Below are 72089 nucleotides of genomic sequence, written 5' to 3' on the forward strand. Positions count from 1 at the left end.
CGATTCGCCGAGACAAATGCCCGACGGTGACATTATGGATTTATAGCGACGTGCCATTTACGGTGTCTCTTCCGTATGCACTGTAAAAAAAGTATGTAAAATTACACATATAATCAGTGTAACAATTACGCTATTTATAATGGAAATATATAAATTCATGTACTTTTACAAAAATTAGTTCTTTATTTACTCTTTATTGTGTAAATATTCGTTTATATTTGATGGGAAATTACAAGGTTAAAAGTGTAATTTTTGGATTTTATGTAAATGTACAATTTTTTGTAACATTTATATAAAATTTAAAAATTACACTTTTAACCTTGTAACTTCTTATCAAATATAAACGAATATCTACACAATAAAGAGTAAAATAACTAATTTTTGTGAAAGTACATGAATTTATATATTTTTGTTATAAATAGCATAATTGTTACACTAATTTTGTATGTAATTTTAAATTAAATTTAATATGTGAAATTGTATAAATACATATACAAAATATATTATTACATAAACATTTCTAGAAATCTACTTCTAACATGTAAATTTATTAGTACAAGAAGCTTACTTACTATTTAAAATAATAATTTTATTTATGAAACGTAAATTTACTAATGTATGTAAATATACACCTTTAATAGTTGGTTTCAATATTATCCACTATAATAGTTGTAAATTTGCACCAAAATTTTTTACAGTGTGGAGTAATTCAGAGAGCAGTTTAGAGCGCGTGGCTAAAACGATACACAAGATCGTCATTTTTCGGTCGCAGATTTGTCGAGATGCGCTCTTTATCGTAATTCACCAGAAGTTTTGTCGCAGAAAGATTTCCGAATGATTTCATATTCTACGAACGATAGGACTTTTTGCTATATCTATTATTGGCTGCATGCCACACGTTCTAGAAACAAAACGACATGACATGACAGCACACGTAGAGCAAGTGGCAGATGAAATATGGTATGCGATACGTGATATGATACTTTTTCAAAAAAAAAGAAGAAAAGACGCTAAATCCACGCTCCTGTTGTAAGAACACTATTTTGTAAATATTATTTTAATAAAAATAACAATAATAAAAATAATAATTGTAAGAAATAATATTGTTGTAAAATAATATTATTTCTAATATTGTTATAGTAATATTGTTGTAAATAATATTGTTGTAAAAAAAACTATCCTATAAAATGGTGTTGTTTTAATTTGTTTAAAAGTAACAATATCACATACGTAAAAAATTGTATCAACTAATAAAAATAATAAGTAAAAAATAATGTATATAAATAATTAGGAATGAAAACGTTATCTTATTATCTTATAATCAAAAAAATCTATTCTTAAAAGCAGTATTAATATAATAAAAAAAATCTTGTTCTGCATAAAATTTTATCTTTAATTTATAAACTATATATATATATATATATATATATATATATATATATATATAACTATATATATATATATATAACTATATATATATATATATATATATATATATATATATAAATGTAGGATATTTTACGAGTACATATGCTGACCAACCCGTTCACGTATTATCCGCACACGATCGCACCGCACTAAAACCCGAAGCGTCTCGCGCTGCGTTATGTTTTCCGCGTGTGTACCTTTTCGGACGCCTCGCACGGTTCTTAAAAAAACATCTTGCGTTTCATTCAGATATTTTATATCTTTTAACAACTGACGATACATGACGGAAGGGCGAGTGTGAATTGCAGCGATGCAGTTCAGGCAAAAGCAGTTCCTAACGATCATTCGAAGAGTCGAGATGTGCTTTCACTGTACTCTAACTTTGTAATTACATTCTGTATCGTATACCGATTTTAATAAACTATATTTGTAAATAACATCCTACATATATATATATATATATATATATATATATATATATATATACAGGGTGGGGCATTTATCTTGAGACAAGATAATATCTCGATTGGAGTCGATTATTTTGAAAAAAGTTTTAGACAAAAGTTGTATGGTTTCAAGGGGGATAAGATGATGTCATTAGTTTGATCTTGAAGAGCCACCTGAAGGACACGCGAAGGTCAGCTTCAACTTTTTAAATGGGATACCCTATATGCTTTTGCATATTCTTATAGCTCATCTCAAGAGCTTTCCAAAACACTATAATTAAGTTAGTTTTCATTAAGTACTTTCCAAGTTATGAGGCTTGAATTCATTTTTTAATTTTACATAAACCGTAAAATATCTTGTAAAATATTCATTTTTCGATTATTTTACCTTAATACTTTTATGTACAAAATAATGAGAGGAATCAATTGGTGTAAAGAAAAGACATAGTTATTTTTAAGAAAAAATATGTAATTGTTAATTGCAAATTACATGTTTTTTTTCGAAACAACTATGAGTTTTCTTTACACCAATTGATTCTTCTCATTATTTTGTACATAAAAGTATTAAGATAAAATAATCGAAAAATGAATATTTTACAAGATATTTTACGGTTTATGTAAAATTAAAAAATGAATTCAAGCCTCATAACTTGGAAAGTACTTAATGAAAACTAACTTAATTATAGTGTTTTGGAAAGCTCTTGAGATGAGCTACAAGAATATGCAAAAGCATATAGGGTATCCCATTTAAAAAGTTGGAGCTGACCTTCGCGTGTCCTTCAGGTGGCTCTTCAAGATCAAACTAATGACACCATCTCATGTCCCCCTTGAAACCATACAACTTTTGTCTAAAACTTTTTTCAAAATAATCGACTCCAATCGAGATATTATCTTATCTCAAGATAAATGTCCCACCCTGTATATATATATATATATATATATATATATATATATATATAATTATATATATAATTATAATTAAGAGATAATACAAGAATGTGCTATTTTATAATTAATTAAATTTATATAATTATAAAAGGTATTTACAAAACATATCTATTTATCTATTATGGAATGTACTTAAAGATATGGATACTACGATTACTTGGTCGAAATTTGGAACGTGCATCTTAATTGCGACTTATAAATATATTGATAGCATTTTTTATTACGTGCCATTGATAATATAGATAAAATATAATATATGAAAAAAGACATTGCTTGTTTTCTGAAATATTTTACGTATCTTTTGCTATATATATATATATATATATATATATATATATATATACATATACATGTATTCAAGCCATTATTGACCTACTTTACGTAGCTTATATTGTTTTTCGGACTAGTATTGAACCTTTTGTCAACCCTGATTATATTTATTCTGGCTACATTTAGCCACTTCAATCTTTATTACAAATCGAAACAGGAAAGAAATTCTCTTTCTGAGTTGTCGACTAATTACTGTTATTGACAGATAAGCGTAAACATTGGACATTGTTCGTTTATGATTACGCGACCTTACAATCGCTTGTTGAGCGTCATTTTAATGTAATTTTGCTTTAACTGATATGAAAGTTGTTAATTAAAAAATTGATTAATTAAAATAATTGTATAATAATATATAAAATAATGAAATGCAATCATTTTAATAATGAAGTAAAATTATTTTAATAATGAAATAAAATTATAAAATAATTTTATAATGAAATAAAATATAATATTACTTTATAATAAAATAAAATAAAATTTTATTTAATTAATTTTCACCTTGCATATAATTAATTAATACTTTATCTTTATACTAGTTAAAGGAAAATGTTCTAATATATGAGAATAGATAGATGGACTATAAAAAATTAAGATAAAATCGACGCATCTTATAAGAATGTAAGTTATTATTATACACAATTAATAAAATTACTAGATTATTTTGTATGAAAAACAATTAGATGAATTTCGCTAATTAAAAAAATATTTTCTACTCTTTTATAATTTACACTTTAAATTATTTTTGCAATACATGTGTATTTAAAAAATCCATATTAAAAGTTATTTAATCTATTTTATCTAGAATAAAGCAATGCATCTACCTATAATGGATCTATAATACTATTTACATTTGTAATCTCTATAAATCCATTGCCTCTCAAAATAAAATGAAAATCACTCACCGATGCAACGAAGATTTTAATAAAAATTTACATTGAAGCTGTATTGATCTGTAACACTCAAATTACAGCAGCGCCGAAAACAATTAATATTTTTAAAAATTATTATATGAAATTTTTTTCAATAATATAATTTTTTTTCAATATACATAGACTATAATGAAATAATTTTATAAATTCTGAAAACTTTTTTTAAATAAAAACTTTTATAGAATTTATATTAAAATTTCTCTTTAATTTTCTCTTGCTTCGTTGAAATACTGTTCAAAAACAAACTGAATTAATGTTCGATTTATAAATGTCAACTATTAGACAAATAATAAATATTCATTTTAGAGTTGCTTCGCGTTCGGTGCTTTTCCTAGATCTCCTTCTCTTCTTAGACAGTCAGGATTGTTAAAATAATTAGAGTTTGTCGATACATTTACATGTTGTACACAACTCGTGAAAAGTTTATTACGATTATTACGCATGACACACTCTCTAAAAGTGAATCAGTGTATTATCACTGAAAAACAGTAAATCACTGATTACAGCAATTATAAGTACAGCACTGTAAATCAGTGATATTTTATTGAAAGAATCAGTTAATAATTTTGACTGTTTCAATCAGTAATATTTCTCAATATCAGTAATATTTCTTTCGTTATTGTCAGTAATATTAAACTATAATTCATCTCTCTATCTATTTCATATAAAATTAAAAATTTTATTTATATTTACTAAATATTTATTATATTAAAAATTTTATTTTATTTATATTACATGCATATTGAACTTGTTATTTTAAATAGATAACGAACAAATAATTTTCATTAAGTCGCCAGACATTTATTTGTCTGACTTATAAAGATCGATTTAATATCTGAAGCCTCTCTATTGAGCTTGTATAAGAAATTAAATCGAAGTAATACTTCTAATTTTAAATATCGCTCTTTGCAAACTTTATATAATTCTTATAACTAAAATTAAATACGAGAGAGATAACGATTGTAGCGGTAAATGAACGAACTAGCGATTACTGGTTTTACAGTAAAATTTACTGATTTTACAGTGAATTTTATTTTAACTGACCATAATCAGTGAGATATAAAATAAAATAACAAAAAAATAAGCGTTTCCACTGAAGATCAGTAAAATACTCACTGATTTTCAGTGAAATCTTATTTTTCTTATTTATCTTGTTTAAATTAGTGATATTTTCACTGATTTACTTTTAGACAGCACACACGCCTTTGTATACGATGCCTCCGCACTTGGATGTGCGGTATTTTGGATGGCACTGCCGAATTCCGCGGTCACGAAACAATGTGCCGTTCCACGCAAGGATCGCACTTTGAGTCTACTAGATAATCTAGAGGAAGAGTTAAGCCTGAAGCGATAGAAGACGGAATTGATGGATAGAGTTGATTGCCACTCTGACTCTTATTTTAGGACATAATTTGAATTTCAAACTTGCTTAAACATGATTCGTTATGACATCATCTTATAGACGCGATGAAGAAGAAAAATACTCATTTTAGATCATCTAGAAAATGGAGGTAAATTCCCTTTTTTTCTCTTTTTGTTGCAAAAATCGTGCAAAGTGGTTCCAACCAACCATCAAGGTGAAACATATATGTCCTCAAAGTATTAAAAAAAAGAGAAAAGAGATGTGGTGTTCACATTAGACTACATGAAGACGTGTATAGAATTGTATATAGTATATAGTGTATATCACACAATGATCTCACCTACCCTTGTCGCACAATCGACGAAACTTTAACCGATTTGAGCCGAACCAATTGTCCAAAGCAGGGTATTGTCCAGCAATATTCAATGAGACTTAATTCAATTTTGTCGGCATCGGAAGTACGACCCTCGGTAACAATAACGCGAAATCGGGAAATCACTGAAAACCGACGCACTATACAGTGTGAACTAAAAGACCTCAATACATATATATAAGTTATTAGCGAATCGTGGCAATGTTATTTTGAATACTTGTAGAAATCCGTAAAAAACTCTAAGAATCGCAAGGGAACGATAATTTATAATTTTGATCTTTGAATTTTGTATTCTTATTCTTATTTTTATTCTTTAAAATGAATAAATCATGAGAAATATACATTTCGATAAAAATCGAGAGTCACGACATAATTATATAGTGTTATTAAAATAGATTAATTATAATAATTATTAATAATATTCAAACGAATTATTTTCTGATATTTGTCGCAATCGCGTTTACAAAAAGAATTTGATAGAGTGTTTCGTACTATCTTATTGCTTGAGTATAACCGCTCGAAAGCTGACTTGTAATAACAATAATTATAGGTAGTACAAGGTCAAATATCATTATAGTTAATTTGCTCTCAATATTTAATACACATGCACATTATATATATATATATATATATATATATATATATGTATATATAATATTATAATATAAATTAATATCTATAATATAAATCAATGCTGAATATGTATTTTGCATTTCAAATTAATATTAAATCATTAATTTAATTTTGAGATTAAATTTGATTAAATTAAATTATTTTCGCAAATAAAATGTTGCTCGAAGAAAAAAATTTATTTTAATCAAGAGATTAATGATATAAATTAAAATTTAATATATATATTATTATATTGTCATCAAAAAATTTAATCCATTTGTCATAATACAATGTTTTATAAGGTATAATTTGATTAGCTTAAAAATGTAACTCTTATAAAAATTTTTTCTGCAAATATTATCAATTCGTAATGTTACAAAATATTTACTATATTTTTATATGAATAAATTGACTCGTTAAATGTAAGATAACTTACTTAATAGAAATTAAATTAAATATTATATTAAAATTAAATATTACAATTAAATTAAATATTAATCTCTTGTAGAATTTGTTCATTAAATTGAGTATTTTTTTAAAAATAAGCAAATCTAAAATATTCGCTTAAAACTTAAGAGAAGCAAATGTAAAATATTCGCTTAAAACAATTCGTATAGATATACGTTCGCTATATTATTACATGCATGTGATTTGGAATGAGATACTGCCACATTCAACCAATTAAGTCGATACATTATTCTTGCGTTAATGAAATGCAAAAACATGTTTGTAATTAAGAAGAAAATTACGTGATTCGAGATTCCGCAAAGCATAGAGTACTTTGTTTTGAGAATAAACGAACGATTAATCTGATTACAAATAGACGAGAGCGTGGTAATATATACATCAGATAATTTAATTTATAAATGTGTATAAAATATAATAAGAAAAGATAACGCGATATTGCGTTAATTTGCTTAATCAATTCATAACTGCAAGTATTGTTTTATTGGTTATATAAATGTAATGTCACATTACAAATGTTATTGTTTGTCAGTAATATGCCTAGAGATTAATGTATGTTGCATTGTACGTGTTATTTTATACGATGATAATGAGGATTAAATTGTATAAATATATTTACGTTTAATTGTTCTTGTTATTTCTTAATCTTGTTATTTAATTGTTACGTCTAATAATAAAAAATTAAAATTGTCAAAGTGATAATATCATTACATTCATTTATTCATATAAACAATACATCTATTATTTTAATAAAATATAAAATTTTTTTTATATAAAATATTTAATAAAATCTTAATAACACAATAATAATATTATACGAATTGCAAGAGAGAGTATAGTTGTATTTGTGTTAAGAAACTAATGCGTATGCATTTATTCATGGTTTATGGAAATGTATGACAAACGTGAATATAATACTTTGCTTGCGAAATTGTAGAAGTTTAGGAAAACGGCAGACCCAGGATTAATTCCTCTCGTGGCAATTTGCCCGCAATCGTAGATTGCTTTTATAAATATATATGTATGTACACGAAAAGCCACGATAGGCACTTTGGTTTCTATATCGTATCCTGCTGCAAATTTGTCTACTTTCAGTATTTTTAAATATGCACAGTAAAAAATTTTGTGTTAAAAATTTAATATATTTCACAAATCCCAAATTTATCCACTTTAATTTTAATGTTAATTTAACAGAAGGCAAGTATGTAAATAAAGAACACAAGTAATAGTGTTTAAAAATTAACACAAAAGTATAACACTTAAACTTTATCTAGAAATAAAGTTTATGTTAAATTAACATATTTATAATGTTAAATTTAATTAAAAGAAAATGTTACTCTTACATTTTTATGATAAATAGCAGAAGAGATATGTAGATTTAACATATGGAAACTGTTATAGAGAGAAAAATAATACAACTTATCTGTTCATTTTAATATATAACATATTTCATCAACAATTCATACATTTACATATTAATTGTGTTTTAACTCTTAGAAATAGTGAATATTAACTCAACGCAGACATGTCAAAATAACGCAACGATAATATGTTACTTTAACATAAGAGCATGTTAAAAAAATTTAACACAAAAATTTTTACACAAGAAAATTTTACACAAAAAAATTTAACACAAAAATTTTTACACAAGAAATTTTAACAGAAATATAAAATGTTTTTTACCGTGTGCTTTTGTAGACTTATAATTTTGACCTCTAGACAGGTTTGTGATAAATTGTTACGTCAACGGAAATGCACAAATATACCTCATCATTTTCTCCACAAATAGATTCTTTAATATCGTGCAAATGATGTAACTCAACAGGTAGAAAAACGCGCGTATCATTCTGCCTGCGTAACAAGCAAGAAAAAAATAATAATTGCCTATTATACCGGTTTCAAATCCGACGTTGCCACAAAGTTTGGTAAAAAAAGTAAATACTCTAATTTTTTCACCCATATTTCAAAGAAAGGACATGTATAAAATGTTTATAAAGAATTTATATATAATCTTAATAAAAATTTCTCTTTCAATTTTAATAATTTTATTTCTCTTTAATTGAACATAGACTTCTACGTGAAATTTCGTATAATAAAAAAAGAGCAAAGATTAAAATTCCGATGCAGTTAGAGCGAGTGAATTAAAATAAAAAATACGAATTACACAAGAGTGGATTACAAAAGATTTCTCTTGATAAGACGGTCTTGATGAGAAACCGCAGCGTTTCTAGCGACCTTGTGCTAGTACGATCGTAAGGCATATACCTAGTAGGATCTCCATCGAATATTCTTCCTCTACATTTATGCTATCTAATCTAAACTTTTAAGCTTCAACAGTTCAGCAAATAATGACTAATAGACTTATCCTGAAAAGCCGTGCATAAGTAAAATACGAAACTGCCACGTCAAACAATTATATTCAATGCGATGTGACATATTACAATTTTATTTCTTATTATCTACAAGAAATAGAAGAAAAAATTTTTAGATTATTTTAAATAGAAAAAAAGAAATTTTAAATATATTTTATCTAGAATTATTTTCGCGCGAAACGATTTACTTATGTAAAATATAAATTATATTATTATTCTAATGTAAAAAAAAGATAGAGATATGTAAAATAAAATAATTGATAAAAAAATAATCGATAAAGAAATACACTCGGATTCTATATTTTTATTACACGGTAAAAAACAATTTGTATTTCTGTTAAAATTTTCTCGTGTAAAAACTTTTGTGTTAAATTTTTAACATACTCTTATGTTAATGTAACAAATTATCGTTACGTTATTTTGACATTTTTGTGTTGAGTTATTATTCACCGATTCTAAGAATTAAAAGAACACAATTAATATGTAAATGCACGAATTTTTGATGAAATATGTTATATGTTAAAATGAACAGATAAGTTGTATTATTTTTCTCTCTATAACAGTTTCCATATGTTAAATCGACATCTCTCTTCTGTTATTTATCATAAAAATGTAAGAATAACATTTTCTTTTAATTAAATTTAACATTACAAATATGTTAATTTAACATAAACTTTATTTCCAGATAAGTTTAAGTGTTACACTTTTGTGTTAATTTTTAAACATATTACTTGTGTTATTTATTTACATACTTGCCTTCTGTTAAATTAACATTAAAATTAGAGTAGATAAATTGGGACATGTGATATATGTTAAATTTAACACAAAATTTTTTAACGTGTAGGTAAAAAGCCAATAGTTTACGCAGATGAGATAGTTCTCCCTGAGGTATAACTTAAAATTAAGAACAATGAGAAGTTACGTTCGCAGCGATCGTATTCGATTATGATTCGTACTTGAGGGAGCTGCAATAAAATTGTCGTAATTGTTATCGCGGCTTCTCATTTTTGTCTGTATCAGCGAGCGGCGCATAGATGCGACCCTGGACCACTTTGCGAGATCATAAATCTAGGAAGAGAGACGCCGGTGGAAGACCCTCCGCAAATCAACGAGCGTGCATGTATACAAACGATCGTACGTATGTATGAACGTATTCGAGGTGGTTCTCTCAATCTAATCAGTCAAGTTAGAGTCGTTAGCCTTGTCAACGAGTTTATCTGAATATCGGGTCAAGGTTAGCAGACGTTAATGGACGAATGTTCGGCTGGCTGATACTTGATGACCGATAAAGATGACACTTCACTCGAACGAGCGTCGCGTCGCATCGGCCCTTCTGTCGGTTTGCAATTGAAGCTAGCGGTCACTCGAGATCACCCGTTTACGAATCATTATTTGCTTGAAAATCCACTTGTCTATCCGGAATCGCAAGCAGATAACAGGATTGCGCGTTTTAAAAGTGTTTCATGAATTACGTAAAATAAAGCAAACGCATGCGTGAGATAATTTCTTATTTTTCTTAATAACTGAAATAAGCGGATATTACGTTGAAAGGTATTTAATTTCAGTGGCATCGTGCAAACGAGACGTAATTAGTAACAGGTATTTGGATAATAATGTCGACCGCAGCATAAACGCGATCGGTTAACCCGGATTCGAATTCGGGAATCTCTCCCTATGATAAGCATTGTTAATGCAAGTACACCGCAACGATCCGTTCAATGATCAATGGTTCGTTCTCAATACGAAATTTTGAAAGATAATTACAAAATTTCATTATTGTTATAAATAATATAATATAAATAATTTATAATATAAATAATATTTATAATATAAATATAATATATATTTATATTATAAATATTATTTATATTAATATATATTTATAATATAAATAATTTAATTTTTGTTATAAATAGTACATTTTTCATAAATAATACATTTAAATTAAAAAAGCGAAGTGATTCGATTTATTAAGTTCGATTTATTAAGTTCGATTTATTAAGTTCGATTTATTAAGTTTATTAAATCTTATAGCTGATGATATAATTAACGAGCGATTTTTGATTACACCGACAGCTCGGTTAATTAACGTTGATTAGAAATTCCCTTTTAGATCATCGACATCCGGCTAAAATTCAGCTCGGACAAGAACACTTAATTAACTAGCACATTTGCCGGTACATGCAAAACACGACCTGCCTTGCTCTTCATTACAAGTTCCATATCATGTATCTAATTGTTAGAGAGAAATTAGTTATAATAGGTTTTATCTTTTTTCAACATAACATTCTGTTATTCTTCTTTCGGCAAGATTGGATTCGCGAAAGATAATTGAATAATTTTTCAAATAATTCAACTCGTGACCTCGTAACTATAACATTGATTGTCACTGCGAGTACACCAGGTGACCCGATTAATTTCCAAATAGCCAACGGCCAATTACGGATAATTAGGGAATATAGGGGTAAACCCACCTCCGGCATAGATGCGGGAAATACGCAACATCATCTCTGTATACAGTCGACAACGCATAATTCCTCGCTAAATCTCAAGCACCTTTTGCAACATTGTGTAAGCTGGCGATTAATTAATTTTTCCTCCAGCTTATTTCTCTCTCTTTTCCTCCCTTCTGTATAAGAACAAAAAAATAGGTCGCTAATCCAGCATTAATTATTTCAAATAATCGATATGGCCTAAGACGCGTTGAAGTTGCGTCAAGCTTTGATAGACCTTCATTAATCTCCGTTATTTTACACGGATCTATGGCGCAGTTTATCATCGTTACAAGAAATTTTCCTGTATATTATTAATGTACTCCTTAATTGTATACCTCGTAAATTGTTTGCAATTTAACGCGTGTATCGACTATGAATACGCGACATTAGAGATATCATAAAATGAAAGATAGATAATATTATTTATCTTCACAACTTTAATGATTCAAAATAGGAAAAAAATGAAAATATGAGATAAAATGAAATGATAAATCTTGAAAACAATTATAAAAACAACTTATCACTCGCACTTTTGCGCAACTTAATTATTGTATATCACATACATAAAGTAATTATAAATAATAAAGTAATGATTGTATATAACATACGTAATTAAATAATTTATAATAATAATATTATAATAATTTATCAAGCTATCGCAAATATTTCAAGAATGGCGATATTCTCTTCTAAGGACAGAGGGAAATTGTGCTTCCCTTGCTCGAGAACATTAATTGAAATAAAATGACATTTTCAATCAAAATCTTTTGCATGCGAGAGAAAAATTTTATTATCATCGAAATGATTCAAGGCAGAACTATTTTTAATAAATTTTCATTAAATAAAATGCATAGCATTCCTCAATATTTCGCAATATTTCTCATTAATTTTATCGTAATAAGTGACAAACTCTTGTTACATTATCAGAAAATTTCTTTTATATCAACAAATTTTTAATCAAGAGCGAGATCCGCCTATGGATCTATTTATAATGAAAATGTTATTGCGAAAACAGATTACACGGTAAAAAACATTTTGTATTTCTATTAAAATTTTCTCGTGTAAAAATTTTTGTGTTAAATTTTTAACATACTCTTATGTTAATGTAACATATTATCATTGCGTTATTTTGACATTTCTGCGTTGAGTTAATATTCACCGTTTCTAATTGTAAGAGTTAAAAGAACACAATTAATATGTAAATGCACGAATTTTTGATGAAATATGTTATATGTTAAAATGAACAGATAAGTTGTGTTATTTTTCTCTCTATAACAGTTTCCATATGTTAAATCGATATATTTCTTCTGTTATTTATCATAAAAATGTAAGAATAACATTTTCTTTTAATTAAATTTAACATTATAAATATGTTAATTTAACATAAACTTTATTTCCAGATAAAGTTTAAGTATTACACTTTTGTGTTAATTTTTAAACATATTACTTTTCTTATTTATTTACATACTTGCCTTCTGTTAAATTAACATTAAAATTAGAGAGGATAAATTGGGACATGTGAAATATATTAAATTTAACACAAAATTTTTTACTGTGTAGGAAAGATTAATTTTTGACATTTTCGACTTGCTTGCTTTTAAGGTCGTCATTAAGTCAAAAGAGAGTCCCTGGACATTTTCTTCGCAGAGGTCAGCGAGCCAAGGCCCTCGTGGCGGACACTAGTTCGTCGTCAAAAAAGGGGCCTAATCGAAGTGAGCGGCCTATAAGAGCGAGCCACGGACAGATGTCTCATTCAGTAGAGTCGGCGAATAAGCCAAGGCGAGCTTGGACGACCACGTGCGATATTTAGTCGCGAATGTCGACCAGCTTTTCTATTACGAAATTTTCATATTCGAACGAGTTTTATTTGCGACGAAGTAGCGTTATATTTATTAACGAGGAGGCCATCTCTCTGATAACGAGAATATCTGAAGTGTATCGTATACGGCTATCGCGTGTACAATCGTTTAAAAGCGACCAACGTCAAGGAAAAAATAGACGATTTTCGCGATAGCGTCGTTACTTAGTGAAGAAAGGAAATTGAAGGCAAAGAGAACTACCAGTTCTACGAGTTCTCGAAGACCCGCGAGCCGATTATAATAATACGTAAAGTCAATATATGTAGACTTCATCATTACGCTCGCAGGCATTAAATCCATAAGAAACGAAGCCAATTGGTCTCTGTTAAAGTGAATTATAGTGATAATACACATAAATCTCAGCTCGACCAGATTTGAAAAGATTCGCGTGAGAAAATCGAAGCTTTTCTTCATCGAGAAAAGCTATACTGCCTTTATAGAACGCATTTTTTAAAACGTATTTAAATCGTGATTACGCATATGTTACTTATAACGCGCCAATCTGGTATGTAAATTAAATCACTGGCATGACTTACGTTAAATTTTTTCCTCCTCATCACGTTCAAAGTCTATTTAGTCGGACTATACGTTAAGAAGCATAGATATAAGAAGTATAGATATAATGAAAGTTACTGAAGGTGATGTTGACTTCATTGATTATTCAAAAAGCTGCATTACCGCTGGAAACACACGAAGGCTGTGATTAGCTTGTGATAGTTGAACAAGAGAAGGCGCACAAGTTCTTTCCACTTTAACGAATAATTATAATCGATCAAATGGCAAAGACTTCATAGATATAAGCAATCGTAATCGTTTCGTTTATTCTGTTTGTCATCGTGACGAGAGATAATCAATTGGCACTTATCTCTTATTCGCATAGTTCATAAAACTTTGCTCGTTACGAGACACACAAGACAAGGAAATGACGAGGATCACGTCTCGTGTTTCGGACAGATGCCTCTCAAAGTAGCAAGAGACTGACAGACGAGACGAGTCGAAGTTTCTGCAAAAGAGTGCTGGGATGAAATACGATTCGCAAACGCGAGTTCAATGTTCTTCAGAAAGATGAATGAGTCGACCCACGGGTAAAGTTGTGATGTCACGTGATTCCTCGATCAAGAGATCGTCAGAGAGAAAGTTGAGTCAGATCAAAGTAGTCGGTAAGTGTATTTTTCTATCTTCTAGTATCCTCTTAAGGTGCTGTCACATGGCAGTCGAAATTTCGGAAAACGGAATCTCGAAAAAGTACTAGAATACTAGATCTAGGAATTAAACGGGATTGCATTTTTATCTTTATAAGAAGAATGTTATTGTTAATAAATAATTGTTTGATAAATATTTATTAATGTACATATAAATATTTAATCAAAATATTTTATCACATAAAATAGTTACCATCAGTGTTTGCTAGTATCTAGATAAAAAAATTATTTAGATAATCATCTAGATAAAGAAATGGATCATCTTTATCTTTAACTAGATGAAGAAATACAAAGTATCTTTATCTTTATCTTAGATGAAAAATATATGTCATCTTATCTAAAAATTGTCTAAGATGACGTTTTCATTATGCAAAAAAGTTTTCCAGGCAAGCTTCTAAAAATCTATCTAAAATATCTAAAATATATTTTTTTATATTATTATTATTAATATATTATTAATATATTATAAATATAAATTAATAAATAAATATTTATCATATCATTTATATACCTTTCTGCTATTATTTAAATATTTTTTAGGAACAGAGAAAGAATGTGTTTATAATTTTAATATTCCATTTATAATCTGCGTCACAGTTTTTACAAATATTTATAGTCTTCTAAAATAAACAAAAATATCTAGATAATTATCTAGATTATTGCAATAATTATCTCATCTTTCATCTAGATTAAGTAAAAGCAAAATCATATTTATCTCATCTAAGATAAATTTACGGATTTTTATCTTTATCTAAATAATTTTGAAATTATTTACAGCAAACACTGATTACTATATTGTCAAGAATAAAAGTTGCGTGTTTGTCGGTCCGGTTTTTTTGTGGCTAGACTCCCCATGGACTAATATTTCGGAGCATTTCGGAAATTAGTAAAAATATAAAAATTTATTTTGATAGTTTTCCGACAAAAAAAATAATTAATACAATAGAAAAATATAAAAAAGTGACATTTGTATGTATTGTTTATTATAACAGAAAATAATAAAGAAATTTTCTAAATTAAAAAACAATTTGGGTTAGAATAACATTTCTAAATTAAAAAACAATTTGAGGTTAGAATAACATTCCGTTTTCCGTAAAAATCACTCCATGTGGAGCGAGGCTATCGAAAAATTGGATTGGAAAAAATTCTGATTGGTTGATCACCATTCTAGTACTTTTCTGAGATTGCGTTTTCCGAAATTCCAACTGCCATGTGACAGCATCCTTAGACACTCTTCGCGTTCAATATTATAATAAGTTTGTTTCATACATATAGCATTAAGGAAAAGATTTATGAAATTTGCATGAATTAAATGTGCTAAAGGAAAAATTTATTGTATTCTTTAACTCTATCTTCTTTTTATGTAAAAAAAATTATATATGTAAAAATAATCTTTGTTGATTGAAAAAACTGTGCGCGATTAAAAACACGCAAGCATAAAGAAAGAGAAAGATACAGTTAATTCAGATTTTTATAAGATATAGTTCATTCAGATTTTTTTATAAGATATTCTTATTAGTAAAATATTCACAATTCCGTTTAATAAAAAAAGATATGAATAAAATTTTATTTCGATGAAACGGAAATGGCAAAATTATGTCAAGTATTATTGATTTTATCGAAGCTTCAAGATCATGATAATAATTAGATAAGAAAATAACGTGCAATGCTTGTCAATTCAAAGAATAATATTTTAATATGATAATCATGAGAATATGTATGTATATATAATAATATGTATGTATATAGTAAATAATACATATTAAACATTTATAGTAAATTTCTTTATGTGAAAATATTAAGTCGATAGAGGCTTGGAAATGTAAAGAATATTTTTAATAATAACTTCCAATGTGACTATTAAACTCTGAAAATCGATCAAAAGAAATTCTTTTCTTCAGGATAAAACAGGAAAAAAACAATTTTGTAAATGTAAACAACCCAGATAGACAGATATGCTGAACATAGCATGCAAACATTTTATGTATACTTTGTGATGCAATTAGAACAGCATAAAATTACAAGTAACTTTAAATGTAGGCATTATAATGTCATATTGTTATCATATATTTGTGTATTTCACAATATAGCAATATGCTGCACTTTGCTATAAACGCACAACTGCAATCATTATAGAAAATGTTTCTAATATAAAATTATGTTGTAATTGTATTATTTGTAGGAGCAATAATTAAAGCAAGCTATTTGACGAATGTTAATTTAGTATTATTGCATTTTAATGTATTTATGAGATAGTTGCGTTCTTATGCTATTTTGTATTGTCATTTAAAAATACACAGCATTTTATTAACATAAAATATTGCATATTACAATTCAGTTACATTTTAGGCATTAGAAATAAATTTGTGTGTGCACAAAATGCACATGCAAAATGTATTAGTTCGTTCGTTTACCTCCATGCGACGTGCGATGCGCTATCATTCTCGTATTTAAGTTTTAGTTAGAAGAATTATATAATATAAAGTTTGCAAAGAGTAACAAATAACATTAAAGATATACTGTACAATTTAATTTCTGATCCCAATGCTTCAGATATTAAGCTGATTTTATAAGTCGGACAAATAAATGTCCGGCAAATAAACGAAAATAATTCATTATCTATTTAAGATGTAAAGTGCAATATGCAAGTATAAATATAAATAAAATTTTTATGTAAAATATTAAAATTTTTGTATAAAATTTTGTATGAAATAGATAAATTATATTATTATTTAATTTTGTTGGGCCAAATGTTTTATATATTATAAAGGATACATAATGCCATCCATTTATACATAAGGTAAATATGGCTATAACTTCGTCAGCAGATATAATTTCGTCAAGCCTTCTTAAAATTAAATAAATTAAGCAATCTCGCGTACCGACTATATTTCCCGATTTGAAACAATTTGAACATCGTTTTCAAATCGGAAAATATAGTCAATATACGTGAGATTGCTTCATTTATTTAATTTTAAGAAGGCTTGACGAAATTATATCCGCTGACGAAGTTATAGCCATTTCACCTTAGCCATCACCTTAATCAAAAATAATTTTGTAAATATATTCATTTCTTATTGCTACAATAATGTCGGATTAATTGCGTTCTATTTCTGACAAAATAAGCAGTATATTTTCGCAATTTTTACAGCATCGAAAGATTTCTTTCACTTGCTGATAACACTCATGTCATATGAGGACACATCTTTCAATGTTTATGCAAGCATTTTCAATTTAAAAATTTTGTCATTATGCAGGCAATATGCTGACATATGTCTATCTGGGAAGCAAATAATAGCATTTAAAGAATTCAAAGTATAATAGAAATTTTAAATGTGAAAAAATACATTTAATATAAATCAATAACAGAACCATGTGAATAAATAATGAGAAATGTTTGAGAGAAAAAAAATAAAAAAATAAAAAATAATAAAAGTATAAGACTCGAAATATAAAATTAACAAATTAGTTTCAATAGCAATACGAGTCAAGCGTCGATGTTATGACACATTTATTTATTTATTATACAAAAAAGCATAAAACAAATAAAAATAAGAATAAAAATAAGATTAAACGAAGGAATAGCGAACGTTTCGACCCTATTTTTGGGTCATCTTCAGCGCAAATGATGATGTAGTAAAATTATAACAAAGGTGTTGCATATCTGAATCGATGAGGATGTCGTCCAAAGTAATACTAAATGTATCTCGGTACCTCATTATCTTGATATCCAGTCGTTCTTTGTTTTTGGAGATGTTGATTTGTTTGCATTTGTTTCCTCAACTCGCCATTATCTTCGATGGAAGCATCGTCAACATAATGAGATATCGAGACATTTAGTATTACTTTGGACGGCATCCTATCTCATCGATTCAGATATGTAACACCTTTGTTATACTGTCTTACTATATCATCACATTTGCCCTGAAAATGACTCAAAAAAACGTTTGCTATTCCTTCATTTAATCTTATTTTTATTCTTATTTTTATTTGTTTTATGCTTTTTTGTATAATAAATAAATAAATGTGTCATAACATCGACACTCGACTCGTATTGTTATTGAAACTAATTTGTTAAAAAAATTAAGAGAGAGAGAGAAAGAGAGAGAGAGAGAGAGCTAATAAATTAAATATAAATAATTCTTATATAAGTTTACCCGTTTTCTGTATAAACTTTCTAATTTTTAAATATTCTATTCTTTTTATTTTGATTTGATACATTATTTTATATCGTGTCTTATGTGTTATCTCTAGATGGAAATTATTTTTCACATGTATGTGAGTTTTTTTAATTGATAATCTGCAGATATCTCTCAACATTTACGCGAATACATTTGCGAATGTTTTTCCATTTTCATTTTTTCGGCTGTCGCTATTTAAAATCTATATACACTGTGTATTATACTATATACACTGTGTGTTATATGAAGTCAGCTCATTTGAAATAAATCTAGAGAATAACATATTGTCTCTATCTGAAGTTCCATATTTTTTCTTCATTCAATCTAAATTCCGATGTCAAATTCGGGAAATAACAGTGGACGCAAATAAATAACAATATTTTATACAAATATATCTATACTGTTTTTTAATTATTGTTAATTATATTTTACATCAATATATGTCTATAATAACTATAATGGCGATGGTAAAAACATATATTTAAAATTTATTTTCCTTTCGAATTAAATTAGTAATCTGCAATGCAGATTAATAAAACGTAATTATGTTGTTATATATTCTTTTTCATATATGTTTGTTTTATCTTTTCATTTCTAAATTGAACTATCTATGTCAATAGATCTAATCATTGAATTATATTTACTTTTTTATATTACGTAATTATATATATACAGAGTGTCTCAGATCACCCGTACATTCTTTTTAAAATGAAAATAAATGGCTTTTATAAAAAATCGCGAACAATTTTTAAGTAAATCGTGTACGTTCTATCAAATGGTGATATTTTCAACTTTTGATTCCGACCGGAAAGACGCCATCCGGATCGGAAGTTGAATGTTTTTAGGGGAACATGATACTTTTTATTACATTCAAATTGTACGTGAAAAAAATAAGAAACTTTTGTATCATACATTTTTTCTAAAAGTGCTTCTGTCAATCTTAACATTTGAAGTTCATTATTTCATCACAGTTACTTTCAAGGTCAATTTTAAAATTGACCTTAAAAGTAACTGTGATGAAATAATGAATCTAACCTAACCATGTTCCCCTAAAAAAATTCAACTTCCGATCCGGATGGCGTATTTCCGGTCGGAATCAAAAGTTGAAAATATCATCGTTTGATAGAGTGTATCCGATTTAATTAAAAATTGTTCGTGATTTTTAAAAGCCATTTATTTTCATTTTAAAAAGGGTGTACGGGTGGTCTGGGACACCCTGTATATGGAAATTATTATAGCAACCGTTTGAGTGCCACGGACTTTTGTAGAAATTCGAACGAAAGATGCCAAGCGCTATAACGCTTGTCTAATTCCGAGTCAAAAAATTTATTATATTGTTATAATAATGCTTGTTTATAATATTTAAAAAATGTATACATGCAGAGTGTTATATTATATGCTTCAATTTCTTATTATATTACTTCAATTTCTTCTTAATTTAACTGTGACCAAACAATAACAGATGCGTCGATAAAAACCGAGTTTGAAAATTTACAAATTGATATGTTGGCACTTTTAAGCACTGGACAGAAGCGACGCGATCGCGTCACTTGGCACTCAAATGATTAACATAAAACAGATTTGCGTGTGTATCTTACGTTACATTATCCCACTCTTTTTAGAAGATACTTATGCAATCCAAGAGTGACAATTAAAAACAAACTGCAGCAGTGCTGCCGCATAAAACGTGATCAGAACTTGTTAATGATAAATGTAGTGCTAGAGACGTCTCGTTTTGCAAGTGGAAATTACGGATAGAAAATATTTGAGAATTTTGTAACAAATATATCGATTCAGTTACATAGATGAAAATGGCTCTCGAGACAAGGTACGTACCGACTAATCTGGTGCAAATTATACTTGTAGAAAGAGAAAAAATATATTTTTCTTGTCAAGATTAAGCGAGGAGCTGCATTCGATGCTGAATTCATCAGGCGACATGCAACGAGTCGCGTATACATCGGACACCGAGAATAATAATAACAATAATAATGTCAAGAATGGAAAGAGCCTTTTGCATAAAGAAGAAGCGGCTGTGCAATATTCATCAAATGCGAAAGGAGTGCTCGCGCAGGTATTAAATTAACAATTATTAGCAGATTAGGGTTGCACGAGATACCAAGATTAGTCTTAATATTGTCTTGTCTTGTCTTGAATTTCAAAACAAGATCAAGACAAGATTTTTAATTAGTTATTAAGACAATACCAAGCCTAAGACTGTCGAGATTATTAGTCTTGTCAAGATTACTGGTTCTTAAAAAAACTAAAATATTTATATTTGTAAATGAAAAAAATATATATATCACTATATACGAATTTTAAAAAATTGTATTCAATAAAAACATTTATATTAATAAATTTAATAACATTTAATATTAATACAATATAATATTTTTATAAATTAGAAATTAAACTCGCAAATTTTAGACATTAAAGAGCATTTTCACTTAAAATGTTTCGAGCCATTTTTGACAATGTGGGATAAATATGATGGGATAAATATGAACCTGATTTTTTTACCACTCCAAAATATTTATATCTGCACATTCCCTTGGAGCCTGTAAATAGTTATTAATTTCTGTTTTCTATGAAACAGTAAATGTTTTTTTATGTAAATAGACGGCATTTATATTGATTACATAATAATAATCATAATTAAAATATAACACAATAGTAATAATTATTTCAAATTATATTACAAAAATTATGTTAAATATTATTTAAATAATTTTTTAATATTAGATAAAAAATTGTTAATAAAATCGAGACAAGACAATACAAGACGAGATTTTTGCTATCAATATTCATTCAAGACCAAGACAAGATTTAAATTTTTGAAAATTTTCAATACCAATACAATATTTTTATGAATATTGTCTTGTCTTAGGTCTTGTGCAATCCTATAGCAGATAAAGGGTATTGTTTATTCTTTTCTTCCTTTAATATAATCATAAGAGTTTTCCTTCACGCCATCATTTTCTCCGATATCTTTACGACATTATTGAAACGTCCGCGCAGTGGATTGCAAAAAAATCAAAACACTTCAAAACATATTCTAGAGCTTATCGCGTGCATGACAGATTTCTTTCTTCTATTGCTCGCAATCACTCAGCGTGTGAATTGCTAACTTTCATGCAAAAAGGAACTTGTAACGCGGTAGTCGCGTGTTCAACGATGCGAGAGCGACGGAGATATTCTGGATTAGTGCCAGAACATTTTTCTGTTTAAAAATAGATAGAAAGCTGCCAAATACAGCACCTACCATTCTTCATCGCTTTCTTCTTGTTGTTTTGCTGCGGAAATGCAGCATACGGTAACATAAATATATCTAAGATATAAACGATATTTCTAAAAGGATTTTCTAAAAGGTCGTAGAGTGCGTATAAAATTATATATTAATATTCCTTAGTAAAGATATCGCGTCTTTAAGCTTGTTCAATAAGTGCGCGTGGAGATACGTTCATAAAGTATATTTATACGTATCTGCAACATGTAATTTGCGTTACGTCATAATGAATAGTTTCAGCGTAAAATTATGCTTATGCACTTGTGTACACTTATCTCCTCCTCTCTCGATGCGATGTGTTATTTATCGTTTCTCGCAAGATACACATCCATGTGTCTAGGGATTTTTGTTGTAAGTATACCCTCTTTGCCTCGAATGTCGCGCGACGTATAAATATCTTCCAGGAGCTTATGTCAGTATCTGCGAGGAAATGCACAGGAACGGGAAAAATGCCGTACTATATAATAGCTGTTCAGATTTTATAGAAAGAATGCAGCGAAGCGATAATAAATCTTGGCTAGTTGTCAACCACACATGTTTCTTATCCGTTTTTTAATTCGGTCAAGCTTTCGTACACAATTACTACGTAGCTATTCATAGGAAATGCTGCAAAATTCTTCTTATGATTTCTTTGTGATTAAAGTACATGTAATTTTGCGATCGTCACACTGAGAAAAAAATCTGGTTGCATTAATTAGAATTCTAATAGATTCAATCAGTATGCCTGTTGGAAAATGGACGAACCAGAATTCTTGCAGGAATTACCAGATGAATCTAATTAATTTCTAATTAATTTCTTTCTAATTAATTTAAATTTACCAAATTTTCTGGTTAATAATACTAAATTCACCAGCATCAAGTCGTCTAAAATTTTTTTCATCTAATCTCAAAAGTCTGTTTAATATTCTGAATTCCAACACAATTATTGCATAAATTCAATCCAGATTATTGAATAAATTATTTTAAGTTCAGTTTGTTAGAAATTAAACTGATAAAAAGTGATGCAAAAAGAGAATGCATGCAGTTCAAACATACACAATCACAGAGCTAGCGTTCTTTTTCTGGCACTACTGCTCGTAAGAGAAAAAAATATATATACTTTGCATTTAATATTAGTTCTTTATATACATTTCATAGCAAATACGAGTTAAGTTAAGAGTGTCTCGGCGAGAAAAGAAATTAATGTAACAAGAAATTTTATAGATCCAACCAGAAAATACTAATCAAATCCTTATGGTAAAAACTATTAAGGATGTTTTGTATCTATTTTCAAAATATTGAGAATTTAATGAAAATTGTACAGAATGTTCTTACATATGTTTAGAATCTTCAGTACAATTTTAAAATCGATTCACTAAAGCGTTCACAAATTATAGGATTTTAATTTGCACCGAATTAACATGTGTTCTTATGGGAAACCACGTCGATTCAAATGACAAAAACACATAGAAATAATATTCAGAATTTGTTTAAAATTAGTAGAAGTTTAGATACAGAGGAAATATTTGGTCAAATAAAATTATACAAGTACACCAAAAGTGAATATATATTCGTCAATATTGATTTTCAGCTACTTTTTGCTGAGATTGTACACAAAACATTCTTAAGCATGTTGAATTGGCTGCAGGATAAAAATTCCTTGAATCTCTATTTTCTATTTTGTAGCTGATCAAACACACTTAAAAAATTTGTCATACAACAAATGCAATAACTTAATCAATTAAGGATGTTTTGTATCTATTTTCAAAATATTGAGAATTTAATAAATATTGTACAGAATGTCCTTACATATGTTTCGAATCTTCAGTACAATTTTTAAATCGATTCACTAAAGCGTTCACAAGCTATAAGGATTTTAATTTGCACCGAATTAACATGTGTTCTCTGGGAAACGTATAACCACGTCGATTCAAATGACAAAAACACATGGAAATAATAATCAGAATTTGTTTAAAATTTGCAAAAGTTTAGATATAGAGGAAATATTTGGTCAAATAATATTATACAAGTACTAACTGGTTGAAAAGATATTAAATATAATTCAATGAAGTTGGCCATGTATCTGTCACAAGGTGAAATTCTCTGCCATAAATTAATCATTTCGATTAACAAAATTCGGAATATTTCAGTAAAAATGCAATAAATATTAAAAAATATATCTCTGCACTGTAGCTAAGATCAAATTGTAATATTTCACACAATTTCTTACTCAAAATACACCAAAAGTGGATATATTCGTCAATATTGATTTTCAGCTACTTTTTGCTGGGATTGTACATACAAAACATCCTTAAACGTTCTAGTTATAAAAAATCGAGTCTTATCATGATAACTAGAAATTCGTGTTTGATTTAACCAAAATTCCTTCAATCATATACGTCTTGTTGGTACAATCAAACGATTTTTTTAGTGCAATTTTGCGATGTTACCGATTCAAACCTTCCCGACATTAATCCATGCAATTTAAAAATGTATTCAGCCATAATTGAAATTTCGATCCCGAATAACGCGATCGTATGCCCTTCTTTGTTACTTCATACCAACAATGAATTAAATATTTCGGGATAATTCCGTTGCAACCATTCTATACTAGCGAACACAATGAGCGAAATAATTAACGGTTGAATTATTTGCAGTGTTTAGTAACAGGTGCAGTATTATTACTGGTAACGGGTGGCGGAATGCCGATTGGCTACAGCGCTGTATTATTGCCGCAATTGTCCGAAAGCAACAGTACTATTTACATGGATCATGAAGTTGGTTCCTGGATAGGTGAGAACATATTTGACAATTTTACACAATAAAAAAAATATATAAATTATAAAAAAATTATTTTCACGCAGATATTTTTTTCATACAAATTAGTTTCATGAACTTCTTTTTTTCGTTTCTCAAAATGTATAGAGCAATTCAAGTCGCAAAATGAATTTGGAATAGGGAAATAAATTATAGTCTACGCAAAATTGAAAAATATCTCCTCTCTTGGACCTTGCAAGTTTAAGAACCAGCGTGCAGGTTCAAGGTTGCATTAGCTGCGACCCTCGCGCAAATCAAGTGGCCGCCGCCGATCGTTGCAAGCACCGCATGCTGTAACTGACCTACATATTGTCTCATTGGATAATCTTTATCAATGAGTGTCAAGGCCAAGTTCGTGCGCGAAGAATACCGTTCGAAAGGTATTGGTATCGTTCCTAGGTCTTGATAACGCGCGAGGCCGCAATTAAAGCAACTAAAATAAAAAAACGTAATGCCTTTTCATAAGTACCAATCAAATCGGTCGTACGGTCTTTTGAAAATGAAAACTCAAGAAAGAATCATCTGCAATGCGACTTTTAGAAAAGCTTCTCTTATGCATTATCTTTATGAATCTTGCATACGTAGCGCACAAAGCTGCATATCTATTATTTTTTAAACGGACAGCGCATACAGCGGAACTACGATGTCAGCACGCGATAATTATCATTGTTTTTCCTCTCTTTTAGTGCCACATACCACATACGATGTTTTAGTGCGTCGTAAAATTCGCGATACTCAGCACATTATGTATTTTATAGTTTGCAGATGGCAGACGTAGATTTGTTAACACATCGTGCATTTATGCGAATCCGTGTAGAAATTCCGATTCTCTTTAATACGTCAATTTCACTGCAAAAAATAATATGTAAAGTATCTTTCTCCAAAAGAAGAATTTGATGATGTTTGATTTAACATTGCATTGGATTTTTAAGTATTCAAGAATAATAGGGAGATGTGACCCTAAATTTTTCTTTTTCACTTCTGTTCAAAACGTGATCGAATGGGCTCAAAAAGAAACTAATGTTAGAATGTGGGTCACGCATGTTAAGGGGTGACAGTTTATTGAAATATATCAACTCGAAATATCCATAGATATATTGATAGATGGTTCCGTAGGTGGTTCCTGCATGGTTGATTTCGCTATTCCGATACGGAATTTATCTTGCCATGTATTACGAGTGACTAATGTTGCTGAAAATTGCATGCGTCCGTTGTGATCGATGATCCGTTTCCCTAGGTATCATTATTTAGGATCATTGGTTGCGTCTCACCACATTAAAATATTTCGTTCCGGTCATATATATATCTCAAAGTTCCAATAAGGGCCATAAAGAATATTTCTTGATGTTTGCAAATCCGTTAATTGAAAATTTAACAATAGAAATAATTTAATTTAAATCTATAATTTATAAGCGATTTTTCGTGTAAGAAACTGAAGTGTAAAAAAGTTATACAGGGTGTCCCAAAAATTCCGGACCGGTCGAATATTTCATAAACTATGCACTTTAGAAAGAAATGTTTCAGACAAAAGTTGTAAGGCTTGAAGGGGGCCATCAGATAGTGGCAATGATTTGACCTTGGAGAGTCATTTGAAAGTGACGTAAAGGTCCCCTTCAATTTCTGACATGGAACCCCCTATTTTTTATTACATATTCGTATAGCTTATCTCGAGAGCTTTCCAAAACACTATAATAAAGTATTTCTTCATTGAGTACTTTTCGAGTTATGAGGCTTGAAATCATTTCTTAATTTTGCATAAACCATAAAATATCTAGTAAAATATTCTTTTTTCGATTATCTTACCTTAATACTTTTATGTACAGAATAATGAGAGGAATCAATTGGTGTAAAGAAAACACATGGTTATTTTAAAAAAAAATATGTAATTGTTAATTGCAAATTACATACTTTTTTCTTAAAAACAACTATGTTTTTTCTTTACACCAATTAATTCCTCTCATTATTTTTTACATAAAAGTATTAAGGTAAGATAATCGAAAAATGAATATTTTACAAGATATTTTACGGTTTATGTAAAATTAAGAAATGATATTAAGCCTCATAATTCGGAAAGTACTTAATGAAAACTAACTTAATTATAGTTTATTATTAATTATAGTTTACTTACTTATGTTTTGGAAAGCTCTCAACGTGAGCTACCAGAATATTTATTAAAAAATAGGGAGTTTCATTTAAGAAATTGACGGTGATCTTTACGTGACTTTCAAATGACTCTCCCATGTCAAATCGTTGCCACTATCTGATGGCTCCCTTCAAGCCATACAATTATTGTCTGAAACATTTCTTTCTAAAGTGCATAGTTTATGAAATATTCGACCGGCCCGGGACTTTTGGGACACCCTGTATATTATAAATATAATTATAAACAAATCCTAAAAATATATATTTTATCATAAATAATAAAATAATATAGTATAAATTGTAGACTCTAAATTAATTCTCTTTTACTTTTTCCTAAACTTTCTAATATATTTAGCTTTTTTTATTTAGCTCAACCGGTCAAATAATTACTTTAGTTTTTTATCTGATTTTGCACGCTATGTGAACCTAGATATCCGGCAAAACTGTCCTTCTATCGGAGCTATGTATAACGAATCCTTTTAATTTTATTAAAGCAATGTAAAAAGACAAGTTCGATACACGTGAACTGTGATTACATTCCTCCCTGTGGACGCAATGAGAACGTCGATAAGCTGAAACGAAAAAAAGTGGAGTCGCAATTTACATTAATCAACCAGTACCACGGGCATTCCGTTAATCTATTGGATATCGATAATAAGGAATCAATAATGAGAATTTAGCATTAATAAGCGCGTTATTTAAAAAGCTTCTATTTTCTGGCGCGAGAGCAAATTAAAATAATTATTACTTTGAAACAAGCTTACCGCAATTCTCTTTTAATTATAAGATGTAAATTCTTGTAACGCGCAGCGAGTTCTTCTCATTTTCAGGAGAGAGAAGAACGCAAAGCTTATATTCATGCTGATAATTGCCTCCTCATTCATGTAATATTCAGCAATATATCTGTAATTTTATCTGTTGAAAGTCGACGAGCAATAGAGCGACTGAATCTTGACAGCTTTTCGCGCCAAGTCGGTAGAAATTTTTACAGAGACTCTCTTTTGTGCAAATGTATATCAAGTATGCGATAACATGCGATTATGATCGTGTCATTGAAAGTTAAACTTTTAACATTTATAACAAAGCATCCTACGCGCAATCCAATAATAACGTAAATACACACGTGATCGTAAATAGATCGATAAAACGCCTTAATGGGACTTTTGAAAAGTATTTTTATGGTTGAACTGTTAACATATGTAACTATACACGCCGGTCGATGAGCTCATTATAAACGCATAAATTTACATTTCTAGGATATTTTCAGTTCTGCTCATCTCTCATATGACTCATGAATCTGCACAGTAAAAAATTTTGTGTTAAATTTAACATATTTCACATGTCCCAATTTATCCACTCTAATTTTAATGTTAATTTAACAGAAGGCAAATATGTAAATAAATAACACAAGTAATATATTTAAAAGTTAACATAAAAGTGTAACACTTAAACTTTATCTAGAAATAAAGTTTATGTTAAATTAACATATTTATAATGTTAAATTTAATTAAAAGAAAATGTTATTCTTACATTTTTATGATAAATAACAGAAGAGATATATCGATTTAACATATGGAAACTGTTATAGAGAGAAAAATAACACGACTTATCTATTCATTTTAACATATAACATATTTCATCAAAAATTCGTGGATTTACATATTAATTGTGTTGTTTTAACTCTTAGAAACGGTGAATATTAACTCAACGCAAATGTCAAAATAACGCAACAATAATATGTTACATTAACATAAGAGTATGTTAAAAATTTAACACAAAAATTTTTACACGAGAAAATTTTAACAGAAATACAAAAAATGTTTTTTACCGTGTGTAAAAGATTCCCATACAACATGTATATTCAAAAGACATACAAAAGATATCCCAAAGGCATCCTTCATCATCATCTAAAGATGTCTTTTGAATATTTTTCGGATATTCATGTTGTATATTTAGCTTCTCGATTACGAAATACGAGAATCCAAATTTTCCTAGGGAAGGAAAGATATCAAAGATATTCAATATCTTGTAAAACATGAATTGATGGGATTAAAGCGATTAATTATTTGTTATGCAGCCTCGATTCACAGTCTGGCTACTCCTGTCGGCTCGTTGCTATCGGGACCATTGCTGGAAATGATCGGTCGACGAAGTAGTTTGCAATGGGCGACAGTTCCTCTCTGCATAGGATGGTTGATCATCGGTTTCTCGAAAAGCGTGGTCGCTATTTTAATAGGAAGAATCGTTTGCGGCATATCTGTAGGATTGATGCCAGTGCCCTCACAGGTACAGTAATAAAATAATACAGTTGTCTTGATGATGATGCGTAACATCAATGGAATTTTTCGAAATAAATTTCACGTTAATCAAAGATGAATATTATAGTGAAAAATTATATTTAAAATCATTAAGTCAGTTTTTTGTATCATAATATTATCCCACGCAACATTGGATAATTTTATCGACATTTAATGTGATGTTATGTAATTATATTTTTTCTGATTGCTTCAATTTCTTTTCGATCTGTTCATAAAGCGATTTTTACTACTTATTTCGTTGTAATCGTTGCTACTGATTATATAGATATAATTTTTCCATTTATTTTATTACATAAATTGTTAAAAAATTAATAGTTTTATTTAAAAAATGATTATTTTAAGTTACATTTTATTCTGTAAATTCGTCAGATTCTGGTGGGAGAAATGGCGGACCCCGGCCTACGTGGCTTTTTACTAGTCTTCTCGTTCGCCTCGTATTGCCTCGGTATCCTGATGGTTTACGTTTTAGGCGCCTCTTTTAATTGGGATATTGTGGCATTTAGCGGCCTCGTGCTTCCTATTTTGGCTTTTATCGCTCTTTGTTTGGTGCCCGAAAGTCCGACCTGGCTCGTTAGACGGAAAAAAAATGAAGAAGCCAAGAAGGCTCTTTTATGGCTCAGAGGCGGCGACGTAGATCAGGTAGAAACTCGTAAACTTGCGTATTTTAAGACCATAAAGCAGCAAACGAGCTAAACATTGATCACTGATTAAAGCGAAATTATTTTTAATTAATTAGGTGAATGCGGAAATAGCTCTCTTGAACGCGGGGATGAGAACTGATGTGTCTGAAAAACCTACAAATGTGTCGCTGAGGAAAAGGATCTTCTCGGCGATGTCCGTCATCCGCGATCCGGGCGTGTTGAAACCATTGATCATCATCGGTATATTCAATATTCTTCAATTGAGCAGCGGAACGTACATTATTGTCTTCTACGCCGTCGATATAATCAAGGAAATCGGTGAGGAAGAGTCAATTTCATTTTCCGGCGAAATTTTAATTTCCGTCCGAGCAAATCTTTAAAGTGGATGTAACAAAATTTTTATTGCGTCTCTTCCTCTCGTAGGCGGCGGCGACGTCGATAATTATTTGGCGGCCGTGGTGACGGCGGTCATCAGATTTATCTTCTCCATTGTCTCTTGCGTTGTACTACTTAAAATGGGCAGACGATCCTTAGGTATCGTTTCGGCGGTTGGTACGTCCTTGGCCTCGTTGATTCTCGCGGGATACATAATCACCCGGAAGGAGGAATCTTCCGCAGACGTAAGTATCTCAATCCAAGGAACGCACTAAAGTCAAAATGACTTTATTTTGACTCAAAATAATCATCCCATACGGCACAGTAATATTGCAGCAACATTGTAGAAATATTTCTTTGCAAGATTGCAACATTGCAGAAATGTTGCAAAATATTGCTGCAATATTGCAGCAACGGTAAAATGTCCGCTTGTAGAAATATTGCAATGCAATATTGCAGCAATGTTACGGTGCAACGTATTTGTAATATTATAACGCGTTTTGCTACAAATGCAGACACCGTTTTAAATTTAATAAATGAACTTTGAAAATATAAAAAAATGTTTAAGAAAGATAGGAAAAAATGTCTTTAAAAAACATCTATTATTATTAGATGTTCCTTAAATATTTATCTCAATAATATTACATACAATTATTTTACATACATTCGACACCAGAATATTTTAATATGTGCAATAAATGAATTATTTTCTATTTACCCATTCAATTAAGAAAAATCTGTTTAATATTCTGAAATCCAATAAAAGATCCAGATTATTAAACAAATAATTTGCTTAATAATCTAGATCTCTCATTAGGATTCAGAATATTAAGTAAATCAAGTCAGTTTATCGCCAGAAATTAAACTGACACAAGACAAGAAATATAATTACTACATTAATCCTTTGTAGACCTTATAACCACCTTAGATGAATTCGAATACGAGTTAGTTAAATTGGGTGTTGCCGCATAGCGGCTAGTAAAGATATGTGACGAAAATTTGACCTCCAGTAACATATACTGCTCGTGACGGATAAATGATTTTGCGCTTGTCTTGCAAATTTAGTATAGTAGTATAGTATCAAGTTTAGTATACGTAAAAGTTTTGAAAATTATTATTAATGTACGGATCATTTTTTATAATTTAATACCCAGATAACCAAGCTTGATATGACATATTCAGCAAACAAATGCATCGCATGTATTATTATATATTTGTATATACTTGCTGACGAAATAGAATACGTTACGAATGCAGCTATATGTCTGCTTCTATATGCAATCAATTAACGAAGCAAATGGTCTGCAATATTGGTATATTACGTTATCTACAACATGTCAACAATATGCTGATACGTTGCAATTAATTTGTTATTAGCACATGAATTCATGTGAGTTCAACGTAACAAACATAATGCTGTCTCACCTTGTCTTTATAGTTTGTTAAAATTAGTTGCTTCAACATATTATTATTATTATTGGCAACATGACAGCAACCTCATTGCATTTGGCTATCTGGGTAGCCTTTCTATTATCATCTTATTTTTATACACATTTATACAGTAAGTTTCCATATTTGCCGTTACGCAGCGTATTCAATTTTTCATCATGAATGTATATAAAGGATATATATAAAGTGCTACTAAACATTAGATAAGATCTGTAATATATATTTTTTCCCTTTGTGAGCAATAGAAAAAGGACGATGCTCACATGCACACAATCAGAGAACCACGTAGCAGCTCTCTGCTTGTGTGCGTATGGGTAATGTCCTCTTCCTGTTCCTGGCATCACTATTGATCAGTTTAATTTCTAATAAACTAAATTTAAAATAATTTATTTAATAATCCGGATTCCTTGTTGGAATTCAGAATATTAAACAGATTGTTTGAAATTAGGTGAATATAAATGAGAAATAATCCATTTATTGCGTATATTAATAATCGTCAACAAATCGTCAGTTCTTCTATTTTGATGTAAAATGACGTCATTTTGACTACAATGTGTTCTTTGGGAATTTGCTCAATGTTCTCATATATAAACGATAAAACTTAACAAATGATTTCAGGGTTATGTGTTAGCCGTATGTTTGTTATTTTACGTCGGTGCGAACACCATGGGTTTGCTGACGCTCCCTGGACTGATGGCCGGTGAATTGTTCCCTCTAAAGGCTCGAGGTATCGGTGGCGGATGCACTTTCTTCGTCTACAATCTACTTTTATTCTTCGTTACCAAATGCTTCCCATGGGTATATGAATCGTACATTATAATATTTAAATTTAAATTAATAAAAATATTTAATTATAAAATATTACGATTTTTATTAATTTAAATAATTAATAAAATATTTAATAATAATATTTAATTAACATTTAAATTAATAAAAATCGTATGCGAGATGAAAATCTTAAAAAATATACATTCGTTTCTATTAAACATATACATGCGCATGTGAAATATTTTGCATTTCCTTTCTTTTTTAAAAAGATTAAATATTCTTAGTTAAACGCTACAGTTGGCATCACAGGAGTTTTCATTATCTTCGGCATCTCCGCTCTTTTAGAAGCTGTCTTTATTTACCTCGCTCTACCAGAAACTAAAGATTGTACGCTTCAGGAGATTGAAGATTATTTCCAAGTAAGCAAACTTATGAAATTGGAAAGACTTATTAATCAGAGAGACAGCATACTTAACATAATTGTGCTTTCACAGCAAAGTAATCTTCTATGGATAACTAGAACACGAAGCAGAAGGGATACATTCGTGCCGACGAACGATGCTTCCGCCTGAGCATTTAATCATTCTACTTGATTTGTAAATAAGAACAAGATAAGTTTAATTTATATACGACTGCGATATTATTAGACAATAATTGTATTATATATTTTTATATTGTATCTTAAATTTATCGCTATCTAAATTATGCGATTATGTAAGTAAAAATTATGAATAATAAATTATATCATATGTATTGTAAATCTACAAAGTATATTGTTCTATAAAGTATCTACAAAGAAAAATTATATTTCAGTTTTATAACTGAGATTTGTGAATAAGACAGAATTTCTGATAAATACTAACCGATTTCATTACAATCGTCTAATAAATTAATTGTGGACAACTTAGAGCAATTTAGGACAATAGAGAAACCGGCTGAAATAAAATAATGTAATAATGTACGTCTATGTTCAAATTTTTGAATCTCGTGCATGTGTCTTCATTCATTTTGTTTTATTTTTAGATATGGTTTTAACGGCAAAAAATTTACCAATACAATCTATCACTTATATATCACCTATATTGTCATATGTAATATTCAATATACGATTTATAATCGAATAGAATTTTAATATTTTTCCCATGTTGTCTTTTTTTATTTCTCCTTGTATATGTTTTGTAGATTTCTGTAAAATCAGCTTTTTTCTAAAGCGCCGAATCTTTTTATAAATCAACGTTTTATAAAGCCTAAGCTTTTTGTAAAAAAAGGCTGAATTTATAGAGCCTGTGACATATATGTACATATAACTCTATGTAACATTTCTTTAATATAGTTATCTATTGTCGATATATATTTATATATTTTTATATTTATAGAAGATATCAAGTCTTTATAACATACACTGGAAATATAAAATCAAAATTATCGATTTGAAATTAAATGTTAATAAAAAAGAAAATAAAACTCTTTGATATTTTAAATTTTACTTTAATCTGTACAGTTCTTTTCCAATCGAGTCAGGATTATTTTTCAATTGATTAATATAACTGTATTTAGCATGCTCTCTATTGTTATATACGATGTGTATCGATTTTATCAGGGTTACAAAAATAATACATGTCTTCAGACTACATCGCATCTAATGCGATCACAAAAGTAAATGATTCGTTTACGTAACATTAGAGATAGCTAAAACTTTGTGATAATGGACTGTGACAGGTATGTTACAGCTTTATTTAAGCATGAGGATTGCGGAATTTCTCGCCAGCGTACTTCGCAGCAGCACCAAGTTCCTCCTCGATACGCAGAATCTGGTTATACTTGGCTAGACGTTCTGAGCGGCAGGGTGCGCCAGTCTTAATTTGACCGGTTGACAGACCAACAACCAAATCGGCGATAAATGTATCCTCTGTTTCTCCGGAACGATGAGAAACCATCGTACCCCAACCATTACTCTTGGCGAGCTTGTGCGCATTAATGGATTCTGTTACGCTACCGATTTGGTTCACTTTTAACAACAAACAGTTGCAAGCTTTCTTCTCGATAGCTGTCTTGATTCTGTAATATATAAGTAAATACAAATATAGTAAGATATAATATAGTAAGATATAATATAGTAAGATATAATATAGTAAGATATAATATAGTAAGATATAATATAAATGATAAATATATAAATTTAGCTTGAAATAATTGGAAATAAAATCAAGGCATTTATCTTGAATATTACCTTTCAGGATTTGTGACAGTAAGATCATCACCAACAATTTGAATAGGAGTGGCCGCAGTCAAAGCCGTCCAGGAATCCCAACCATCTTGATCAAAGGGATCTTCAATCGATACGATCGGAAAATCTTTGATGAATTCCAAATACAAGTTTTTCAATGCTTCTGGTTCCAAGTATGTGCTCGGATCAGATTTCTCATTTTTGAAGTCTAAATCATACTTTCCGTTCTTGTGGAATTCGGAAGCGGCAACGTCCATGCCGATTTTGATCTTTCCTTCGTAACCGGCCGTCTAAAAAAATATTCATATATAAAATTCATATATAATTCAAATATTCATATTATTGCAATTAATAATTATTATAAAATAATAATTAATTCAAATATCTTAAATTTTTACCTTAATAGCATCTATGATCAAGTTGAGAGCTTCCTTATTTTCCAAAATATTTGGTGCGAATCCACCTTCGTCACCGACAGCAGTGGCATCGAGGCCGAACTTCTTCTTGATACCTGCCTTCAAGTAATGATATACTTCGCTGCCCATTTTCATGGCTTCTGTAAAGTTGGCTGCGCCAGTAGGCAAGATCATGAATTCTTGCATAGCCAGCTTATTACCAGCATGCGAACCACCATTAATTACATTAAATGCTGGCACTGGCAAAATAATATCATTGTTGCCAGCCAACTCGGCGATATATCTGTAAAAAAAAAAAAAATATATATATATATGTGTGTAAAATATTTTCATAAATGTGAATATAGTTAAATATTTTTAAATTTATCATTAGATATATTTACTTGTACAAGGGTAAACCCTTTTTAGCAGCACCAGCTTTACAAATTGCTAAAGAGACACCTAAAATCGCATTTGCTCCAAGTTTGGATTTATTTGGTGTACCATCTAGTTTCAGCAAGAAGTTATCAATATCTGTTTGTTGCGTGACTTCCAAATTGGCCTTAAAAATAAAAGTGTTTCTTTATCTATTCTTAATAATTGTTAAATGTTACATAACAAAGACTTTGCTTATATATATATTTATTTAGACAGCGTACCTTTAACAATTCAGGAACAATGATAGAGTTAACATTTTCTATGGCTTTGAAAACAGATTTTCCATGATATTTAGATTTATCATTATCCCTCAGTTCCAGAGCTTCATGAACTCCGGTAGATGCACCAGATGGCACAGCTGCACGAAAAGAACCAATCTCAGTAACAAGATCGACCTATAACAGAGCATATATAATATTATTAAAAGAATATTCAATACACACACATATATATATATATATATATATATATATATATATATATATATATATAGGGTGTCTCAAAACTCATAATCAATTTTTCAAAGACAGATTCCTGGGATCATTTGGAGACGATTTTTCCTCAGCGAAAATGTCAATGAAGGCCATCATTTTTTGCATGTTCCCAATTTTTGTCATCATATATCTTTGCAATTAAGCCTTAAATTAAAACTCAACTAAAGTAAATTCTATTTAAATTAATCAAAGAATATGGTTTTGTTAATATTTTATTTCTACAAAACTTAGTTTACGAAAAATCCCTTATTTCCAATCACTTATAATTCGAAAATTAGTGCCTCGACATTTTCGTTGAGGAAAAATCGTCTTCAGATGAATCTGTCTTTGAAAGATTGATTATGAGTTTTGGGATACTCTGTATATATATTACATATATATTTCTCTAAAATCTTTTCAAATACCTCAACTGTGGGATTTCCACGAGAATCATAGATCTGACGAGCCTTGATACTTTGTATAGGCATTTTGATACAATTACTTGCAGATGATGAAAAGCACCTTGCTAAGGTAAAAGCACTAAAACCAATGCAATAATATAAATAAAATATATTGATGTATTAAAGATAATAAAATTGCATTATATTTATAACACAATATTTTTCTTTCTTCTCTCACGCTTATTGTTTGTCACAAGAAATAATCATAGTATTATAAATAAATATATTTATAAGTACTCTTCAATATTAACAATTATTACCGAATGATTTTGTGATAAATCATTATTCGTTAAATATGGGAACTCATGTGATTTAATTTACAACAATTGTTACAACAGAGAGAAATGCAATAAATATAGATAAAATATAGATTAGTAAATCCCTCCAATAAAAAAAAGAACTCTTAAACTCAAGAACACTCCAACATAGTGCGATAAAAGAATATCTAAAAGTGACAATATAAATAATCGGGTATCTTTGAAAGAAACAACCTTGCAAATATCAATCTAAGAGTTAACACTGTATCAATAAAATAATACAAATGTCAATAATGATCGGCAGATCTCCTGATCGACCTTGTCAAGGTCATCGCATGACCCACCCATTTTAAAAAATCGAAATTCAAAGAAAAATATGTTTCAAATTCCATTAGGAGCACTATAGATCATGCTAATTAATAAGATTACATCGTTAATGATCATGTAATTGAATACATGGGACGATGTAACCGGCATTAACACTTGTCCGAAAGAGATCGATTGTGCGAGGAAAAAAATCCACTCACGCAATTCGGATGATTTTAAGCGGAAGAGCTCTCTCGATCTTCACGATGATTTTCCACGGATATACCGAGTGTTGCTGAAAGATGCTCGCCTAACGTGACAACTCTCACGGACCGATTGACGAGGAATGAGGTTTGACCTAGCGGATGACCTCTGTCGTGATGCAAGCGAAGAGCTATCGATTGCAAGATTCGCGCGCAAAGTTAGGTTAAGAGAAAAAAAAAGATTTGTCTCTTATGGCGCGAAATTCCATGAATGCATAAATAATCAATATTTAAGGATTCTCCCTCTATCGTTCTTGACACTTAAATAACTCCCCTCGACAATTATTTTATCATATAACGCGCATTTGCGTAATATGCGACGTCTGCTTTCGTCTTTTATAAAATTGGACACATTTATCGCAAGCCAATAGTTGGGCACCTTTGGAATAGAAAATGAAAAGATGATTGGTCAACGTAAAGTGCATCCACCAGTCGCGTTCGATTGTCAATGACAATTTGTCATTTGTCAGAATGGGCTCCGGAAACTTGGCATCCTTATTTTGACTTTTCAATTTTTTTTATCGTTTGTGATTTGTTTGTAGATGATTGTGAGATTAATTAAAACGTTTGTGAGATTGCTGTGAAATAGAAAATAAAAATGACTATTAAGTTAGCGTCCTCGTTTTTAATTTCAATTCTATATTTAAGTTCTACCAGAGAGAAGCGCTGAGAGCGGCTATGCCTCTGATTTAGGTGGAACTAAGGCCGGGTCTACAATAGACAATTTAAGACCTAAGTATTAAGAAATTGACCAATTACAGTCGAGTATGAAGAGAATATTCGACTGTGATTGATCAATTGTCTACAATAGACAATTTAAGACCTAAGTATTAAGAAATTGACCAATTACAGTCGAGTATGAAGAGAATATTCGACTGTGATTGATCAATTTCTTAAGGCTTAGGGCTTAAATTATCTATTGTAGACCCGGCCCAAAGACCTTTGCACATACAAAAATTTTAGTCGTAAAGGCCGCAGCACACACTTTTGCATAAGCGCATAATCATAAGCATAAGAAAATTGATTGGTTCATTTTCTTATGCATATACTTAATTTACATATTTCTTATGCATATACTTAGGACCAATCAATTTCCTTATACTTATGGTTATGCACTTATGCAAAAGTATTTGCTGCGGCCTGTAACCATAAGGTCGTAAGAAAACTAACAAATCATAGTCGAGTATTTTTTCTACGATAAAAGAATAATCAACTGTGATTGGTCAGTTTTCTTACGATCTTACGGTTACGACTAAAATTTTTGTACGTGCGAAGACCTTAAGCCTCTATAAATATGAGTATTCTCGTTTGCCATTTTTCTTCCAACTGCGTGAAAGGTTAGGTATGTTTTCATATATGTCAATTAGAGACTTATTATCAGAGATGTGTGAATGGCGAACAGTTTTTGATTGGATACTGTGAAACACGTGATTTTTCCGCCATCTTGTATCCCATGACATTAATGACGTTACTGATAACGTTTATTGACGTCATGCTAATTGTTGCTCGTTAAATCTGAGAATCTAAGATCTTGTTTTTTCATGTATTATGTAATATTATAAGTTCAATTAAATCCTTCGTATAACAACTCGTTTTGTTGCAGTATGATTAGACTCGAAACACAAGCACGGCGTGTTCCAAAATTCACTGTCAGTATTGAAAATTTATAATGTACGTCACGTAAACTATAGATTTTCAGTATTGGCAGTGAATTTTGGAACGCAGCCCACATGTGACGTCAATGGGTGTGTTTCGGGGTCGCATCGCTACAGTAGCGCTACAGCTTTTTTGCTACAATTGTAGCAGAAAAAAATGGCGACCGCTACAATTGTAGCAAAAAGTCCTGAAACGTACTTTTATAGCGCTACCCAGACAGCACAAAAAGGCCAAAAGATGTCTTAAAGATGTCTAGAGGACTTTCTAGAAGACGTTTTTAAGTCGTTTTTTAGATGTTTTTTGGACATGTGTGCTGTCTGGGTACTATAGCGCTTTAATAACGTGAAACACGCTTATGTAGCGCTACAATAGCGCTACTGTAGCGATACGTCCCATAGACGTATATAACTAGACTGCGCATGCTGTGCTAGCCATTGAAGCAAACATTTAAAAAGAGAAAGCAATATCGGGGGATCTCTGTCTCACTCTAAATCACACCGTGGAGGGGGAAGTGAACTCTTTTCCCCTCAAGACTTCAACTCTCATTCTGCTTCCCCCACTTTTCTTACTGTGCGAGAGAGAAAGAGATCCTCCGAGCCATTTTCTATCTCACTTCATTGCTTCAACGGCCAGCATAGCATGCGCAGTCTATGTATATATGTCTATGATACGTCCCCGAAACACACCCAATGACATCATAGGCCGGTATTCATAGTCCGATCTTATATTTGAGATCGTCTTAAGTTCGAGCTTGAAATGCTACGCAGCTATTTGATTGGTTGAATGAGGTCTTAAGTCAACCTCCAAGCAGACTTAAGATCTTAAATATAAGATCTTAATATAAGATCTAAATATAAGATCGGACTATGAATACCGGCCATAGAGTACAAAATGGCGGATAGAAATCATGGTGAGGAGTCCATAGATATAGTAAGATAGAGATGGAGCATGAACCCAATATTTAGTCAAGGAAAGTGAAGCCACTGCGGGAGGAGCGACGAGGTAAACTGTGAGCACTTTTCATTGGATGAAATGATGCGCGCGCGCAATAATGTTTAATACGAAATATGTTGACGTCTCTAATCTTATAAATAATTATTAAAAAAAAAAATAAGAAATTAAAAAAGGAAAGTAAAATATATTCTTCAATACAATGGAAAGATATTGTTTTGGATAATAAACAATAATAAAGAACATTTCGGAAACAAGATTTAAGCTTAAAATATATCTAAAATGATCAGTCTAGAATAAAAAACTCTAGAATAAAATAATGTGTTCTGGCTACTTGTATTATACATAGCTATATGTGTTTTATAAAAAAAACCATACAATTCGAATTTATTATTTTATGTTAAAAAATCAGTCTTTTTTTCTTTTTTTTTAAATAATAATAAATTTTAAGTAATGACTATGATAAAATAATAAATAATAACTATAATAAAAGGGCTATTGATAATAACAATTATTTCGAATTTTAAACTTTTATTCAAGCTTGCTTATAAATTTATAAACCTTACTGAACTTATTAAGCAGCGTACCATTGTATATGAATAATCTGCAACATATAATTTATAAATACACACACATACACACACACATTTAAGAGGGGTTCTCTTAGGATTGATGATAAAAACTTAAATACATTATTATAGATAATTTTTTGCTTTTCGAGTTGTTACCCTGTTGGAAAAGCTTATAATTTTTATATATATATAATAAATCAAAATAAACTATTTTTTGCTTGCTTCGTATTATATATATATTATACTCTTTTTAACCTAACCTATACTCTTTATGCATCATGAACAATGAAAACTTTGCAATTAAAACAACATCAAACACGGTATCATAAATCGGTATAATACATATAATCAATATATAACACAGTATAATAAATATAATCAAAATTTGTATTATCAGACTAATTAAAAATTATCCGATTTACGTCGTATTTAATATCATTTTAATCGCAAAAATCTCAATAATTCATTAAAATTACTTTCATATCGATAAAATAAAAAATAGGAGTTTTCAGTTTTTATTTTATAAGATGTTTACATTCGCGAAGAAGCCGAGTCCGCTTATCTTTACTTGTCAAGTGCGAGAGCAACAGCGAAACCGCAAGTCGAGAGCGAGCGAGATAACCTATCATCAAAGAATTCCAAAGTCTCTTACAATCGGCTTCTTCACTTCCTCTATCCATTCGCAATTTACGAGATTATAAAATAAAAACTGAAATACCTATTTTTTATTTTATCGATATGAAAGTAATTTTAATGAATTATTGAGATTTTTGCGATTAAAATGATATCAAACACGACGTAAATCGGATAATTTTTAATTAGTCTGATAATAAAAATTTTGATTATATTTATTATACCGTGTTATATTGATTATATGTATCATACCGATTTATGATAGATGATAATAATTTTAATATTAATGTGATTTTTTATGTATGTATGTATGTGTGTATACAGGGTGGGGAAAAAGTATGGAAGCAAACAATTATTTCCGAAACTATTCATTTTTCGACAAAATGTCTTAGACATAATTTTTATGGTATGAAAAGATGTATTATGTGGCATAGACGGTATGACCTTGTAATGACCCTTACGAGCTACATACAAATAACGTAAAAAGTTTCAAATAGAACTCGTCAGTTTTTGTTACAGATTCTTGTAGCTGATGTCGAAACGTTTACAAAACACTGCATATGAGCCCCATTCCCTTAAAACACTCCCAGTTACGAAACAAGTGTGATAATTCGTATCGACGAAATTGAAAATAGACAGCGTATGTGTGATTGCATGAATGTGTGTAACGCGACTGAACGTCATTATGAGAGATCAGTACAACAGTAGCGATTACTGCAACAAATGGAGAATAACCCGCTTCGATCATTTCTGCCGATACGAAAGACACGCGAAGTTCGTAGAATCAGTTAAGGCGTACATCGAACCGTACTCAAGGAAAGAGATTGCGTGATTCATCCAACCAGTTAAGACAAGATAAGTGCGATTCATCCAACCAGTTAAGGTAAGATAAGTGCGATTCATCCAACCAGTTAAGGTAAGATAAGTGCGATTCATCCAACCAGTTAAGACAAGATAAGTGCGATTCAGCCAACCAGTTAAGGCAAGATAAGTGTGATTCATCCAACCAGTTAAGGTAAGATAAGTGCATGTTATTAGTGGACGCAACTGAACGTCATGATGCGAAATCAGTAAGCAATGTCAATGTGCATACAAATTGTTTGTATCACAATTGTTTCGTAACTGGGAGTGTTTTTAAGGGAATGGGGCTCATATGCAGTGTTTTGTAAACGTTTCGACATCAGTTACAAGAATCTGTAACAAAAACTGACGAGTTCCATTTGAAATTTTTTACGTTATTTGTATGCAGCTCGTAAGGGTCATTTCAAGGTCATGCCGTCTATGCCACATAATACATCTTTTCATACCATAAAAATTATGTCTAAGACATTTTATCGAAAAATGAATAGTTTTGGAAATAATTGTTTGCTTCCATACTTTTTCCCCACCCTGTATATGTATGTATAAAAGTGATGCGAGAATATGTGAGGAAGCGAGAAGGTAATAAGAGCGAGTGAAATAATAATAAGAGCGAGTGAAATAACAATAAGAGCGAACGAGATAGAAATAGGGAACGAGCAACGAGGACTCGAGCTCGAGAATCGGATTTTTCTTGCGCACTATTATTTTTCTCTCGCTTGCTCCTATTAGTGTCTCTCTCGTTTTTATTGCTGTTTTGCTCGTTCTCGATTCTTAGGTCCTCTTATCATTCCGGCCGATCTATCACGACTGCCAAGTGTGACAGAGAAAGCAAGACCATGAATAGAGAGCGAGCGAGATGATCTATCATCAAAAAGTTCCGAAGTCTCTTACAATCGTTTTTTCGCTTCCTCTATCCATTCGCAATTCACGAAAATGTAAACATCTTATAAAATAAAAATTGAAACTTTTATTTTTAATTTTATCAGTTTCAAAATAATTTTAATGAATTAATGAGATTTTTGCGATTAAAATGACACCAAACACGATATAAATCGGATAATTAATGAGATTTTTGCGATTAAAATGACATCAAACATGATATAAATCGGATAATTTTTAATTAGTCTAATAATAAAAATTTTGCTTACATTTAACTGTCCGATTTATATCGAGTTTGATATCATTTTAATCGCAAAATTCTCATTATTTCATTAAAATTATTTTTAAAACAAATAAAACGCATTTTATTTTTTATAGTAGATGACATATATTCGTGAAATGTTATAGAGAAAGGGAATCTCGCGTAAGAGATTTCGAAACTCTTTTTACGATACATCATCTCGCTTGCTCTATTTGTTCTCCCTCTCGCTTTCAATGATATCGGCAATTTTTTCGTTACTTATAATAATTTACAACTTTAAATATCCATAAAATAACAATTAAAATTTTTATATTTTATTTAATCTTTTTGAAAGTAATTAAAATAGATTAATGAAACTTTTATGTTTAAAATGACATCAAGCATGATATATAATTCGGATAAGTGTTCCTTATTGTATTAAATAAGTAAAAAAATTATATCTAATCGAAAATTAATATTCGAATGACAAATGTTGGACTGTTAATATGATTTAATATTATTTTTTATTTTTTATTTTTATGATTTAATATTATTTTTTATTTTTTTTGCAAGAATCTTGTTAATTTTAAAATTATTATAATTGGTTATTTTTTTAATTATTAAAATTAAAGTTAATTATTAAAATTATTATAAATGGTCTGTAATTATTTTTTTTCTAGGACTGTTTTTTAACAAATAAAATTCAATTTACTGAATTTTATATAAGTTTTATCTCTCTCTTTTCTATTTCTTATCACGAAAATAAAATATCCTAAACAATGTATATTACATAAATTTATTTTATTAATAGCATATATTGATGTTTGTAATATATGCTTGAATGGAAAAGAGAAATCGCGCTAACGAAGTATATTATTAATTACGTCTATATGCGAGACGTATTTATGGTCTATAAATTGTGGATGTAGCACGGCCATGAACTAAAATCTACTGTTTTATCGGCACCAAAAATGGATGTGGCCATGTAGTCCCCAGGCGCCGTAAAATGGATGTACACTCCGCGACAACGATTCGTTCCGAGGTCCTTCTCGCGGAGCAAGGGGAGCGTAGCCTCTAACCAATCAGTCACTGCCACGCTGCCAGCTGATTGGTCACTTCTACGCTCCCCTTGCCCCGCGAGAAAGGGGCCTTGGAACGAATCGTTGTCGCGCAGTGTACGTACCGTTAGTGTACGACGTAGGGAAAGCGTTTCCTCAAAAATGGCAGCGTGGCCCCTCTCAGGCTTCTCTCTGCTAATAGCCAATGAAAAGTGCTCACACTTAACCTCGTTACCCTTTCTGCAATGGCTTCCCCCCCCCCGCGAGCTCACACTCTGGGTGCTTTCCAGCTATGGTAACACAGTGATACACTGTGTGACACAGTGTTACACAGTGTCGACCAGTGTTCCGATTAGGGATTCCGTGCGCGCGCATGTGCGGCTCTGCACTTGCGCGACCGTGAAAGTACAATGTAATTTCAAAAGTCGCGCATGCGCAGAATCGCATATGCGCGCGCACGGAATCCCTAATCGGAACACTGGTGTCGACTTGTAGCTGGAACGATTTTAGCTTTCTTATTTTGCCACTAGAGTGCAGGGCAGTCACTTTTAATAGTTGTCACTAGATCTAAATTTTCAGAACGTTCCCACACAACATTATGTCATCTTAAAGACGTCTAGATGTCTTTAAGTCGTCTTTTTAGCGAATATAAAAGTTTGGTTATCTTCTATCACGCAATATCACGCAATACCATTCTTAAAAAAATTAATGATACCAAATATGAAATGTTATGTTGGCACTCACTGGGGTGCTACAAAACGACGACACAGGCGAACACAGCATTTTTGCTGTGTACGATTGTGTCGACTTGTGTCGTAGTTGGAAAGCACCTGTATCGACACTGTAGCGACACAGTGTCGCCTGTGTTGCTTGCTGGAAAGCACCCTCTATCTCTATCTTACTATATCTGTGGAGGAGTCATTGCCCAGCAAACACAGAATATAGTCGCTAGATAACATAGAAGTAACATGTAATATAACAAATGTTATACTGTATTTATATTGTAATTATATAACATTTTTTTATACATATAATATAATTATGTTATAGAAATGTTATATTGTTTTGTTCCTTATTAGTTATCATAAACTAAAATAATAACAAATTAATAACATTAATATAACATGTTATATAACAAGTGTTATGTAAATATTATTTTAATGTTACATAACATTTGTTTATTTAATAAAGCTATTAATAAAGTTGGCACCATTTTGTGATTATAAAGTTGGCACGATCGAATGTGCGAAAAAAGCAGCGTGAGTTTATATCAGAGAGAAACCTGAGAGCGGCCACCTCGCTTTAACGGGCACATTGTCCTAATGCGCCGCCTGACAAAGTGGACGTCAACTACATCCATTACAGTCGATAATAATACATGGTTCGTATCTGAGCTATGGTTCATGTCCGAGCTATGGTTCATATCCGAACTATTCACATGAGATGGACATGAGAGTTAGACAAGAGCCGATAATAATCTATCGTTCTGCTTTTGTCTCACCAATGATGGCAAATCACGCGGCGGCATGAGGCGGGCAGTGATTTTCTATCGTAAAGCTCATGTCTCCTTCCATCCCTTGTCGGCCCCGTCTCATCTTTCACGCGCTACATTTTACATAATTCGGATAGGATTTCGAGACGACTTCGGGCGCCCAATACATAGAGACAAATTTATTTATTTATTATAAAGACATTTATTAAAAATGTTTTTTAATAAAACCTTTTCTTTCTATTTAAAATAATTATATCTGTATTTCATAAATGCTTACAACTCTCATATTATTATAGTAATATTTTATTTTATATATTTTTTAAATAATTAATTAATTTAAAAAATATACATATCAATGCGAATGATATCTTGCTTTGATGCATTTGCGTGTCAGTGTTAGACATGAAAAACATAATGTAATACAACATCTAGTGTATCGAATGCTGTGAATAATTTTCTTGTAAAAAAATAAAGTTTCAATAAGATTGCTCACACATATACGGCACAATACAGCATCCAATGCGGCGCTAGATATTGTATTACATTATGTTTTTCATGTTTTTATGATAAATATCATCCTGGCTCATGTCTTGATGAGATCGATAATTCGGATGATTAATTTTATGTAATCATTTTTTATGTAATCATATTTAATTTTGAAAATAATAATAAAAAGATAGATAAACCAGTTTGTGAAACTATAATTCTTTGTATGATGATATACAAAATAACTTTACATTAACAATAAACAGATTCTTTAATCTTTTATTAATATACATATAAAAGAATTACGTTTCACTGTCGTGATTTCGCGGCTATTTGATGCTATGAAACAAATAATGCGCGACGACACGCTGGAAATAATCAATCAGCGAACTTTAAAAGTGACGTTCGATTTTGCGGTGCTTCATTATCTGTGCATAACAGATCTCTTCTATTGTTTTAAATTTATATATTTTTTTAACGATCTGTAAGATCTGTGTATTTTGAAACACGTGTTATCGTTTCTTTTATAGAACACGACACATTATCTGTAAATATTTCTGCGTGTACGTGCGTGTATGCTTTTATCGTGTTGGTGTAATCTTTTTATTTTTTTATCACGTGTTATATTTCTCTTTTATTTCTACTTTTAAGTTTTTTTAATTTTATTTTTATATTTTTTTGTTTTGCATTATAATAAACAATCACTATGTCGAGTCAGTGCCCTGTAGATAGTTATTATGATAAATGCGTATACAAAGAATGTAAGAATGGGAGATTTTCGCATGGGAAACGGCTATTCCCAATGCAGAAGGATACAAAATGCAATACATGGATACGCAATACAGGTATGTTTTTGTGCAATAATTGTAATTATTTTATTAATTTTTTTGCCTTTTCTACTCCCAAATTCAATACATATTATTTGTTATTTTATTATTTCATAAAATAAAAATAAAAAAAAAACGACAGATGGGAGATTCGAACTCGGATCAGCGCCGTGACAAGCAGTCATCTTACTTAGGCTGATGGCAGAGAACTAGATGTCTGTCGTAGTCGTGGACGTAAAGTAAGACAGAGAAAAAATTGTCACAATGGCCTTGTACGACTTACGTTTTTCTCTGTCTTACTTTACGTCCACGACTACGACAGACATCTAGTTCTCTGCCATCAGCCTTACACTGCTACGCGCTATTATGAACACTTTATCGAATTGATTATAACCAACACGCCTGACAAAAAATTTTTTTTTACCAAACATTCGGTGTACCAATTGCTATATGTCAGCTTGAAATATGCATGTAATCATAATTTTCATAATGTGTTGTATTTTTGTTACAGAACATACAAAGTTGGAAAACTTGTCTGCCAATACCCTTAGAAAATTAGGATTATGTGAAAATCATTTCGTTATTACATCATAACGAAGAACGTAAAAGCGCGACGAGAGAAAGGGGAAAGCAAAATCGTAAGCTCGTCGCGTGGCAGTCGCGTGGTCTGTCATTGATGAGACAAAGACAGAACGATGAATTATCGGTTCTTATCCGACTGTCCATCTCTGAATAGTTCGGACATGAACCCATATCATAGACACAAACCATGTTTCGTTATCGAGCGTAATGGACATAGTTCACGTCCACTTTGTCAGACGGCGCGTCAAGCATCGAGAAATGTGCCCGTCGAGGCTGGTGGTCGCTCTCAGGTTTCTCTCTGGTTTATATGATGCCATGGCGCCAGTTAAGATCAAGACGAGTAAACGTGGGTGAGTCTAACGGCTTATTTTCAGTATTGTGCAAAGGTTAATTCGAGTGATTTTAGAAAGTCTGTTCTTTCATCGTGTGCATTCGCTCAAGGAATTCTACTTGTAAAATTTATTACAACAAGGTTTATTACGACAAGGTTCTTGTTTTGGGATTTTTATTATACACGTGCCGCCAGTATTAGCCGGCAATCCCGGTATTGCAAGACGTGCTGGTTTGGCCATGTTGCTCGAGAAAGTTTAAACGCGTATCTAACGCTTTTATGCTATTCTAGTTCTTGTCATGAGAGAATTATTATGTATGTATACATTTATATATAAGCCAAATTTCAATACAATTATTATATATATATATATATATGCATTGTAGTTTATTGCACGCAAATTAATGAAAACAATTTGTTTATGTGTGCAAAGAGAAAGTTACAAAATACATACAATAATACGGATACAGATTATAAGAGAATTAATTATTAGATATATCACATTTATTACTAATAAAAAAATCAAACAATTATCAAAGAAATTTTTTAGGAAAAGAAGATAATTTAAGTTTAAAAATAAAATTCTAAAAATTTCTTTGATTACAAAAATAAAATCTCAAAAAACTGAATAAAAGTAATTTCACTGGAAAAAAAAATTCCTTAGAACTTTTTTTTCTATAATAACTGTTTTTTGATAAAATAATAATTAATTTGAAAACAAAATGTTGAATTGAACTTAATAAAAGTATAATAAATTCGTAAATGTACGTAATGTTCATCGATTTAGCAATATACACAAACTTGTCTTTTTAAATCTTTGTCTTTCAAAATAAAGTTTATGCTATAATAGACAAGTTTAAAAAGTATACATACAGTTATGAAAAATAATATACAAATTACAAACACGTATTTTTGTGTTATGTTTAAAAATATCATGAAATGAACAAAAAGTAAAATTCAACACAAATTATATGTACAAATGCAAACATGTTTACAATGAGGAATCCGATTTTTCTTCTTTGTTTACTCTTTCCTTTGCACGTCTTAGCCATGCTTTGATAGCTTCCTCAACTTCTTTTCGATTTTTCGCCGCTTTACATAATAAAGCACTTTCTAGATAGAAAGAAAATATAATATAAACATAATTATATATTTAAAATATAAATGATTATATAAAAAGTACTGACAATACACGTAAAAATTTATAAATATAAATCTATATTCAGACAAATTTAGATTAAGTTAATAGTATTATTTTTGTTTCTAGAAAAATATTTAGTATTTATATGTTTTATCAAAAATAAGAAAGACATTGGTTTCAAAATATATAATCAATATTATTAATATTATCAATATTATCAATATTATCAATATTATTAATATTATCAATATTATCAATATTATCAATATTATTTTTTATCAAAAGTATAATTCTTTTAACATTGTAGTAAATTTTTTTATGTCACTTCTCATAATTGACAATAGCTGTATTTCACAAAACGCATATATATACATTTATATATGTATTGCATAGTAAAATGTAATAAACTGTAAAAAAATACATGCATATGCGCTTTGTAAAAATTAGCTATTTGATCAACTTGTGTATTTTTTATACAAATATACAAATTATACATTTATGAGAAGTGACATAACAAACTTATTGCAATATTAGAAAAACTATATTATAAAAATAGCATAATTGATTATATACTTTAAAACCAATATCTTTTCTACATTAAGTTGTGTAATGTAAATTAAATATATTTAGATAGCAATTTACCTTGCAACACATTTGCAAGAAATAGTTTTCCAAATATTTGTTTTTTTTTAGCACCTTGTCAGCTATACTATTCAGCAAATCTATTTGAGAAAAGAATCGACAATCATCGTTTTACAAAATCATATGGAGTAGCTCCTCCCATTTTTGAAAGTTCTCTTACCTAAGAAACATGTAAATTATATGTAATTAATAATAATTATGCTAGTAATTAGCAATGAAAACCTGTATCAAAGGAAGAATACAGATAACTTACAGTGGATTAAAAATTATTTGGTTCTTGAAGATACTCTTCTACTTCATTCAATTCGTCTAAGCGTCGTAAAGGAAAATTGAATTTATTTAAAAATGTAGACTCATTTGTATGTATTGTATTTGTATCTTCTTTTCTCAAAAATGTAATTTTTATATCTTCGTAGCATTCTTTTGTCACTTCTCTGAGAAAAAATAATTCTTTAAACACTCTTCGGAATTTTTCATCTAAAAAGAATAAAACAAATTTTAATATAAATACAATTAAAACTATCAACTTTACAGTATAAAAGCAATTAATTAAAATGTATTAAAAGCATTTAAGATGTTTAATGCATTATAATACATATCATAATTTTTATGTGTAGGGCAGCATGTACAAAAATTTGCATTATCAGTCTGTTTATCAGCACTTGTGCTGCAAATACCATTATCAATTTGCTTATTTGCACTTGCATATCTATGCATATTTACATCTGTGCATAAAATAATTTGTTGCAAATTAAATATTAATATATATGTTAGTAATACAATTACGTGTAATAGTCAGTTCATTTTTTGATCTAATGTAATAAATTTGATGTAATGTAATGTTCTAAAGTATCAATGAAAATAGTTTTGTACGTTTCTACATTTCAAATTAATTATAAAGCACTACGATAATCTTCAAAGGAAAATAATTAAAAAATGAAGCAATTTATGAAAATAAGAATTAGAAAATATTAAAAATTATTAAAATATTAGAGAAAATATTAAATATTTAAAATTATAAATATTAGAAATAAGAAATCGGCTCATTCTATATATATATATATATATATATATATATATATATATATATATATAATATATATATATTATTAAAATATTCTCAACATTTTTACTAAATAATAATGAAACATAATAATGAAACAAACAAAAGTACCTTTTTGGGAATATTTTTGCTGTATATTGGAAGTATACATATGTACATTTGTATTCGATGATTCAAATACATTATTATTATTTGAAGATTCTTCATAATATTTCTCTCCAATATTGTTTTCTTTATTAGTTGTATACATTTCTAAAAGATCAATAAATAATTAATACAAATAATTGTACATTTATTTAAGTTATATTGAAAGGATAAACAAAATAACTTACCTATTGGTTTATGATTTTTTTTGTTATAAGATTTTCTTTTTATACATATATCCGAAATGTTATTATTATTATTGAAAGAGACACATGTTATATCTAAAAAATACAGATCACAATTAAATAAAACGACAGTCCATAATTATTTCTTATCAGTAAACATTTGCAAACTATTTTTAAATGAAAGGTTTGTGTCGAAAATACCTTTTTGTGTATTCTTTCTTTGTGGATTCTCTCCAACTCATGTGTATACTTTTTTAGTTCTAGAAAAATCCTCTGAAAAATAAACAGATATTAAAATAATTATACATAATAAAATAATAATAATAATAATACATTTCCAAATTAATTAAATATATTATAGGCTTTTTTAATAATAAATCAAATATAAGTAAAAAGAAAGAACATAGAAATCAATGTAAGTTGTTGAATATATAGAAATAAAATTTTTGTAAATATCTAAATATCTAAATTAAATATCTAAATTAAATATCTAAATTATAAAAATAATCCTTAATTAAGATCTAATATTTCTAAGAACTCCAAACTAAAATAGAAATAAGAAAAAAATACGGAATAAAGATAATAGAAAAATAAGCGAAAAAAAAACAAGCGTGGATCAGAACTAAATCAGAAATCGAACATCTTTCGTTTTTCAGACTAATGTTTTAAAAAATATTGTGAAAATATGTTCTTTCTTCTCATTTATATTTGATTTAATATCAATTAATAATTACATATGATTATATAATATTAATAAAATAATTTGCTTTTATAAGCCATATATTACAAAACAATAAAAAAAAACTTACTTGATATTTGGATTTCTGTATCAGAATGTTCTTTTAAATCTAGAAAATAAAATACATTATTATATTTTAATTTTTAAAAAATCAACATATATTTATCTTCATTTCTCAAATGTCAAATAATCTAATGATACAAAAGCATTATGAAAAAATCGATTTTTGAGTGTTTAAAAAAAAACATATATATATATATATATATATATATATATATATATACAGGGTTGGGCAAAAGTCCGGAAACGGTCAAATATCTCGAAAAGGATCAACTATAGCGAAAAATTGTAAATAGCAAAGTTGTAGGGCTTAAAAAAATGTACCTAATGATGACTAAAAATTTTACTTTGAGTGGAGGACGAAGATCATATAAAAGTCAAATTGAATTTTTTAAATGGAACTGCCTACTTTTTATTGCATATTCTTATAGCTGACCTCGAGAGCTTTCCAAAACACTATAATAAAATATTTTTCCCTCAAGCATTTATCGAGTTATGAGGCTTCAAATCATTTCTTAATTTTACATAAACCGTAAAATATCTTGTAAAATATTCACTTTTCGATTATTTTACCTTAATACTTTTATGTACAAAATAATGAGAGGAATCAATTGGTCTAAAAAAAAACACATAATTGTTCCGAAGAAAAAATATGTAATTGTTAATTGCAAATTACATATTTTTTCTTCGGAACAATTATGTGTTTTTTTTTAGACCAATTGATTCCTCTCATTATTTTGTACATAAAAGTATTAAGGTAAAATAATCGAAAAGTGAATATTTTACAAGATATTTTACGGTTTATGTAAAATTAAGAAATGATTTGAAGCCTCATAACTCGATAAATGCTTGAGGGAAAAATATTTTATTATAGTGTTTTGGAAAGCTCTCGAGGTCAGCTATAAGAATATGCAATAAAAAGTAGGCAGTTCCATTTAAAAAATTCAATTTGACTTTTATATGATCTTCGTCCTCCACTCAAAGTAAAATTTTTAGTCATCATTAGGTACATTTTTTTAAGCCCTACAACTTTGCTATTTACAATTTTTCGCTATAGTTGATCCTTTTCGAGATATTTGACCGTTTCCGGACTTTTGCCCAACCCTGTATATATATATATATATATATGTGTGTGTGCGTGTGCGTGTGTGCTTGCGCGTGTGTGTGTGTATGTACGAAGCAGTAAATATAATAGAAATAACTAATCATACCTAGTGGAGATGGCAATGTCATATCATTATATTTATCAGATTCAGAACTATCGCTCTCATATAAACAGTTCTTTTTAATTATTCGTTTTTTACTGTAATCTGAATTTGAATCTGATGTATCCTCAGCTTTTTTAGCTTTCAGTCTACACACTTGATAACTTTCTGAAAAAAATTATAAGTTTTTAAGTATTTAATTTACTAATAAAATTATTCAATATTGTATAATATTCCATATAATACATAATATTACAGAATATATCAACCATATTTCAGAAATACTGCTGCAATATTGCAAAAATATTTTTCTTTTGAGAAATAAAAGAATGTTGCGAAGAAAAATAAAAGTTTTGAGGAAAGAAAATGCAAATGAAACAGATAAAATTAAGTTTGTTTTTAAGTAATATTATATGCTGTACGGGATATGTTGTATAATAGAGAGTTGTATTATAATAATATATCGTTTCCGGAGGTACTATTTTTAAAGACATATACTTCATAGTTCGCCCATGAAGAATTAAAATCAACATGATCTTTTATTGCTTTTAAAGTTTTTTCTGTTGTATATGGTGGCCAATAACATCTGCCGTTAGTAATCCAACTTGTTGACACCGCTTCGACAACATTTTCATCTTCAAATCTTACAACTGTCCATATTTTCTCCATTTCTTTGTGATAAATATACTCACGTTGTATACGCAAATTGTATAAGAATATTATATACAATACATACACAATAAATTATTTGAACAGAGAATCTGTAAGAAAAAATTGAAAAGCAAGTTGTTACTTGTAATTATTATTTACTTAGAATCTTTAAGTAAAAAGTAATTATATTATATAAAGTAATTATACATTATATACTAAAAAAAATCGTATTTTATTTCTCTGATTGTGAATGTAGTAACGGAAATATTACATGTATAATTTAAAAGATAATTTCATACATTTGTTACATATTTGATCGAGTCGCATAAATGTAAGAGGCCCTAAATCTTTAGCAGCATATATATTTAAAAATGATGATTACAAGGTTTTGTATAGAAATCTTCAAATAATAAAAATTCTTGGGCAATTAATAATATGCTATCAGTGGTAGAAACAATATTTTTTATATTTATTATTTTATTATTAATTGTGTAACAACAATTGTCTGGATCAGTTATTCTTAATATGAATTTATTTACAATTATTTCTTCATATTGTACAAAAGAAATGTTATTAATTATTGGTACTTTATGTTGTTTCTTCAGAATTGGCAAAGAATGCAATCGATTATTGCCTAACGGTATACAATTATTTAATTCATATTTACGGCGAATTATTTGTTCTAATGATTTTTCTGGTTTTCTTAATAATTTTTTTAGAGACTGTTAATAATTCTCAAATATAAATGCACCAAATTGATCTAATGTTCCAAATCTTGCAACATCATCACAAATGTGTAACAAATTATGTACGTTGTAAGAGACCTGATCTTTACCATATAAAATTATAAATGTTTTGACAAAATATTTCATTAGGGATTTTGCATAATTTATATACTTTTTAGAATTTGCATAAAATACAAGTGGCTACGTGTAGAGATAAAAAATTTACATATCTATCATGACTAATAACAGATTTAAGAACTATGGGGCCTGTATATAAAAGAAACTGTCGAAATTCTGTTGCTTTCCAACGCTTGACTTCATTGAGACTACGAGGTTTACGATTAAAGTCTATCGTTATATTACATTTTAGATCAACTAATGACTTAGAAATATTTGATATTTGATTATATAACAATTTTCTTGGTGGATTTCCATAAACCCATAACATAAATAGTTTTTTAACAACCCCTAGACAAATAACCCAGTAAGCAAAAAATTATTACCACAACGTTATTATAATGATATTCACTAACATAGTAATGTTGTCAAGTATGTAGTTTTTAACATTGTATGCAACATCATTATGAACAAACTTTGATACCGATTTAGAGGTTTCGGTAATGTTGAAATAACATTTTCTATGTCGTTACAAGTAATATTGCATTAATGTTGTTTTAACATTCTGATAATGTTTCTCATAAAGTTAAATCAATAATAAAATAACCCCAATAGCCAAGTCTGCTAAAGCAGATCTTGTCAGGGAATCTGTTACAAATTGTTATCGACAGAAAGATTACAGAATCGATGCAGGTTCTGATATATCATGTGTTGTCGGCAGAATGTGAACAGAAATATAACAAAGCTTGTTAACATAATCAGTCACCAGATTGGCAAAAATCAAACAGATGCTGCCGCATTACTTAGTGGCAGAAATTGAACAGGATCTGTGCGATGCAATTTGACAACAGATTGTCGGCAAAAATCGAGCAGGATCTGTGCATACAATCTCTGATAGCAGATTGATGGCAGAAATGAAACAGGGTTTGCATGATTCGATAGTTCCTTCATTTACCGCTACGTGAGCTGTACTTTCTCGTAATTGAATTTCTGTCAGAAATATATATAAAGTCGCGAATATGGATAAAAGACTAAAAATTTAGTAATTATCATTTTAATTTCTATTACTTTAATTTCTGATCTTTGATACAAGCAAATGAGAGTCAGAATATTAAACTGATTGGAATCAATATGATAAATGAAAAATTATTCATGTACTGCCTATTTGATGAGGTATAAAGCAAGAATTTAATTCTAAATATAATAAATTACATCTCAAGTTTTACAAGTTACATTTACTTTTATCATTTACTTTATTATTAATTTAATTAAATTGAATTAGTCCTTCGCTATATGAGATATAACTACGATATTACATATATGTTATTTTCTAAGAAAATTCTAATTAACTTGCCGATAATATTGTTATTTAGCACTTGTAATAATCAATTTTGTTGCATTTATATAACATTAATAAAAGTAAGCGCAAATCTTGTGAAGTTTCTGCTGTCAATTTGCCATCAGGTTGCATGCGCAGATTCTGTTCGGTTTCTGCTGACAATCTAACATCAAATTGCACGCGCAGATCCTGCTCGATTTCTGCTGTCAATCTGCTGTCGGTTTATGCTGACAGATTCTGCTAGCAGAACTCAAGCTTAATGCGGACGCAATTGATGCCAATCTGCCGCAATATTCTGTTCGAATCTGCTCGCATGCTGCTGGCAGACTGCTAACATTTTGCTTACTGGGAACATTATTATCAACATCTACATAACTTAATATTAATATCACAGTAATATTAATTCTAATATTAATTTAATTGATTTTTATTATTTTATAAATATTATATATAACGCGCGTGTGTGTGTGTGTGTTTTCAATAATTTTTCAATATTAATAGAATGTCTAAATATATATTGTATTTTTGTATTTCTAAATATTATTTTTATCGTTTAATAAGGAATAATAATACAAATATATATACATATAAAGTACAAGAAAATATTTTTTTATTTCTATATAATTAAATACAAAACATGTATTATAAAATGAGATACTTTCTCGATACCTCAAAATATAAAAAAATACTGAGAAACAAAAAATAAAAAATATATCAAACTAAAAAATATTCAAAAACATAAAATATTAACAAAATATATAAAATGTAATAAAATATTATAAATCAAACTTATATTTGCCTCATTGCACTGAAATCAAACTTATATTTATCTCATTGCACTTCTTTGAAGACTACTTTAAATATAATAATATAAAATATAATTTAAATTAAATATTTTAATTCTATATTTATATCTTATAATTATAACATTTCTTCTCACTTTTCTTTTTCTGGAAAATATAAAATTCAATTAGTGAAAAACTTATAATAATCCAATTTTAGTTCATGTAATATACATTTGTAAGAATATTTGAAGTAATTAATTAACACAGAGAAACTGTTAAGAGAAATGATAATGTCTGGATTTAACATACTTTCTTTCTTTTGGTCGTCTTACGGACGTTTACAAAACGAAACCATTCCATCATCAATTGTTCGAAATCTTTTTCCGTACTTCGGGGAAATTTACCTTAAACGCTTCTGGAAAAACTTTTATGTTATATATGTAGCATAAAGTTCTATAGGCTTTTCTCAATATCCCGTTCATCCGTTCATCCGTTCATCCGTTAATTGTAAAAAAATTAGAAATATAAAAAAACAATTACAGATTCTGATACCACAACCAATATGTATTATGATAGAGTACGAGAAGGTGACGTAGAGCACAAGACACGTGCGTATATTTTACCGTACACTTTATTCGGTATACTACAAAATGAGACCGTCGATTGGTTTACAAAGTGCGTATTGCGGCGCGGACAGAACAAAAGGTCGACGGAGGAAGAAGACGGAAGTGAGACAAGAGACTTCTATAGCGAAAAACTTCCGGATGTGAGTCGCGCCATCTAAAAGCACGACACGGGCGACTCCGCCGATAGATAATCCATAAGAGTTCATTGCGGGTCGCATGGTATATAGATCTTTATTACCAACACTTCCCCTCGAACCGCAATGAGGAATCGACCTCATCTAATTGATAGATTTAAGCCCAAGGAGTTGAACGCAGTTTTCAGCTGAACACTGTCTTCCCCTTGGTAATCCTTTGGTAAGAATGTCCGCTGTCATCTCGTCGGAAGACACATGTTGGATGAGAACTAGCTTCTCCTTGACGGCGTCACGCACGAAATGGTGCCGAATATCAATATGCTTAGAGCGTTCATGATGGATGGGATTTATTGCCAGCTGCTGGGCACCGACGTTATCGTTTTTGATAACGACGCTGGTTAGATCCACTCCGAGTTCCTTGAATAGCCTTTTCATGTACAGGGCCTCTTTGGTTGCTTCCAATAAGGCCATATATTCCGCCTCGGTCGATGATAGAGCAACGGTCTGTTGCTTTTTTGACTCCCAGCTGACGGCTCCGCCGTTCATCATGAAAACTTTATTACCAACATATTATAAATTTATTTACTTTTTATACTTAGCATAATATGAGTATCTCCTATCTTGAAATTATTTTTCTGTCCCGTCCACGAACACATACAGGCCAAATTATCATCAAATGTTGCAGCTAAAGCTCTTCTTCTAACGAAGTCTTTTTCATTTTTCCCACCAATTTGTAATATTTTATTCTAAAAAATGTTTAAAATTAAAACTATGTTTATATAATTTATTGATAAACGAATTCACTTACTACTTGCATAAAAGCTTCTTGATCATTTTTTAATATATCATCAAAATCAAGAAGATTTTGAATAGAAGTTAAGGGAAATTTTTGTTTTATTTTATCATCCTTTAGCATATAATATTCTTTGCCATATTGTTCACTATTTATTTTAGCTAAAATCAATTTTGTGGTTTCTTTAATTTCTGAAAGTGATTGCTAATGATTGCGTTTCCCTTATATTTGTTATTTCAGTTTCAATATTGTTCAGTATCGTTTTCAAGTCTTGTATAAAATTTAAGTCTGTAGTATTTTCATTGTAGATTGTAATTGGTACATTATCAATGTTATATTCTGTTAAGATATTATCTGAAAAATATAGACATTTTTATAGAAAGATAAACATTATTTGAAAAATTAAATATATAAATGTTTCTATTAAAGATGTTTTTTTACATAAGTCGCTATTTTTATTACCATTAATATCTTGTGAATTATTTAATTTAGAATTTTCATTGTCCTTATTGTGTTTGAAACTAAAAATAAAAAATATTTATTTTTAACAGGTAAACTTTTTTTAGTATTCAACTGTGAGAGATAAAATTTTAAGTGCAATAGTTAAATTCATGGGACAATAATATAATAGTATGGCGTTCAATTCGACCAATATGAAAAGCCTTAAATTCAACTCTTATCTGAAATAAAACATTTTCCGCAATACATATATAGTATATAATTTACGTTAATTATAATAATAGAAAAAATTTTGACCGTATATCGCTTAAATGTGAAAAACTAAATTATTATTTTATGTAGATTTAATTATTTCCACGTAAAAATATAGCAGCAATTTTTAATAATTTTACAAATTTTGTTGTTTTAAATTTTGTTTTATATCCTATTTTATTTTATTTCTAATTATAAATTTTCTCTTATGAGATTTTTTAAGAAAATAAATCTAGATTAATATTATTAAATACATTTACATTTATTATTAATAAATTATTATATATAATAATTATTTTAAAAATTTCTATATATTGTCTTTTTTCAAATAAAGTAAAATTCAACAGAAGTTTTTTTAGAAGACAAAACTTAATTCAAGATTTAATTTAATTTAAAATATATACACAATTAAGGGTTGTAAACACTCTTGAAAAAAAATAATCTATTTATCATCATAATTTCGATCAAAGAATATAGAATAATCATATAATTTTAAAATTCGTGAAACGTTAAGATTAAATTTGTACAAGCAGTAAAACAAGTAATTCATATTTCTGAAAATGGAAATATGTTTGCATAAAAAAGACTTAAAAATTAACCTGCAATACCTGATTTATGTGATTCCTTGGATGATAACAATCTCGGAGGATTAGGAAAACTGACATAGTCGTCATATTTATTATTTATTACTTTTCTTTTCCCCATTCTTGATTCAGCCTCTTCAGATTCCGATATAGCTACAATCTGTTTCTCTGCCTCTGGCTGATTCATAAGTAGATATCTAATAATAAAAAGGAATTATAAATTACAAAATTCATAAAATAATGTGCATATTTGGTATTAAATAATGATGCTATATACATATAAATAATTTCCATTATATACATATAGAGGTAAATATAAATTAATATGAATGCTATACGAAGTGTCATAAAAGTCAGAAACAGATTTTTTACAAGACTACTGGCAATTTTTATTAAAAAGAAAAAATTATACGTTTCGACCAATAATCGTGGTTCTCCTCAGGAATACATTAATTATTATATAAACAGTTATGTATAAATTGTCAAAGCTCATTTAAAAATATATGCGCTAAATAGACGCGTTGGAAAGTACAGTCTAAATCACAGGCTAGTTAATAATAAAAATTTTTATTAACCGGCTTATGATTTAGACATGCTTTCTAACATATCTTTTTAGCGCATATATTTTTAAATGAGCTTCGACAATTTATACATAACTGTTTATATAATAATTAATGTATTCCTGAGGAGGACCATGATTGTTGGTCGAAATGTGTAGTTTTTTCTTTTTAATAAAAATTGCCAGTTATGTCATCTTGTAAAAAATTGGTTTTGTTCATTATTTACTGGCGACATATAATATTTTAATTTTTTATATATATCTTAAATTATAAAATCTATTATAATACAAGTATGTAAACATTTCTTTTCATTAGCATGACAATTAATAAAATAATATTAGTGCCATAAACATGTACAGGGTGCTTCCGCAACATACAGATCGGTAAGTCGGGTTGCCTATCTGACGATCGGTCTTCTTTTACCGACCTCGCATAATTGAAAAATAATAAAATCAGAGGATCGATCATGTAATTTTTTTTCATGAAAAGTGAAAAAATTCCTTGATTCATACATTGAATGCAAATCCGTAGGGAATGAGGAAAGTAAAATCAGCTTTTAACATTGATATAGTGTAATTGTAATATTTAATAACATAAATAACATTATATAAAGAAGATCTTAAAAATAAAATTCGAAAGGCGTGTGCGGAAATCACTCCTCTGATAATTCAAAAGGAAAAATTGAAGGAAAAATTTTATGCGGAGGATTGCTTTATGTTTAGAAGAGAATGGCGGTTACGTTGAGCATATATTGTGAACATTAAAAAATAGTTTTTTGTTCAAATTCATTATATTTTATCTGTGTTATTATATTTCAATTGTGTCATTTTATGTTATTAATGTTATTTAAGTTATTTATGTTATTAAATATAATGTTATTTATGTTATTAAATATTACAATTACACTATATCAATGTTAAAAGCTGATTTCACTTTCCTCATTCCCTACGGATTTGCATTCAAGGTATCAATCAAGGAATTTTTTCACTTTTTACGAAAAAAAATTACATGATCGATCCTCTGATTTTATTATTTTTCAATTATGCGAGGTTCGGTAAAAGAAGACCGATCGTCAGATAGGCAACCCGACTTATCGATCTGTATGTTGCGGAAGCACCCTGTACATACAATACTTTCCTGACTTTGTCAAGCATAATAATCTAATTTTACTTACCATGTTTACTAAAGATCTGACATTTATATTTCATAAAATTGTCTTTAACGGACATTTCTTTCACAATTGCGGTTCTAATCATGCGGTTTTTCATTCCTGTAGGCCAATAACAATGATGTGGTTCATCCAACCAAATTACGGGAACCATCGAAAAGTCTAAATCGTCAAATTGTACAACTGCATACTGAAAAAAAAAGATAACATTAGATTACCGAAATATACAGGGTGTCCCAAAACTCATAATCAATCTTTCAAAGACAGATTCCTGGGATCATGTGAAGACGTTTTTTCCTCAACGAAAATGTCGAGGTACTAATAATTTTCGAATTATAAGTGATTGAAAATAAGAGGTTTTTCGTAAACTAAGCTGCAGAAATAAAATATTAAGAAAACCATATTCTTCGATTAATTTTAAATAGAGTTTACTTTAGTTGAGTTTTAATTTAAGGCTTAATTACAAAAATATATGATGACAAAAATTGGGAACATGCAAAAAAGATGGCCTTCATCGACATTTTCGCTGAGGAAAAATTGTCTCGAAATGATCCCAGGAATCTGTCTTTGAAAGATTGATTATGTGTTTTGGGACACCCTATATATTCATTTTTTACTTATTTAATATGTATAATTATTTTTTAATAAAAGAAAGTTTGTTGCGTATTTTGCGTAAATCTCTCTCTCTCTCTCTCTCTTAGGCAGTTCCACAAACACAGTTGCACCAGACCTCTGATTTCTTATATTGTGCGGTGAATTCTTCAGAGACACAGAGTGATTTGTCGCGCGTACTTCTTAGGTTATCAATAATATTTTATATTACACATAATCGAATTGTCACGATAATAATCCAAAGATTAAATTCATCATCTTAACTACTGAGTAATGTGATATATAAATCATAATCAATTAAAAAAAAGAATAAGAACAATCAACAAATACTAAATTTATATTAAATAATAGTTGTATTATATTGTAACAAGTAATTAATTTCAATTTACAAATCAGTTTGTGTGTAATATTGACACGAAACAATCATTTATTTTGAAAGCTTTCCTTAATATATCGTCAGCAGATGTGATATGTTCTTCATCAGTCATTTCAACAGAACCACACCAAAATATAGTACTTTCCATCGGATTGTCAAAATAGAGTGTTATTTTATAATTTTTATATTTGATATAAAATATATTATCAATCCGTAAAATATATCAATTATTTTTATAGGTTGATTATTTTGTAAAATAAAATTACAGTTGGGTTCTTTAACTTCCATTCTAAAATTTTTATAATATATAGCTGAAAAACCTTTTGCTGATTTATTGTTTATTAAACGAAGACTATCTTCTTGAATAAGATTTTCTTTTTCTTTATTAAAGGAGGAATGTTTATCATATTCGTTTACTCTTTTTATAAATTGCGATAGTGGTTTATTTGACATTTTAATCATCATTTTAATTGTATGCATATAATTTTCGAATGGAAAGCAGCTGAATTTATCTAATGAGCCAAATGTCTTCACGTCTAATGTTAAATGAATGAGATTGTGAACGTTGTGATTAACAAATTCGTTGCCATATAAATTACCAAATTCGTTTACAAAATACATTAATAACTCGTTAGCATAATCAATATATTTTTCTAATAAGTCTTGGCAAACCAAAATTCTAATTGCACTATGTAGAGAAAGAAAATGAAGAAAGTATTGGTCTCTTAAAAATGGTTTCATTAGCCATGGATAATATAATAAAAACGTTCTCAATTCAACAGCTTTCCATTTAGCATATTCTGTTATTAATCTAGGCTTTCTGGAAAATTTACGGGGAGTTGATTTATATATTAATTTTATTCTTTTATATATATATATATATATATATATATATATATATATATACAGGGTGTCAATTAAGTCCCGGGACGGCTGAATATTTTCTCATGTAAGGTATTTTTGAAAAAGGTCAAGGTCATTTCTGAAGTAATTTTCAACGAAGAATTCAACGGTGACCTTCAATTTGACCTTGAGCTTGACCTTCAAGGTTATTTGAAGGTCAAAGTGTTTTTTTTAAATAGGAACCCCTATTTTTGATTGTATATTCTTATAGCTGACCTCGAGAGCTTTCCAAAACACTATAATAAAATATTTTTCCCTCAAGCATTTATCGAGTTATGATGCTTCAAATCATTTCTTAATTTTACATAAACCGTAAAATATCTTGTAAAATATTCACTTTTCGATTATTTTACCTTAATACTTTTATGTACAAAATAATGAGAGGAATCAATTGGCGTAAAGAAAACATATAGTTGTTTTTAAGAAAAAATATGGAATTGTTAATTGCAAATTACATATTTTTTCTTAAAAACAACTATATGTTTTCTTTACGCCAATTGATTCCTCTCATTATTTTGTACATAAAAGTATTAAGGTAAAATAATCGAAAAGTGAATATTTTACAAGATATTTTACGGTTTATGTAAAATTAAGAAATGATTTGAAGCATCATAACTCGATAAATGCTTGAGGGAAAAATATTTTATTATAGTGTTTTGGAAAGCTCTCGAGGTCAGCTATAAGAATATACAATCAAAAATAGGGGTTCCTATTTAAAAAAAACACTTTGACCTTCAAATAACCTTGAAGGTCAAGCTCAAGGTCAAATTGAAGGTCACCGTTGAATTCCTCATTGAAAATTACTTCAGAAATGACCTTGACCTTTTTTAAAAATACCTTACATGAGAAAATATTCAGCCGTCCCGGGACTTAATTGACACCCTGTATATTTATAGCATCAATATCTTCTTTGAACAGACGGACTTCTTTATTTCCTTTAAGCCAAAATCCCAATGAACGTTTTATTATGCCTAATAATACCAGATGCATATAATCCAATGGAACACTTTTAATAAAATCAATTTCTAAATCACATAAAATAGATGTGTCTTTGTGAAAATCTTCATCACTTTGAGAATAGAATTCTTCATTAGTTCTTAGTTTTGAATTCAATTCAGGAAAAGTCATTCTGTTCTTTTGAAATGATCCTTCAGCGTAACATTTAGGGCAACTTGCATAAAAATTAAAATTTTTTATACACAATACGAACGATTTTGTAGGAGCATCACAGAGAATTTTACTAATTCTTATTTTCACTATTTTATCATATAAACATAAACCTTCGTTTTGCAAAATCTTTATTTCTTTAAAAAATCTTAATAGAAAGATGTTAGAGTTGTTTGATTTAGTTTCTCCGTGATAAACACCTATAGGAAATGGTTTGAGTTTCTCCAATTCATCGATTTTTATCAAAATAGACCAAAATTGGCTACCACTACTTTTCGTGAGAGGAAGTCCATCAATATTTACTGATATATTAACTTCATTACCTTTAAAATCGTTCTGAATTAATTTTAATAGCAATTTTGATTTTAATCCAAAGTGATAATACTTTCCAGGAAATAAATTTACTATTTTATTGTTTATATTTTTTGTTTTAAAAAGAGTCCGTGTATCTGAAGATAATAAATTTAATTTTAAGTCTGATTTTATTATTTTTAATAAATCGCTAATAGCTGTTTGTGCGATATGATGTCCAATTGTCCAACATCTGAGATGATCTTTAAAGATCTCAAGTGATGATTCGGAATTACAAGATGCAAACAATGCATCAGATAAATTACTTGAAATTTGACTAATTTCTAATAAATTTTGAGATAAACTATTGTGTGTTGGTTGTTCTACTGAACATAAGGATGCTGATGAAACTTCTTGTATTTCTTTTCTTTGAGTGTAATTTTTACTTAGACGATTTTCTTTTGGTATATCTTTAGCATTTACTTTAATATTTTGTTTTAACTCTCTTTAAATACTTTTCGGTATGACATCTTTTATAAAACTAAAAATAAATATTTAAATTTATAAAATTTTATTTTAGCTTTTATCTGTTAATTTATAACGTAATTATTAAAATAACGTAATTGTTATAACGTAATTATTAAAAAGTTTGGATTCAGTTCGTGAAAACATTTTAATGTAGTTTTTTATGTATTATATTTACCTTATATGATGAACAACTTGGTTTATCCATTTTCGATTGACCTCTATAATCAATAAAAGACAAGTACAAATTAATAGAAAAAATCATAGACAATCATATATAATTAATATAATTAATATAATTATTAATATAATTAATATAATTATTTCGTTTTATAAAATTAAATTTTATGACATTGTTTAGAAAAAAATGTGTAAATGTTATAGAAATCAGTATGTATATGAATATTAATGTGAGTATTGCTTTTATTATAATCTCTATCTGCTCTCTCTCTCTCTCTCTCTCTCTCCTCTCTCTCTCTCTCTCTCTCTCTCTCTCTCTCTCTCTCTCTCTCTCTCTCTCTCTCTCTCTCTCTCTCTCTCTCTCTCTCTCTCTCTCTCTCTCTCTCTCTCTCTCTCTTTCTTTCTCTCTCTTTCAAACACATACACACTAACAAATTTTGAACTTATAATCATACGTGCACATGTATCCAATTTCCTTAACATTTCTATATAAGTCTTTATAAGTCTTATACACAGTTTCAAAGGCAAACAGAAAAACATTCTACAACACAGAATGTTTTCTCTGTTTGCCTTTGAAATAACTGATAACTTAGAAATGTTTTATGATTGACTAGGACAATTCTACAATAGAACTTAACACGAATAATTTGATTTTATAGAACTCACTGAAAAATCCGAGAACGAATATTTAGACAAATCTCTAAAAATAACTTACAAGATATTATAACACACTGAAAGAAAGAAACACTTTCCTCTTCTTTCGTGCAGCACTATAACTCGCAAAAACACTAACTTACTTATTATACGAGATCGTGTAAGAGCACGTGGCACGCTGGCAGCCGGCACAAGTGTTCCGAAGTCAAAGAACAAAAGAATAAATCACGCATACGCAATAGAGCGTATACGCATATCCCACCGAATGTTCCTTCTCAGTAACGTATTAGGTATCGTCAGGCCCGTTATGAGAAAGAAATTAAGATATATTATGGAAAAAATAGTCTAAAGATATATATGAAATAAATAATACGACGTTTAATAACAACGCGAATGAACTCCTAACTGGATGTTATATTATTATTTATAATAAACATATTAATAACATATAAAAAACATTTTGACTAATGTTTCTAAAATATTTTACTAATATTTTAAGAGGGATGTTATTAAATAACATTTTTAAAATATTTATAAAACATAAATTAAAATATTTTTTAAATGTTATTAATATGTTTATTAGAATATTTAAAAAATATTTTTAAAAATATTTTTAAAATATTCTAATAAATGTATTAATAACATTTACGAAACATTTTGACTAATGTTTCTAAAATATTTTATTAATATTTTGAGAAAGATGTTATTAAATAATATTTTTAAAATATTTATAAAACATTATATCATAATGTTTAGAAAATTTATATAAAATCAACATTTTAAAATGTTGATCAAATGTTTCTTGCTTACTGGGAAGATGCATATAATCTAAAAGAAAGTCATATGTCATGTCTAAATCTAAAATAGATTCTAATATTGTAGTACCTACATGATGATTTTCCTGTTGTTTAGTTCTGAATTCACTGTCACAACGCAAAGTCAAAAGTTATCAATATTAGGAAAACAGACACGATTATTTATATATGCTTCTTGTTCATAACATTTTGTGCATAAGTAAAACCCTGAATGACCTTTAGTATAAGTGATAAATGCCATTGCCGGTGCATCGCAAATAAAAGCTTTCACTTTTATCGAATATAATTTTGTGTTAAAATATATACCGTTAAATATTAGATTATTTATGTCATTAACTAAATCTGTTAAAAATAAATTTGCATTGCTTGGTTTTTCATTTCCATGGTATATTCCAACAATTTCAACAATTGAAGTGTTAAAAATACAGCATAATATAGGATAAAACTGACTACATGTACTCTTAGCAATTGGTAAACCATCTATATTGATTAAGATCTCTATGCAATTTGAAGTTAAACAATTAGCGGTTTTTAACAATAGGTTTGTGATGCAGTGTTCTAACCCGAAATGATAATATATGCCAGGTTCTATATGTTTAATTCTTATCTCGAGATTTTTAATAATGTTCTAGCATCCGAGGGAAGCTCAGGATAGTCTGGCTTTAAAATCATTAATAAATTGTTAATAGCTAAATGTTCAATATTATATAACATTGCCCATTCTCTTATTCTTAAAATAATATTTTTAGGCTGTAAGTCATTATATATATTGTTATTTACGATACATATATCGTTATTTATACTATTATTTTCATCTAAATAATTTTCATTAAAATTTAGAGATAAATCATTTGAAATAAAATTATTTGACACTACTGTTACGTTCAGACCCTTGAAAGGTCGGGCCATCTGGAAGAACGCAACCTACTTACCCGGTGACATACTTTCGGATGTGCGTACGGATCGGGTCGAGCGCACTGTCAGGGGCCTGACACAGGTCAGTGACCACAATGATCCCTTTAACTCTGTGAGTGTCTTAGGCCGTTACGCTCGTTGGTCCCTTTTTGGTAAGAGAATCAAATCTCTTTTACTCGGGACGGGACCTTGTGCGATTTCGGAAATCAATGGAAGTGAGCGGGAAAATGTAAATAAATTTATCCTTTATTATAAATCAAAATTTATTCAGTGATTATGAAGGATGTTACAAAAGAATGTTTTTAGTGTGTGTTGTATTGATGTGAATGTGTAATTCCGCGGGTGTTACAACAGTACGGAGGACATCAGCCAGGAATAAATAAAAGGAGTTTTAAGGTTGCTAAATCCTGGCTGGATTTTACAATTCTTTGCTAAATTCTGGATTTTTCCTATTTAATCTGTAAGGAAAGGATCTAGAAGAATAGATTAAGGAGGGAATAAAGGTCCAAGGGTCATCGAACTGGATGGTGGATGGAGGGAATTTTCTTAACAGGGCTTGGAAGGGAACGGCTAACGGTAGGTGTGACCCAAGGAGGTACCAAGGAATTATTGAGTCGGCAGGGGCAGTAGTTAGATAATGAAGGAATTCTTCGTGGTCCTGGACCCACACAAAAAGATCCTTCTGGAATAGGGAAATCGAGGAGAGGAAACTGGGATATAAAGTAGCTTAGTCGATCACAATGGGAAGGTCCAGGTGTCGGATTGGGGAGAGGATGTTCCGACGGGGACTCTGGGGGGAAGTCAAAGGGATGGGAGCTCTCGTCAAGGTCGGGATCTTGCGAAATCCTCCGGATCCTCGAGGAACTCTGAGGACTTCGAGGGGGTGGAAGGAGATGGAGGATCGGAGTCGAGGGTAATTACAGGTATGGGAGACGGAGACCGAGATTCTAATAAAGGTACGGGAGAAGGGGAAGGAGAGGGTTCGAGAGTGGATGACGTAAGAGGGGGAGGAGAAGGTTCGAGTAAAATCGGGGTAGGAGACGCGGGGTGACGCGGAGAATGATGGTGAGCTCGGGACAGGTGTGCCGGGGAAGAAGGAGGAAGACACTGGGAGAAGATAGGGGAGTAACTAGGTGCAGGGATCGAGAGGGGTTTGCTATGTGAATGCGTGTTAGTGTCACGGTGTCGTCAACGGGCGAAAGGTTACTAATACTATTTATTCTATCGTCATGGGGGAATTCCGCCGTGAGTTGAGGCTGTTCCTCCCTAGAACGTTTGTTCCGACGATTCCGCCAACGCTTTATATTCGAGCGGGAATTGCGAGACGACACTAATAGAATAAAAGGTACGCTATTTAGTCACGATAATTATTATAGGAAACGGATGATTGATCAGGGATTTTAGGTCTCTATTGAGAAACGATCTTTAAGATTTATTAATCGTTCGATCCTTTTTATTTGTAACACATCCGGCCATGGTTTTTGAAAAAATAAGTATACAGGGTGAGGCATCTAAAACAGGCCACCTGAATAACTCCGTTGGTAAGCCGAATATAAAAAAATTGTTCAGACAAAAGTTGTATGGTTTTAAGGGGGACATATGATGGTTCATTAGTTTAATCTTGAAGAGCCACCCGAAGGTCACGTGAAGGTCAGCTCCAACTTTTTAAATGGGACACCTTATATGCTTTTGCATATTCTTGTAGCTCATCTCAAGAGCTTTCCAAAACACTACAATTATGTTAGTTTTCATTAAATACTTTCCAAGTTATGAGGCTTGAAATCATTTTTTAATTTTACATAAACCGTAAAATATCTTGTAAAATATTCATTTTTCGATTATTTTACCTTAATACTTTTATGTACAAAATAATGAGAAGAATCAATTGGTGTAAAGAAAACACATAATTGCTTCGAACAAAAAAATGTAATTTGCAATTAACAATTATATTTTTGTATGTATATACCGGGTGTTTCAGACCACCCGTACACCCCATTTTAAAGCAAAGGAAGTGGTTATTTTGAAAAATGTTTCAGACAAAAGTTGTTGAAGATAAAGTAATGCATTACATGGGTAAATTTGATTGACCTTGGGTGGCGTCGTGAAGGTCATGTCAAGGTCGACTTGAATTTTTTAAATGGGAACCCCTATTTTTCATTGCATATTCTTGTAGCTTATCTCGAGAGCTTTCCAAAACACTATAATTAAGTACCTTTTTATTAAGTACTTTTTGAGTTATAAGGCTTGAAATAATTTCTTAATTTTACATAAACCATAAAATATCTAGTAAACCATTCATTTTTCGATTATCTTACCTTCATACTTTTATGTACAAAATAATGAGAGGAATCAATTGGTGTAAAGAAAACACATAGTTGTTTCTAAGGAAAAATATGTAATTTGCAATTAACAATTCCATATTTTTTCTTAAAAACAACTGTATGTTTTCTTTACACCAATTGATTCCTCTCATTATTTTGTACATAAAAGTATGAAGGTAAGATAATCGAAAAATGAATGGTTTACTAGATATTTTATGGTTTATGTAAAATTAAGAAATTATTTCAAGCCTTATAACTCAAAAAGTACTTAATAAAAAGGTACTTAATTATAGTGTTTTGGAAAGCTCTCGAGATAAGCTACAAGAATATGCAATGAAAAATAGGGGTTCCCATTTAAAAAATTCAAGTCGACCTTGACATGACCTTCACGACGCCACCCAAGGTCAATCAAATTTACCCATGTAATGCATTACTTTATCTTCAACAACTTTTGTCTGAAACATTTTTCAAAATAACCACTTCCTTTGCTTTAAAATGGGGTGTACGGGTGGTCTGAAACACCCGGTATATGTATGTATGTATATATATCAGAGAGAAACCTGAGAGCGACCACCAGTCTCGACGGGCACATTTCTCGATGCTTGACGCACCGTCTGACAAAGTGGACGTGAACTATGTCCATTACACTCGGTAACGAAACTTGATTTGTGTCTATGATATGGTTCATGTCCGAACTATTCAGAGATGAACAGTCGGAACCGATAATCCATCGTTCTGTCTTTGTCTCATCAATGACAGACCACGCGACTGCCACGCGACGAGCTTACGATTTTGCTTTCCCCTTTCTCTCGTCGCACTTTTACGTTCTTCGTTATGATGTAATAACGAAATGATCTTCACATAATCCTAATTTTCTAAGGGTATTGGCAGACAAGTTTTCCAGCTTTGTATATCCTGTAACAAAAATACAACACATTATGAAAATTACGATTACATGCTTACTTCAAGCTGACATAGCAATTGGTATACCGAGTGTTTGGTAAAAAAATTTTTTATGTCAGGCGTGTTGGTTATAATCAATTCGATAAAACGCTACTTCATAATAGCGCTACTTCATAATAGCGCGTAGCAGTGCAAGTAAGATGACTGTTTGTCACGGCGCTGACCCGAGTTTGAATCTCCCTGCTGTCGTTTTTTTTTTATTTTTATTTTATGAAATAATAAAATAACAAATAATATGTATTGAATTTGGGAGCAGAAAAGGCAAAAAATTAATAAAATAATGACAATTATTGCACAAAAACATACCTGTATTGCGTATCCATGTATTGCATCTTGTATCCTTCTGCATTGGAAATCGGAATAGCCGTTTCCCATGCGAAAATTCTCCCATTCTTACATTTTTTGTACACACACTTATCATAATAACTATCTACAGGGCATTGACTCGACATAATGATTGTTTATTATAATGCAAAACAAAAAAATATAAAAATAAAATTAAAAAAACTTAAAAGTAGAAATAAAATAGAAATACAACACGTGATAAAAAAATAAAAAAATTACAACCAACACAATAAAAGCATACACGCACGTACGTGTACACGCAGAAATATTTACAGATAATGTGTCGTGTTCTATAAAAGAAACGATAACACGTGTTGCAAAATACACAGATCTTACAGATCGTTAAAAAAAATATAAATTTAAAACAATAGAAGAGATCTATTATGCACAGATAATGAAGCACCGCAGAATCGAACGTCACTTGTAAAGCTCGCTACGCTGATTGATTATTTCCAGCGTGTTGTCGCGCATTACTTGTTTTAT

At 29.6% G+C, this 72089-nt stretch overlaps 3 protein-coding genes and 1 long non-coding RNA gene across 5 annotated transcripts; 1 reads left to right on the forward strand and 3 right to left on the reverse strand.

Moving 5' to 3' along the window:
- Positions 1 to 13531: 13531 nt before the first annotated feature.
- Positions 13532 to 34167, forward strand: LOC105248407 (facilitated trehalose transporter Tret1-2 homolog). Of its 2 annotated transcripts, none has more exons than XM_011253171.3 (11): positions 13532 to 14780; positions 20626 to 20831; positions 20900 to 21077; positions 24926 to 25061; positions 29305 to 29513; positions 29915 to 30184; positions 30282 to 30504; positions 30610 to 30806; positions 32629 to 32808; positions 33124 to 33197; positions 33273 to 34167. In XM_011253171.3, the coding sequence occupies exons 2-11, from the start codon at positions 20809 to 20811 to the stop codon at positions 33292 to 33294; spliced, it is 1512 nt and encodes a 503-aa protein (XP_011251473.1). In that variant the 5' UTR covers positions 13532 to 14780; positions 20626 to 20808; the 3' UTR covers positions 33295 to 34167. The 2 variants fall into 2 exon arrangements, with proteins under 2 accessions (XP_011251473.1, XP_011251472.1); XM_011253170.3 differs by having other exon boundaries at positions 13614 to 14780; positions 33063 to 33197.
- An 83-nt stretch (positions 34168 to 34250) lies between these two features.
- Positions 34251 to 37860, reverse strand: LOC105248408 (enolase). Its single transcript, XM_011253172.3, has 7 exons — positions 37557 to 37860; positions 36737 to 36851; positions 36060 to 36233; positions 35805 to 35962; positions 35404 to 35704; positions 35009 to 35295; positions 34251 to 34836 (listed from the first exon to the last, which is right to left on the reverse strand). Exons 2-7 carry the CDS (start codon positions 36797 to 36799, stop codon positions 34515 to 34517), a joined length of 1305 nt encoding a protein of 434 aa, XP_011251474.1. The 5' UTR covers positions 36800 to 36851; positions 37557 to 37860; the 3' UTR covers positions 34251 to 34514.
- An 11097-nt stretch (positions 37861 to 48957) lies between these two features.
- Positions 48958 to 51182, reverse strand: LOC112639598. Its single transcript, XR_003123587.1, has 4 exons — positions 51125 to 51182; positions 50204 to 50427; positions 49951 to 50110; positions 48958 to 49280 (listed from the first exon to the last, which is right to left on the reverse strand). It is a non-coding gene; the product is annotated as an uncharacterized LOC112639598 (long non-coding RNA).
- Positions 51183 to 51521: 339 nt separating this feature from the next.
- On the reverse strand, positions 51522 to 54078 carry LOC112639596. The gene is made up of 4 exons (XM_025414133.1): positions 53817 to 54078; positions 53353 to 53514; positions 52152 to 52190; positions 51522 to 51615 (listed from the first exon to the last, which is right to left on the reverse strand). Exons 1-4 carry the CDS (start codon positions 54013 to 54015, stop codon positions 51581 to 51583), a joined length of 435 nt encoding a protein of 144 aa, XP_025269918.1. The 5' UTR covers positions 54016 to 54078; the 3' UTR covers positions 51522 to 51580.
- Positions 54079 to 72089: the final 18011 nt, after the last annotated feature.

Source organism: Camponotus floridanus, unplaced genomic scaffold (genome assembly GCF_003227725.1).
Source record: "Camponotus floridanus strain SB8 unplaced genomic scaffold, Cflo_v7.5 scaffold77, whole genome shotgun sequence".
Lineage (NCBI taxonomy): Eukaryota > Metazoa > Arthropoda > Insecta > Hymenoptera > Formicidae > Camponotus > Camponotus floridanus.

Excerpts from the sequence above, each read along its gene's own strand:
- LOC105248407 (XM_011253170.3), top strand. The coding sequence starts at position 20,809 with ATGAAAATGGCTCTCGAGACAAG. Across the intron at positions 20,832-20,899 it reads AAAATGGCTCTCGAGACAAG|ATTAAGCGAGGAGCTGCATT; the intron begins GTACGTACCGAC and ends TTTCTTGTCAAG. Across the intron at positions 25,062-29,304 it reads TGAAGTTGGTTCCTGGATAG|CCTCGATTCACAGTCTGGCT; the intron begins GTGAGAACATAT and ends TTTGTTATGCAG.
- LOC105248408 (XM_011253172.3), bottom strand. The coding sequence starts at position 36,799 with ATGCCTATACAAAGTATCAAGGCTCGTCAGATCTATGATTCTCGTGGA. Across the intron at positions 35,705-35,804 it reads AAGGGTTTACCCTTGTACAA|ATATATCGCCGAGTTGGCTG; the intron begins GTAAATATATCT and ends TTTTTTTTACAG. Across the intron at positions 34,837-35,008 it reads ACTGTCACAAATCCTGAAAG|AATCAAGACAGCTATCGAGA; the intron begins GTAATATTCAAG and ends TATATATTACAG.
- LOC112639596 (XM_025414133.1), bottom strand. The coding sequence starts at position 54,015 with ATGGAGAAAATATGGACAGTTGTAAGATTTGAAGATGAAAATGTTGTC. Across the intron at positions 53,515-53,816 it reads CTTTAAAAATAGTACCTCCG|AAAGTTATCAAGTGTGTAGA; the intron begins GAAACGATATAT and ends AATTTTTTTCAG. Across the intron at positions 51,616-52,151 it reads TACAGAAATCCAAATATCAA|AGGATTTTTCTAGAACTAAA; the intron begins GTAAGTTTTTTT and ends TTTATTTTTCAG.